This window comes from Catharus ustulatus, chromosome 2 (assembly GCF_009819885.2).
Source record: "Catharus ustulatus isolate bCatUst1 chromosome 2, bCatUst1.pri.v2, whole genome shotgun sequence".
Classification (NCBI taxonomy): domain Eukaryota; kingdom Metazoa; phylum Chordata; class Aves; order Passeriformes; family Turdidae; genus Catharus; species Catharus ustulatus.
The window spans coordinates 89,614,669-89,675,616 of record NC_046222.1 but is presented as its reverse complement, the minus strand read 5'-3'; the positions used below and the strand labels follow the sequence as shown (position 1 = coordinate 89,675,616).

The 60,948-nt window shown below is 40.9% G+C and overlaps 2 protein-coding genes across 2 annotated transcripts; both read left to right on the top strand.

Moving 5' to 3' along the window:
- Positions 1 to 9,381: 9,381 nt before the first annotated feature.
- Positions 9,382 to 16,351, top strand: AKAP17A (A-kinase anchoring protein 17A). The gene is given in 4 exon segments (XM_033051725.1): positions 9,382 to 10,886; positions 12,917 to 13,065; positions 13,697 to 13,937; positions 15,302 to 16,351. Coding segments are annotated over 4 exon segments (2,202 nt in total). The 5' UTR covers positions 9,382 to 10,124.
- Positions 16,352 to 24,003: 7,652 nt separating this feature from the next.
- ASMT (acetylserotonin O-methyltransferase) lies at positions 24,004 to 31,705 on the top strand. Its single transcript, XM_033052431.1, has 8 exons — positions 24,004 to 24,231; positions 25,561 to 25,735; positions 26,904 to 27,033; positions 27,687 to 27,755; positions 28,273 to 28,391; positions 29,157 to 29,297; positions 30,472 to 30,594; positions 31,210 to 31,705. Exons 1-8 carry the CDS (start codon positions 24,160 to 24,162, stop codon positions 31,419 to 31,421), a joined length of 1,041 nt encoding a protein of 346 aa, XP_032908322.1. The 5' UTR covers positions 24,004 to 24,159; the 3' UTR covers positions 31,422 to 31,705.
- Positions 31,706 to 60,948: the final 29,243 nt, after the last annotated feature.

Below are 60,948 nucleotides of genomic sequence, written 5' to 3'. Positions count from 1 at the left end.
GGAGTAGTAATATACATAAAAGATTTCATAAAATTAGTAAAAAAAAAAATCCATATGTCCAGCATGGTTTTGTTCAGGCAAACAAGAAAGACAAGAACCTGAAAGCATCAAAGGTGAAAAGATTCAGAAGTGAGAAGTCAGCTGGGGCTTTCCAAGAAGCAGAACGCCTGATGATTAAAACCACTACATACTCAGAGTTCTTAATATAGAGTCAAAAGTTCAATGTTAGTTTTAGGTGTATTAATCTTGAACAAAATTAGAAGTATCTGGTAAAAATAGTAGTGCTAATAATAATTTCCCATAATTAATGCAGTTCTGAATTAGTAATACTTAGTAATGTTTTACTTGCAGATATGTCTTTCTCTCTTTCATTGGGCTAGTCTATGCTACAGCACCCATGCCTAGCACTCCTCATCCCTCCTGAAGTTTAGTCACTGATTTTAAGTTACATTCCATTTTTCCTGTATTAGGCTGTTCTCCTGTTAGTGACCTTCAAGGTGAAATTGAAATATTTATTCTGAATATTAATATTTTTCTTCTTTCTTGGCCATTATCTACATAAGCTAAATGTTATACTATAGTTACATGTCTGCATTCTTTGTGTTTTGCCTGTATTTCATGACTCTTCAGTAGGGCAACGGAACAGGCTCCCTAGGGAAGCAGTCACAGCCTGCCAGAGTTCAGGAAAATGCTCTCAAGCACATGGTGGGACTCTTGAGGCTTGTGGAGGAGTTGGACTTTGATGATCCCTGAGGGTCCCTTCCAACTCAGGATATTCTATGATTCTTGTTTTATCATAAGTCAGATACACCTCTTTTCACCTGTTGCTGTTGAGAGTCTAGTTACTCCAGAGCACACTGCTTGAACCCTTGACATGTTACATTATAGATGAAGGTCAACAAAGGCAGCAATATGCTCTGTGCACAGAAACCTTTCTAAAAACCACTGCTCTTTACAAGAAATTTTCCCTGCTTTGGTGAAACATCAAAATCACAGCCAACTTCCTGCATAGAGAAGAGGTGAGAGGGAGATGGAGAAACAACAAAGTGAGTTTTGTCTTTCTGCTGTTTCTATAGATCTACTTTAGTGTTCAACTTAATTTATGTGATTTTGAATGTGGCAGTAGTGTAAAACCCAAAGTCACATGCGGAAGCATTGACTTCAACTGCTCAATATATAATTCAGTGCACCTACAAGTGCTGGCTGCAGCAGACTAAAGTGTGCAATGTGCTCCAGTTCCCACAGTTAAACAAGTTGGGCTGTGCATGAGAGCAGCAGAGACGTAAACAAATACTAACTTTTACTTCTGCTTGTGGTATTTAAGCTCCAGCTCAGACACCAAACAGATTGGTGCAGATGATAACATCTTAACCTGAGGTAGTGACTTCTGCCTGATTCTGGCTGGAGAAGGAGAAGATATGACCACAGACAAAATCAATTAGGTCAGTCAGGCTGGAGCAGGCTGACTGGCTTTGGTCTTTTGCGTGGGAAAGGGCTCATAGGAAGTGCTTCACTGACAGATCAGCAGACGTGGTTTTGACATCCCTGAGCCCAGCAGGACACCTGGACTTTTATCTGAAATAAAACACCTGAAAGAGTTTAAGCCAATGTAAAAAAAATTTGCAAAAAAATTGTCTACAAATGAAAATCTCCCCAAGTACTTCTTGGTAACATCACATGGACTTAGACTCGCCACCACGCAGGTTTCAGAATATCCCTCACTAGATTCATGCCCCAAGGTAACTGCTGGCTGAACAACAGACATCACAACAAATTTTGCACACTGGGCAGTTGAGGTGATAACCCAATTTTCCTTTATCTTTCAAACTCATCATTTAATAAATAGTACCATATTTCTGGTGCCTAGAGCCTGGAAAAGTAGAATTTGCTAGAAATCAAACACCTCAGGTTTGTAACAGTGAACAGAGGCTTCTGTGTTAAGACTGACTATTCTGACTACATAGTAAAAATGCTCCCTGAAAATGTTGGTTGTTTCCCTCTGGGCTGAAATGGGAAATGAGTTTAGGTTTCCTACCTCACCTGAAGAAGCCAAATAAATCATGAAGGTCCTGCGATCTTCCCACTGAAAGGATCATAACAAAAAAACCAACTGTTTGATCCTCAGGAGAGAGAGATTCAGCACTCATCTCCTGCAGAGAGCTTAAATGAAGACCTCAAATCCATAACTGACTTCAGTCTTGAGCAGTGTCTCTTCTCCCTGTTGACTTTTTAAAACCTCATCTAAGGTGTTCAATTCCCTTCATGCAGGTGTGGCTATAGGAAGCAATACCTTCACACTTAAAATTTAACCACCACCACACTTAATTATTTTAGCCAGAAAGTTTTTATAGAGAAGTTTTGACAGGGAAAGAAATTCAATTTCAGTCTGTTGGACAAACAGTTCATCAACCAAATTGATTTTTCTGCATATTGTATAGTAACTATCACTTGTCATTTACTTGGACTTGGATGCCTTGAGAGTTTATCCTTACTAAGATGTTTCGTTCTTCTCAAACTGATGTGCCATATCCCTAAACTCACTATTTTAGTAAGAACATGCCAGAATGCCAGTGAAAAAAAGCTGAGCAAAAAAAGAGAGTTGCGCTGAGAGTCAGGGCAACTGGAAACATTTACCTAAAACTATACTTCCCTGCAATCATCTGATGAGAAGAGTCATAAAAAGAGTCATGGTCCCTGAAAAAGTGACTGTGATTATAGGAACTATATCCATATTTATAAAGAAAATTGGGATAGCCCAGCTCTGTGGAGAAGGGTGATAAAGTTGTAGATAATCACTGTCATGGAATTTAAATCCTCTTACAATACCATAATCCACAAATATTGTGGCCAATATGTAAAATATTTAAACACATCATGGAAACACAGAATGGTTGGGGTTGGAAGTGACCTTAAAAACCTTTTACTTCCAATCTGCTGCTACAGGCAGAGACATCTTCCACTAGGCCAGGATCTTCAAAGCCCCATCCCACCTGGCCTTGAACATTTCAAGGGAAGGGGCATCCACAACGCCTCTGGGGAACCTGTTCCAGTGCCTCATCACCCTTATAGAGAAGAATTTCTTCCTTATACCTAATTTAAACCTATGTTCTTTCAGTTTAAAGCCATTCCCCCTTGAACTATCACTGAATGCCCTTGTACACCCCTCATGTTGCTCCCCTTCAGATGGTGTTATAAGGTCTCCCCAGAGCCTTTTCTGCTTCAGGTTGAACAACTTAAACTCTTTTAACCTGTTTTCATAGGAGAGGTGCTGCAGCATTCTGATCATCTTCATGGTCCACCTTTGGACCCTTTCCAGGGATCCATGTCTTTCCTGTGCTGAGGGCTCCAGAGCTGGATGGAATATTCTGTGTGGGATCTCGTGGGAGTGGAGTAGAGGGGCAGAATCCCCTCCCTCACCCTGCAGGCCACACTGCTTTGCATGCAGCCCAGGACATGTTTAGCTTTCTGGGCTGCAAACTCACATTGCCAGGTCATGTCCAGGCTCTCATCCACCAGTACTCCCAAGTCCTCCTCAAGAGTGCTCTCAATCAATTCACTGCACAGCTTGTATTTGTGTTTGGAATTGCCTGAATCCAGGTGCAAGGACGGAAGGAAAGAAAAATAAAAAAATGCCATCCCTCAGCGCATTAAGCAAAGGCTTTCTGAAAGAGGTTATAAGTGCTCTGGAATACTAGCAGGCTTATGAAGCCAGAGAAATATCACTGAAATCTAGTGGACATACCCATGCATCATACTACCTCTGTTTACCAGCAAAGGGTCAATAGGCAATTGAAGCTAAAGACAAAACATTTTCAGGCTTTGCACCTTTGCCCAGACAGACTTATTTCCCACAAAGTATTTCAAATAAAATAATCTGGCTGTTATGATGCCTTTCCCTTTTTGTAGGTCAAAGGATCGTGCAGTCATGACATTTTCCCTTTCTAAATCATACCTTATGGCTCATAATTAGGTCCCCTTGCACTACCCTAAATAACTTTTCCCTTGGTGCAAAGCTTGCTGCATGTGGTTACTTCACACCAAATTAGGAGTAAAACAACAATTAAACTGTGGTGTAAGTGGATGAAAATACAATGTTAAGTCAGAATTAATCACTTTCTTTATACTTAAAATTACTCGATAAAATCTTTTTATTCTCTCCCCACTTGCAGAAAACTGTCACTTTATCCTAATACAGGACTGACATGATATAGATAACTAGTGCAAAAAAATATGAAATATATGGCAACCTCCCTTCTCCCTTTGTCTTCTCTTCCCATCATGCCTATAATATTACTGCCAACAGAAGAGAGAAGTGCAGGTTAAATAGAAATAATGAAAAAAATACTTACTCCATCCAGTCATTGCGCTGCTAGGAAAAATAGCCCACCTACAGTGATGTTGAGGGTTTTGCTGCCAGAATACTGGAAACTCCCAGGATTTATGTGTCTAGGCATGGACAGAATAAGTAAATTCTACACAGATATGGGTCAGACTTTCCTGTGGTACAGCTCAAAGCAAACTACATTACACCTGAGGCAGATGCCACTAAATCAGCCTAATGTTTCTTTACTTTTACATTTTCTGCTGCCTCTAGATGACACAGTAGGCAACAGTACCTCAATATCTGCTCATTTTTGGCATATTCAACCACCTAATCTTTTTGGGAGCTTTCAGTCTCTGGTTGGAATTTGCTTGCTATCCAATATTAGCCAATATGTAGCACCTGAATGACTTTCAGAATTTTATTTTGACTACTCAGTCTTTTTTTTTTTTTCATATCTGAGTTGTCTCTTTGTGATATACCTGGAGAGGGAAGGGAGGAGAATATTTACAAACTAATCTTGGGGTGACTTGTCATTCTGCAGCACAGAATCACCAGATACCTGAGGACTTTCCCTACACAAAATTGAGTGTTTCATTTGAAAAATTACCTTAGGAGAAAATCAGTTTATATATATATATATACACACACACGTACAAATGTTTTTATAAATAGTTTGATGTATAGTGATGGATATAAAAGTATGTATACATGTACATATACATATACATATACACATACATATACATATACGTATACGTATATATTGTTGGGCCAGAAACAAACTTTGATAAAACTTTGTCACTGATTTAGGCCATCTAATGATTATTTCAACTGTCTTAATCTGCATCTCAGTGTAAACTCAGTATCTGGTAATACAAATTACAAGAAGAGATTTTTAAAGATTAAATTAATGAGCCCTGGCAGCCTGTTCTGGAACTTATTGACAGTACCTGTCTGCATGAAAAGAGCAGTGCTATGTGCAAATCAAATGTGACCTGGCTTGGTCATCCTTCCTTTGTTTAGCTTTTCAGATTTCACAATCAGGCCCTGGGAAATGAGAGAAGGTTGCCAGAAGCAAAGAGTGCAAACTCAGCAGAGCATTCTGCCACTGATTCCCCTGACATCCCTGATGAGTGTGTTGGGAAGCAAAGCTGGGATACAGACACTGCTGCTGAAACATGGAATTGATGGCAGTCATTTATACTTATGCCAGATCTACCAAAATATCTCTGGTCTTTTTGGATTAGGTGAAACTTTTACTGGGCAGGGCAGGCTGAACCTACAGTGGAGATCTTAAAAGATTTGCTTAAAAAGTCTTGTCTTCTTCAGAACTGTAATTCTTCAATTTTAATAATACAGTTTTACCTCTTTAAAAAACTCAAATGAACTCTTTGTGGTGTCAACAGTTGCACTTGAAATGAATCTTGTGGAACCTGTCATGAGAAATATCCTACTGAGGAAGGTTAGTGTCATTAACCTGTTGCTCTTTTTTCTTCAGAAAGGCCAACAGCTCTTGCCTTTCACTCCATAAATTACTAAGAAAATGTTTGGATTTATAAAGTGTACATAAAAGCATGAGATGCTTTCATGATTGGTATCAATCTGTAACATGCATTACTATGGAGGAAATACTTAATTTTCAAGCATTAATTTGAATCCAATTAAAATATTTTTCCTTAAACTGACAATGGAAAAAAGTAGGAAAAAAATCTTTTACATTTTCATTTATTTTAAGTGATAATTCTTTAAATCGGTCATTATGTGAAAATATTTCATGGGTGAATGTATAAAAGCTGAAACAGCCAGCAATGCATCTAAGCACAGAACTAAAACATTTAAAAAAACCATCATGCTAACAAGTTCAGTACAAAGTGTCTTGGCAATTCAATCTAATTTTTATGTTTTATAGGCTACAGCACACTATAGTTTGACCAGACAGTTCATAAACCAAAACTAAAAGAGACGCCAATTCCACCTCAGTGAAAGCAAAAAGCAGAAATGTTGCTATTTCTGTTTAGTGTGAGATAGATGGCAGTGGGTACAGGCACAGAGACAATTAGTAGAAAACTATCTGCTTTGCATCCTACACAGTGCTTCAAGGCTAATTCTTTGCCATAAGGCTGTTAGAGAGAGTGAAACTGGATTTTTATCTTGTCATATTCTATTGCCTTAAACAGAATGCAATCGACCTGTAGAGAACCAGGCCTAGGAAGTGATTATTAATTCTAGCTAATTGAATAGATCAGCATATGTATTAATTCTAATGTTATGTGTTGTCCAAGGCAGATGATCTGTCACATCCACAAACTTCACTGACACACTGAACAATCCAAACAAGGAAGTAGAATTATTTGTGGAGCTGTTTCTTACCACGGGAAACAAACCAATATATTTTAGTTTCATTCCTCTGTTCCTACCCACTTCAGGCATTAATTTTGCTTTGTGGGGAGAGGTTATTTACGGTCTAAAACAAACATTGTAATGACTATTCAACAGTTATGCAATCTTTCCATCTGAGAGATTCTTCTGTGCTCCTGCCTCCACTTCCCATTTTCATTCATAAACTCTTCAACTGCACAGCAAAGCATTCAGTTTTCCCTCTATGGGAGAGAATAAAGAGATATCCCCTGATCAGTGACAACAGAAAACCAAAATCATATCCAAAGGAACCACAGGGTGCAACATACTCTCTTTCTAAAAAGAAATGTACCAGGAGCATTTCTGGAGTAGTAGCAAAGATTAAGATGAACACAGGAGATAAATCATTCTCCAAGAGATCCAGCTAAGTTTCAAACTAAACAGAGCTTTTCTTCTTTGGTGTGTTTCAGGAAGGAGGGAAGGTGGAGGGAAGGTGGAAGGAAGGTGTTTTATTTTATGTAAACACTCACATAACATGCATGCATTTCTGCAAATGACCACTAAGGTCAAGAAAATGGTGCATTTCAGGAAGAACAGAGGAAGTACAGAGATAGGACCATGTGTAGCTGGGAGGATTATATTCTCTTCCAAGAAAGGAAGAATGATCAGTATTCTGGCATGAATACAAAATCTAGTATCTGCTGTTTATAGCCTATTTTAACTGTGTTTATGAATAGATCTCTTATATGTGAGTAACAACCACTCCCTCTAGTGAACTTTTGTGGGATTTGGTGTTTTAACTACTGAAGATACAGACGAGAATTTATAGGTAGAAGTGACATCTTCCATAAAACTCTCTGTTGAAATCAGAAAAAAGGTATGAACTTTTAGATATGATAGATGGTTTGTAAGGTCTACAGCACAATGTATGTGACAGAGTCGGGGAAAATCAATGTCTCACAGTAAAAAACAGATTTACATGCACAGTTGCACTCAGATACTGTCCCTTACTGATGCTTACTTTGCTGGTTCATCCTTCTGCCTCATTAGTGTCATACCCTTGCTTTACTGACCTTCACTTCAGACTCTGAAAGCCAAAGGGAGACATTTCATTTACTCATTTAAGTCTCTCATTGCAAAAATAAAAAAGAGAATAACACGTCTGCCCTACATAAAGGACTGCATTTCAGCAGAGACAGTTTACCCTGCAGTATTGATGGTTGATTACATCTTTTAAAAGTTGTGTACATTATCAATACTTCCTCTTGCCCATAATGTTTGTAACAGCTCTTTTGAGTATATCAGAAAAATAGTCTGTGATAGCTTTTAAAGTTGTGGCTGATGTTCTGTAATGAGTAACCTCAGTGGTGGTATTTTGTAACTTTTCAGAGCATTGTTCTAGTCTTTGAGTTTAAAATACAGAATATTGATTCCTGGCACAGTCCTGACCAGTGGGGCTATCATTATGCACAGGATTCAAAATCATTGCCATATGCAGGGTCTCCCTGCGCTGCTGCTGAAACTCCCTGGCACATATCTGGCTTGGCTTTGTGTGCTCACAAGGGCAAGTTTGTAGCAGAAGGTGTGACATACAATGCAGGGGCTCTCACACTACAAAGCAAAAACTGTTTCAAATGTTGTAGGTAGCAGTAGTTCCTTACTGTGTGTTTACGCTATTGCTTAACCATAACAGAAACAGAGTAGGGCCAGCAGCCACCAGCATCTGTGGTGTGAAACAGCACCTCTGTGCAACAGCTGCGGTCTTGCTGCAGCTGCTGGATTCATGGCGATCCCCTGCACTGAGGTCAGTGGTGCTTCAATTATTTACACCCAGCCTGCTGCTGAAGGTTTCTGCTGCCACAGTTTCTCAAATGGTGGAATTCTACCCAAGGCTGTTTTAAAAGGGTGGAGCAGTGGCAGGTGACCACAGCCATCGCTGCTCTGCCTTCTAGGGGAAGGGTGGCCGTGGCTGTGGCCTTGTGTCCTGGGCTGACAGAGGGAACACAGGTCCCATGGAGTGCATGTCCTGTGGAGCACAGGTCCTGTGAGGAGCAGCTGAGGGAGCTGGGGTTATTAAACTGGAGAAAAGGAGGCTCAGGGGTGACCTTCTCACTCTCTAGAACCACCTGGAAGGAGGCTGCAGCCAGGCAGGGGTCAGCCTCTTCTGCCAAGCAAACAGCGACAGGACAAGGAAAATGGCCTCAAGGTGTGCCAGGGGAGGGTTAGGCTGGATATTAGAAGGAATTTCTTCACACAAAGGACGATTAGATATTGGGATGGGCTGCCCAGGGCGGTACTGCAGTCACCGTCCCTGGAGGTGCTGAAGGAAATGCTGGACGCGGCACACAGCGCCATGGTTTGTCTCCGCGGAGCTGATCGGTCATAGGTTGGACTCGATGACCCCGAGGTTCTTTTCCCACAAACTGATTCTGTGCAAGGGGGCTGTCCCCAGACGGGGCCGGGTGTCCCCGCGGGCCGTATTTCCCTGGAGCGCACACTCCCCGTGTCCCTGGGGCGCGGGCCCGCCCCGCCGCCAGGCGGCGCCGTCCTGCCGCACCGAGGCGCTCCCTCAGGCCGGGGCCTCGCGCCACGCGGAAGCGGAAGCGGAAGTGGCGGCGGCGCACGCGGGGTAGCGCGTCCCGGCGGCTGCGGGTGAGGCGGGCGCGGAGGGTCCGGTCCGGGCAGCGGGAGCGAGGGACGCGGGCCCGGGCTCCGCCTGCCGGGGGACGTGCAGGAGCCGGCGGCGGGGCGTACGGGTGACCCTGGCATCGGCGAGGGGCGCTTTTCCCGCTGGCGTCTTCCCAGAGTGTCCCCCCGCCGCCCGGGCTCCGCCCGCCGGGGACAGCTGCCGGCGGTGGCCGCTGGCTCCGGTGTGATTCTCGCTCTGCTACCCAGCCTTGTCCTGCGGAGGCTGCTCGGCGCTGCCGGCAGGGAGGGGCGGTGGGGCTTCGGGCTTTTAAATAAAAGGGGCGCTTTTCTCTCGTTGCAGACACCTTCCAGGTCTTCATTCCGGAGAACGTGAGATCCGCCTCGGCGCCAGCCTGCTGGGGTGCACTGGTTGTTAAGTAGATTTGGGAGCGGTGTGACATCGCGCCGCCAGTCCCTTCCCTCCTGAGCAAGGGTAGCTGCTTTCTGAGCAATCACATACCAACTTCATGTATTCCTAAGACTGTCATCAGCTTCTAGTTTTCTATTCAGAGGCCTTACAGAGATTTAATTACTTATAGGCTCTAGTGGTCGTAAAGTAATTTAAGATGTGTTTACTACTCGATTGTAATTATCTAATTCACTCTTGCGTTAAGAGACATCGTTTTAACTTGGGAATGGTTAAATCGCCAAAGAATTAAATTATTTATGGATAAGGGCTATTTTATTTGACTACTGTTGGCCTGCAACTTAAACTTGCATCTTTTATTTTTTTATCCTATGCTTTTTCTTTGTTATGGCTGCTGCAACAATAGTTCATGATACATCAGAAGCTGTAGAGCTCTGTGCTCCCTGTGGGTTATACCTTAAACCCATTACAAAAATGACCATCAGTGTGGCACTTCCTCAGCTGAAGCAACCAGGAAAATCCATTTCGAACTGGGAAGTGATGGAAAGATTGAAGGGCATGGTGCAAACTCATCAGTTTTCCACTCTGCGGATTTCTAAAAGCACAATGGATTTCATTCGGTTTGAAGGAGAGGTCGAGAACAAAAGTTTGGTTAAATCTTTCCTGGCGTGCCTTGATGGCAAAACAATAAAGCTGAGCGGCTTCTCTGACATTTTAAAAGTGCGTGCTGCGGAATACAAGATTGACTTTCCTACCAGACACGACTGGGACTCATTTTTCCGTGATGCAAAAGATATGAACGAAACCTTGCCTGGGGAAAGACCGGATACTATTCACTTGGAGGGTTTGCCTTGTAAGTGGTTTGCAGCAAAGGAGACTGGCTCGGAAAAGCCAAGTGAAGAAGTCCTTATAAAAGTTTTCCAGAAATTTGGAGAAATCCGTAACGTGGACATACCCATGCTGGACCCTTACAGAGAAGAAATGACTGGCAGGAATTTCCACACTTTCAGCTTTGGAGGCCATTTAAACTTTGAAGCGTATGTTCAGTACCGAGAGTATGCAGGATTCATCGAGGCCATGAATGCCCTGCGAGGGATGAAACTGATGTACAAGGGCGATGATGGCAAAGCGGTGGCTTGCAATATAAAGGTGAGAGACTGCAGCCTTTTGTGTGGGAGCCCACATGAAAGGCCAAGTACAACTAAATGTTATTTCCACAATGCTTCAGTCCTTTATTTATATACCACAGTGATGACAACAGGTGATGTTGACAGCAGTAATGTAGGTTTATGGGACAGACATAATAGTTTTTAAAGGAAAACGTTGGTAGAAAAATGTGTTGTTAGACTGCATGACTAAAGTCAAGAGAGGGGATTTGCTTTTTTCCTTAGCAAAACAGTTCTAGAAATGGAACTACTGAAGGAGGGATCAAGTTTATGGACACGATTTTATAAATTGCTTTAGCAGATAATATACATATATAAATCACGATTTCACTTAAAATTCTAGTTCTGAACAAGTTAAGATAAATTTCATCAGAAGATTGACTGTAAAGTGCATTTTTCTTTCATGTGTTCACTACAGAGAGACACTGGGAGAATTTCTCAGTCTCTATATTTGGTCCCTGAACTGATAACTAGGTCTACCAGTCAAAAGTTCAGAACTAAAGGATTTAGTAGCATGTGGCCTCTCTGGTCTGGGAAATGCACAGTAAGTGTATCTGATATACAGGAAGGCCCCACACAAATTTAAATGACAATTTTCATTTGTAGCACAGCTTCCTGTGATCTCCCTATGTTTACTGCATAATATTTACATACAAGTTTTCCAGAAGTGATTTTCTGTAACCTCATTGTCTTAGAAATTACAGCTATGACAGCAGGGAACAAGGCAGTCTGTTCAGATGTAGTGTCTCTGAAAGCACAGTCTCAAGAAAACTTTCTCTGTCTGGAGGTGGTCCATGCATTTACATATTGGTTGAGTGAAATGTTTGCAGATGTATTTTGGTATGCTCAGTAGTCATTCATCAAACCAGCGAGTGTATTTCAGAATAAAACCTTGAGTGTTCGTTTGTGCAGTGTGGGAACATGCAGATATTTATTCAAACTGTAGTTTAGTCAGTGTAAGTAAAATACTGTAATCTTTTATCTTGTTGTCGAAGTTTGTCAGTTGTGGAATAGAAACTGTGCCTTGACCTGGTGAAATTCAAACTGTCATTTACATGCAGGGGATCAGGGTTCCCAAATTTAGATTGGCTGTGCAAGAAGAGTCATGCCTTCCTGGCAGCTGCCCTGTCAGGACATCAGCTCTCTGTCATACAAGGTCAGCACACCTTGTCTGTTTGTACCTATTTGTCCTCCCAGTCTGTTAGTGAAACTTCATTTTGCATAAAGCCTGAGTAGATTAAACTGCAGAGAATGTGCTCCTTGTTCTCTGCCCCATGGTTCATGACCATGGGTCTGTGGAAATGTGTTACAGACCCCTGCCTGCTTGCACTCAGAATTGGAGATTAGGACACCAGGGCTGTGGTGTCTGGTGGTGTCCTGTTCCAGCCTGCAGCTGGACATGACCAAGGTGTGTTTGTATATTCTGGAAGCTGAGCACCTCTGAAGTCTCATTTTTCAGTTGTGTGTGTCTTTTCTTTCTGTTCCCATGACTTGAGATCTTCTGCCCAGTGTACCTCAATTTGGGAATCTTGGTTTTAGAACTGGTGGGGAGGCTTGAACCAGGTGCTGAATGCTGTAGAACTATGTCTTCTGCTGAATTTAAGGATCACAGTTTTAGACAGAAAGGAAGGCCTCTATTTAAACCTATTTCTAGGTAGAGCTTTACAGTTCCTAACAGCATGCGTTAATTAAGAGTTCTGTATGTGCACATTGTGATACATTGAAAACATTGGACAAACAGAGCCTCAGCCACACTGGGGTTTATTTTTGGTTGTGAGACACAGAAGTATGAAGTGGTATGTGATTTTGCTACATATATGCACACATTTAGTACCCAATTACGTGATTACAATAGGTGGTGCTTTCTCTGGGCACACAGAGAAGTTCCCTTTGTTTTGAAAAAGGCGTTACACATCTGATTGTACTTACATGGTCTAAGTCAAAATTTTCAAGTTGTGATTTTTGATTTTTTTTCTGTTTCCTTAAAACTGTTTTCAACTGCATCATGTAAAGGTTTCTTTTGACTCAACAAAACACCTCAGTGATGCATCAATTAAGAAGCGCCAACTTGAAAGGCAGAAGCTTCAAGAGCTTGAAAAGCAAAGAGAAGAACAAAAACGTAAAGAGAAAGAAGCTGAGGAAAAACAAAAAGAAGAGGAAAGGTATTTGTTGCTTATTGTTCAGTTTTAACAATCAGGCATAACAAAACTGCTCCTTCATATCAGCATCAAAATATAGAAAATAACTGAACCCAAGTTTCCTGTAGCTAAAATGAAGTGTTTAAAGCTGAGTGTAGTTATTTAGTTTACCACTTACGTTTATGTTCAGTTCAAAATATTAAACCCTCAAAATACTCAATTTCCTAAAAATCTTGCCATTAGACACCTAATTTCAGAGACCCTTGGCCTTTAGCAGAAACTGCCATTTTGTCCTTATCACAGAAATAAAACCCACCACACATTCATTGGCTTGGTATTTTTCTTCTTGCTGTGATAATTCTCTGCCCTGCTGGCTCATGGATTGTTACTATCTCTTGTCAAAGTAATTAAAAAAACAATTCTTTGCTGTAGCCCTTTTTTTTTCTTTGAATTCCAACTTGTTAAAAATATACAGAGTATGACCGTTTACTGTCACAAGCAGGGGTTAAAATGTTCAGTTTTCTATATTTGTTCTTCATCGACATGACTTACTTAGAAAAAAAAATTACTTGAAGTGTAAAATGTATTGTACATACAGTAGGAGTTTGAAATTGTGCTTTGCCTAGATAAGGCAAAAATATTTATCTCTTTTTAGGAAGCAGAGAGAGCTTGAAGAATACGAGAGAGAGAGAAAAAGAGAAGAGAAGTTGCGCAAGAGAGAACAGAAACAGAAAGACCGTGAAGTTCGACGGAACAAAAAGCAACTTGAAAAGCTTCAAGCTGAAGAACAGAGAAAGCTTCAAGAGAAGATAAAGCTAGAAGAAAGGAAGCTCCTGTTAGCTCAGAGAAATCTTCAGTCCATTAGATTAATTGCAGAACTGCTAAGCAGAGCAAAGGTAATGTCAATATTTATTTCAGAAGCTAATGAAGAACCCAACAGAACAAAGCCCTTTACTTGAGAGGAGGTGTGAAGCACTGTCCATTAAACACCAGGTTTACTACCTTTGCAGCTGCAGTTCCTTAGACCAGAATTTCAGAAAAGTGCAATGAAACAGTGTTTCTCTCTTGGTAAGAGACACACTTGTAGGTAAATGGAAAGTGAACTTAAACCTATAGTCCTGAACAGCATTTTTTAGCTGTAAATTAATTGTCAGGTTAAGTCCAATAAAAGAACATGCAAGCATGAAGAAGTGAGCTAACCACAAAGGATAAGATGCAAGATTACTTTTCTAATTCCAGTTTGGATGCTGTTTCCCATCTGCCTCGCAGCAATTCTGTTCACTGTTCTTTGCAGTTTCAGAGATTGAACTTTCATTATTCTGTATTTGAAATGTGCAGAATGTTTCTTCTGTAAGAGAAGTACTGTCAGCAAAGGTTTCAAATGTTAGATCCTGTCTTTCTAATAGTATTGTTATTTTTTCACTTTAACAATGAAGGTTAAGGCTTGGATAAAACCAAATTAGGGTGTACTGTATGTGACATATTTTCTGTAGAAATGAAAAGCTGTGTGGAAAAGCACAGGTTTTTTTCTTGATGCCAGTACACTTCAGGAGTGTTTTTGAACTCACAGTGCTATGTACAGATAGTTATATACTAGAAGGGAGAAATGACTTTTGCAGACTTTTTACCTTTGTAGCTGTGGAATAGAAAGGTTGTCTGATGAAACAGGGAGTGTGTTTCTTTCATTTAGAAAATTCTGACATCTATACTAAGCCACTTGACTAGGTCAGAATAGAAAAAGGTTTGAACCTTTGAAATCGTGAGTTTTTAAAGTGGTTGACAAAATGACAATCAGTTTCTATATAATATTTGTCCATTTAATTACTTGCTGTTTTTATTGACTCGTTGTAAAGTCATCTATGAGCAATGGATGGCAATCACATAAAATAAGTTCTTTATAAAATTCCAAACATTTTAAATTTGACTGAAACCTTCAAAGTTTGACCCTGATAAATGTATTTCAATACTGCAGATTTGACATGTTGTTACTTTGGTTATTTTGAGGAACCATGAAGACAAAACTTCTCTCATGAATTGCGGCCAAATAATGTTTTAACTTACAGCAGTTTTGGATTAGTGTGTTTTGTTGGCTGATTGTTTTTGATTGTTTTTCCCTTTAAAAAGGAAACACCATTTTATTTTGGGATTGTTAAGTTCTGTTGGTTAGATTTTTTCTTGCCATATTGCTGCCTTTGTGTTATGTTGTGACTTGAAAGCACGAACAGGTATTTTTTTGTTTACTCTTCCCTTTGTCTTTCAGACAGTAAAGCTTTTGGAGCAAGAGCAGAATGAAGAAAAGATTTGTCTTCAGCAGCTAGAGGAGAGACGAAGGCTCCAGGAGGCTGAGCTTAAACGTGTGGAAGAGGAAAAAGAGAGAGCACTGGGTTTGCAGAGAAAAGAAAAGGAACTGAGGGAGAAACTACTGAACAATCTTCTGAGCAAGAAAATGGATGCAGTTAATCAAAACAAAGAAGAAACTGAAACATCTCAGACTGATGTGCTGAAAAGCCCTAGTGCTGCTCCCCACACTGTGTCATCCAGCTGCATCACGTCTACCTCAGGACAGGCTGTTACAGGCAAACTGGCTCCTGGCTCTCAAACAGAAGTAGCATCCCCTGAAAGTGTAAACACTCAATGCAAGTACTTAAATGGCAGCATTCATGACAAAGTTCATGTCAAAGAAGGTCAGAATCTTCATGCTACAAACTCTGAGAGGTGTTCTGACAAAAGAGGTTCGGGGGTACTTCCATGTGTTCCCACCAATAACCAGGACCAGAAGAGCCTCTCTAGCTGTGACCAGAACCCTTGCAAGAAGGACTCGCACTGTGAGCAGGACAGACGCGGAACAGAGACACGGAGAAGAAAGAGCCGTTCATGTAGCAGCATAAACAGTGATGAGAGTAAGGGTAGGCGGGAGAGCAGCAGGCACAGAAGAGATTTGAGTTACCGGGATGAAAAGCACAGGAAAGACAGGAGGCACTACAGACGCTCCAGCAGAAGCTACAGCCCTCGGCGGAGCCGCACTCCTCGGCGAAGGAGTGCAAGCCCCCGACGTTCCCGATACAGGAGGACGCGCAGTAGGGAGCGTAGGCGGGACAGGAGGGAGAGGAGTCGTAGTCGCAGAAGTGTCAGCAGGCGACGAAGGCACCGGAGGTGATCACTGAATGAGAAAGGAGTACTTGGAGTGGGTAGTGGAGGCCTTGGCTCCTTTGAAAGGCTGTGGTGGGACAAAAGGGCCACAAAATTGGAAACCAGACCTCATGGGTGTGACTGCTATAGAAAAAACACAATTGTTTCAACCAGTTCTTAGTTTGCGTCTAGTTCCTGAAATCAAGAAAAGAGATGCCTGATTTTTTTAACCATCCTTCCTTTGTTGTCTCTTTCTAGGTTTCTACCACAATGTAGGTATAATCACCTGTGCTTGTGCTGAAGTTCCTAAAGTGCTAAGAGCCAACCTGTTTTCTTCAGTTTCAGTTATCTAAACCTTAATTTTAGTGTATTTAGTTTTTATCACTAATTTGGCTTGAGAAATACATGAGTGCCAGTTACAGGAACTTCAGAGGTAACAAGCTATTACATACAGATTTGATTTAAAGTGTTTCCTGGTACATTCAATGAAATCATGTTTAACAAAGTAGAGTTTTTATTGATTGAGGTGGATAGCAGGACTTTGATATTTTTTCTTAAAACTGACTGTAAAGTTATGCAGGATACCTTTTAAACTGCTTTGATTCCTTCATATGTCTGTATGATGCCAAGCTTTGTGGCCCAAATTATTCTGGCATGTAATGCCTTTGTGTAATACTTTCCATGTAAGAGAGGCACACCTGGTGTAGGAAGTAACAAGCAGTGGTAAAATGGTTGAAAGTTGTTCTGATATTTTGTTGACATATTTGGCTTTGTGATTATTTCAGGTGGTATAGGGCTACTAGAAACATTTTTTCAGGTACATAAAGAGCTGAACATTGTCTTGAAAAAGGGGCCTTCTTGCTAAATTATTTTTACTTGTGTTGTTGAAAAGTAAGGCTGCAGTGTCTCTTGTTAAATCAATTTAAGAATACTTTTGCTTTTAAAATGCAGCTCAGGAATATTAAAAGCTATAATGTTACAGTGGAAGAGTTTATTTTGCATTTTTATGGTAAAATTAAAAAGAAAACTGTTTCCAGTGAACTGAAGTTGCTGTGTTCATGTGTCAGTATATTAAAATCTGCAGAAGTGTTGTGTTAACCTGTTTTTGAAAGCATCACTCAGCACATTTAAATAATGAAGTTCAGCTTCTCTTCTTGATGGTCCTGTTATGTTGCAGCTATGTCAACTCTTAATTCAGCAGGATGTGTGCTCTTTAACTGCAGCTTTCAGATGCCATTTTCCTCACATTGATGCGTGAAATCAAAGTGCATCCATTTCCTGGAGTGTCTGAGAAGCACATTAGTGCTGAAGCTCAGCTGGATCCTTGGCTGAGTTTGTTTGCTTTACTTTCAGAATCCATGTGGATTTGTTTCTTACTAGACCATGCTGCTGAAATCTTTGTAGTTACTAGCTGTGGGCAGAAAAGGTAAGACATTGACAACACTAAATTGTGCGGAGCTGTTGTGTCCTTCGAAGGCAGAGAGGCATAGACAAGTCAGAGGGCTGGGCAATCACCAGCCATGTGAAGTGCTGGATTCTGCACCTGGGATGGGGCAACTGTGAGTGTAACAGACTGGGGGAGGAGACACTGGAGAGCAGCCCTGCAGAAAGAGACCTGGGGGTTGTGGTCCATGTCCAGTTGAACTTGGATTTCATTGTACCATGTCAGCCGGGAGGGGGGCACATCAGTTAGAGTGTTGCCAGCTGGTCAAGGGAGGGGATTGTTTCTTCTGTGTGCTCATTCCCAGAATCTGGAGTTCTTTAAAAGCCAAGAACTCACCCAGCTTCCTGCCCCAGGCAGCCATACCTGCCAGTTTAAGCTTAGTTTAAAATCAGGCTTTGTTGCTGGGGAAACTCAGGTTCACTCTTAACTAGTAGGTTTTTTTTCCTTCATTAGTGGAAAAATTTCCCCAGTGAGCATGATTGCTGTAAATCCTGTTAAACCATGGATTGGGCAGCTTCATGCTACTGCCCTGTGTTCATGCCTGCTGAAAAGCCTGGGCAGCAGTGCAAGATCTCTGAACCCTGTTTCATGTACTGAGTCCCTAGAAATGCCCAGTGTTCATTCCAGTGTTCTGCTGTTATCCTTGATCATTCTTAACTCACATGATGAGCCAGGAGGAGAGTTTTCTTCGTTGTGAGAATGCACCTCAGTTGTTGCAATTGGCTTCAGGAGAGATTTCATATCTGTCACTGCCATGTCTCCTTTATGTCCTTGCCATAAGGATAGGATCAGGTGGAAACCCACTTTGCTCTTGAGGATGCCTAGGGGTTTGAAATGTACTGATCATCTAATGATACAAGGAAGCATGAGACCTTTTCCTTTTGGAGGTGGTGAGCCTTGCTAATCACAGACAGCTTTCAGCAAGGTCTGAGCTGAAGAGGGCAGGAAGTTTGTGGGCCAAAGCTCTTGAGCTCCCTTTTCTGGGCAGGAGCTGGTGCATGTGCTCTCTGCATTTGCTGCTGCCTCATCATAGCTGTTGGCAGTGGCAATCAGGAGTGGTTTTTCTGCAGCCCTTGTAAAGCAAAGAACAGGAGTCTCAAAGGGGTAAGAAATCTAAGTTCCTGTTGCTATGGACAGTGTTACTGCATAGTCCTGTTCTTATCCTTGAGGAATGTCTCCTCTTGTGTCTGTCTGAGGGCTGATGAGCCTCTGCATGTACCAGCCTTTTAACCTGCAATTTTCTTTTTCTTTCCTGGCCTCAGTCTGCACTAGGTGGCTTGGGAAGCAGCTGTCAAACGACAGTTTTGCTACACCAGCAAGGCCAAAGACCTTCAATAAGATCACTGTGATGTTTTCCATCTGATTACTGCCCACTGTGGTAAAGGAATTTTGATAATGTGTGAGTCAAATTGCTAGCAGTAATTGAAATTAGTAAAAATTATTACCAAAGTTGTAACCATATCCAAATCCTGTTTCTAATTGGTTCTACCATTGTAATCTATTCAGTGTCCTGTAATAAAGGCACGGGCATAATTAGATATGTGTATAAAAAATATTTGATGTTACCTGGAAGCATTATCTTTAAAGCTGACAGAGAAAAGGGGAATTTTTGCAGTTGCTCCCAAAATTGTGAGCACAAGATTCTATCAGTGCCACAAGGCTATAAAAGCAAACTAGTGAGAGTCAGATTGGTGATCAGGACTACCTGGGGTTTGTACCAATGTCAGCTTTAGGGCAGTTCTTGTATAGGATCATATAGCAGACTATTGTCTGTAGCTGCTCATGTTTGTTAGCAGAGCTAGAGATCTTGTTACATTCTATATAAGCCAGCAGTTAAACCAACCGGTTTGCAAATACTTTAATTTATAATTAATGTGGGCAAAATTGGCCACTGATGTCTTGTATTACTATACAGATCAAATTTGTGTTTATTATGTATTGCCTGTGTCTTGATCTGGTATGCTGCTTTTGAGGTTTGATTATTCTGGATACAACACCCATTCCAGTAAGCTTACATTGCATTCTGTTGATCTGGCCTTTCCCAAGTCTAATGAACATATTATTTGTGGAAGGTATCTTTTGCTGCTTCGCAGTAAATTTGCAGTTGTCTCTAGTGTTTGTATAAAGCAGCAATCTAATTGCTGTTGATTCTTCAGAACTGGATGCACAGAATGAATCAAGTGTCCTATATTAATCTAATGTTGGACTCTAGAGGCTTCTTTGAAGTGTTGTGCACCACCATCCTTTCTTCTTTAGTGGCAGCACAGAAAATGAATTTGGTTTGGTTCCCCCTCACATGCCTCCTGAATCTCCTGCTGCCTGATGAAAAAAAATAAAATTTGTAGGCTAGCTCAGGCTAATGCTTTGCCACAGCTTATGTAATGAAATTTTGAAGGGCTAAGGCTGATTTGAATTGCTCTCTAATTGATAACTAATCTAGCTGCATGTGCACTGTGACACCTGCCAGGTGAGCTCTACCTGCTCTGCATGGGATGTTCAGGTGTGCTGTCCATGGTATTGGACTATATGTAGGAAAATATGAAGGAATGTCACTCCCAGGCACTGCCAGAAGTGTCAGAACAAGGATTGATCACCTTCAGATTAGATTTTCCCTGCAATTCTGCATATGATCCCAGACATGTTCATCAATGCTCTGAGGAATTACCTGCTAGTGTCTGTTACTTTCTACCTTCCCTGTAAAAGGGAAGGCCTGGAAAAATCTTTTCTGTTCATTGCACATGGCTTGCTGCTGTGATTTATAGCAGCTGGCAGCTCGGCTCCATGCAGCTGTTCATGCACCCTGGTGGGATGGGGTAGAGAGCTGTGAGAGTAAAAGTGAGAAAACTCATGGATTGAGATAAACACAATATAATAATATAAAGGTAAAGCCAAAACTGCATGCATAAGCAAGGCAAAATTTGGAAATTATTCACCACCTCTCCTGGGCAAGAAGGTGTTCCTGCCATCTCCAGCAAAGGCAAGCCTCTAAAATGGCCTGTTTAAGGCAGTTGCATGTCCACAATTTTCCTTTGTGATGCTTGACAGAGTAATTTCTGAAATCAGAGCCTGCCTCAGCTGCTATCCGTCTTGGGTTTCTGTTTGTATCTCTCCCCCCTCTCTTCTCTCTTTCTCTCTAAAGTTTCTGCATCTACCACTTCTAGCTGGGGTAGTTGGCTATCCTGAGGAAGACAGTGACTCTTTTCTGCTGGGACTTTCCTGTGATAGAAATCTCAATGACTATTTAGTTCAATTATTTGTTTAGAGATTATTTGCAGTCCACAAGTTAAACCAAGAACAACTCTGGTTCACTTTAAAATATGTTCTCAGAGTTTTTATTGTGAGTGAATCTAAAGAGAAGGGTGGGCTTGCTTAGGAAGTGAGCTGGATATACAGGTTTTCCTGCCCACTCCAAGTGTTTGCTATTAGTATATGTGACGAAAACAGGAAAAAACTAAAATTAGTTTGTGTCAAAAGTGATGGAAATAATAGTCATGTTACTAGAAAAATGTATCTATTGTAGAGTATGAGAATAATTAGAAGCTACCAAGAAGAAGAGGAACGCTTTAAACTTGATATTCTATTTCAAAGAAAGTGTAATACTGAGTATCTTTTTTAGGATTGTTAAAAAAGGCCACAAACTATTACCTTTGTGCCCTTCCAGGGCATGTGTTACAAGCTGGGTATGCTTAGAGACTTAGTCATGATAGCAAGGCACAATTGTTTCCCTACTGGCATTATTGAAACTCATTGTAGTCACATCCCTGGGATTTGTAGTTTTTGCTTATATGGAAAGTTTCATGTGAGAAGATAGTGTCATCTGCCATTTCTCACTGGCGGACACATTCATTTTACTAAATCTCCTTTGTTCATAATTTCTTAGTTTCAAATGTTATGCAAAAGTGACATAAGTGGCTATTTTTTCTTTTTTTTTTTTTTTTGGTGTAGCATTTGACTGTAGTGAGTCATTTAGGCAAAGAAAAATGCTTCACTGAAATAGAACTATGGTGGTAAAATAAGGGCTTTAGCCTGAATGTGGTCTAAGCCCTATGAGAGAAATCTTGATAGGGTTTTCAGAGAAAGCAAGCCATTGCAATTTCATCTTCATGAATGCATTTCTGGCTTAAAAGGAGCTTAAACTTTAAGCCTCACTAACAATTTACTTGGAAACAGCTACACACTGCTTGTGGCTTTTTCAATCTGGTGTGGGTTATCTGTAAGCCTCCTCCCCTACATCTGACTACTAGTGGTAATCCCATTAGATGATTATAACTTTTATCCTCAACAGACAGATTTAGTAATAATTGAAAAAGAACTTCAAGTGTATTTAATCAACTATGTGGTCATTTTATTAGTGGAGACTCATGTAACTTTGCCTTAAGTGAAGTGCATTTATGGCCTGGGACTGAATAGCTGTAATGATCCCAGGAGTGAGAAATCCTTAAGCTTGCATGAAATTGCACCAGTTTCTCAGTAGCAGGTAGAACTGGCCTACAGAAGAGAAATATTTTTATTTTCATACAACTTTCTAATATTTTTGGCTAAAAATAGTTATTTTTACTGGTGATGTGTGATTATGTACCATTTAGTTCTCTGTTTTCATTGGAGAGAGAATGGTATTGAGGGAAATAAGTTGACTTAATCACCCATGCAGACAGAGACTTAGTGAGACTTTCTTAAACTTTCTCCTTCTACAGAGCTGTCTTTGGAATGAAACCAAAGAACTGGAAAAGCTGTAGTGTGTTCACCAAGAGCAGATCTAGGTTTGTCCAAATAAATGAACTCTGCTGACAGCTTATTGCATATGCAGACGGAAGTTCATAAATAGCAACTGAGCTCATGTGCTCTCCTTGAGCAGAAGATAGCAGGGCAAGGTTTCCATTATGAATATAGCTGTGTATTTGAAACCTTCAGTGTCTTGTTAAATGCAAACTGCACAGATTCATAGTCACTCTGTCAGAGGTGTGCTGGTGCTGGGGTGTCCAGCCTGCACACAGTAAATACACAAAATATTAGTGTCTAATCTGTACTGAACAGTGAATCTGGTGCACTAGTGAGAAAATAGCACTATGTTTATAGATTGTGTTTGCCAGGAGGAGCAGTTCTACATGTTTCTGCAATTTGGTGTTTGCTGTAATTCTTGTAATGTTCATACCTAGTACTCTGGTAACGCAGGGAACCGTGGTGCTAGAACCTGGGAACAGTACTGAGTTTGCATACAGAGGGGAAAAGGCTGAAAACTGTTACACCTGCTTAACTTATTTTAATAGGTAATTCTCAAAGTTGTTATTTCACTACGGGCTAAGAGAAATAGAAGATCTTCTGGCTAAAATGTAGAGATCTGAATGGAATATAAAAATTCAGAGGATTATACAGCAGAATCTGAAGCATGGACAAAGCTACTAAAAAAATGCTGGTTTGTAAAATTTTGCCTTCAGTGTATTACCTAAATAAAGTTTAATTTAATATTGTTTCCTGGAGGGTCACAGGACCCTCCTGGGGTGTAATATAAGTGTGTGATATAAAATCTGAGTCTTTTCCTTGATGGAAAGAATCTTTCCTCCCATGAGTGTTGCCAGATATACCCTAAGCTGAGATGAGCGAGATATCAGACAGAGACAGAGAAATGAACAGTGGGGCAGCAAGATTTCAGGAAAGTAATCTAGGGTTTAATTTTCTGATGAAAACCTATGAGTTTTTTATGTCCCGTGTGAAGTTGAAATCCATGCCCCATCTCAAACTTTGCACTCATTTCATTGTTTCTTCCCCAAGGCCTTCTGCTGCCCGTGGTTAATTATGCAGAGAAGGGGAGGAAGACTAGTAGCCAGCTGGAAAATGTCACCCCTCAGCACCATGTCAAAACATGGCAAAGCACAAGTAGGACACCCCTGCTGAGGAGCAGTTACCAAACAAATATTCCTTTCTAAGCTCATGTCAGGGTGCATGGGAGGACCTGCAAAATACAGAAAAGTAACAAATGTAGATTTAACTCCTCGTTGGCTTTACCTGAGTGATCATCATCAGAGCAAACTAGTCACAGTGAGAAAACAGCAACAGATTGTTACGGCTTCTCTTTGGACTTGCTGCTCCTTCACTTAGGGATGGGGTGTACCCTACTGCCAGCCCAGGGTCCCCTGGACTGTCCCCACTGCAAATTTCAAGTCCCAAGTCAGATCTGCTTTGTTTTATGAATGCTGGTGCACTGCACTGAGTTCAGGCTCTTCTGTATTGATTCTTGTTCTGCTTGTTACAAGCTTTCAAGTGTTTCTGAGGTACCAGCATGTTGCTGACTGAGGAACTGACAATACAAGCTTTAATCCACAATGCTTCTTTAGCCTTATACTTGATGATGGAAGATCCAAAGAAACAGCTGAACCAGGCAGAAAGACCCATACAAGCCAAATAACTCAGCTAACAGGTTTTGTAACTAGTGTGTTTCTCAGAAGCAATAAGATTATGTGGATCAGCTGGTGTGCTTTGTGTCTGGTGAAAAGAAGCTTATTTAAGTTAAGAGAGCCAGGAAGTCTGTGTCTCAGTCCAGAAGGAAGATGGGTTCCACAGAAGACCTTGACTATCCTCAAATCATCGTGCAATACAGCAATGGATTTTTAATCTCAAAGGTAAGAAATATAACTCTTGGAGTATGCAGACAAAAATATTCAGGGGTTTTTCTTTAGGTCCTGAATGTAAGTCTTTGGAAGAGGTGAAAGCACTGGTATAATGACTGTTTTTCCAAACATATTTTAAGGCACAAAGGCAAAACTAGTAATTCAACTATTTTTATTGTTTGCTAATATTATTTGCTTAAGCACATGGGCATAAAATTATAATATACAGTGCAGTGGATTTTTTTTCCTCATTTACTACTTAACTTTCCTACTGTCCCTTGCTGTACCTCTGGCCAACATGGTAGCAGAAGGAATGCTTTTTGGGTTGTGCAAATACCACTGCACCTTAAGCTCGTGAAAAGCAGAGGTGACAATAAAGAGAGGAAAAATAGATAATGAAAAATCACTTTGTGAGAACAGGAAGTGTCCAATGCTTTCCAAATTAACACTGTTAATAGTATGTTTTTGAGAAACAATTTCAACTTTGGTTAAGCCATATTCTTACTCAGGGTAAAAGGAGCTTCATTGTACAGGAATCATTGTAGCTCAAATCATTGTAGATACAGGCAGTCAATTAAATTGATGTCTTTGTTACTGTTTTGGGAGTGTTTATGTGACCAGAGTAATAGGCTAGCACTTGTAAGGTTGACTGTGCATAGCTAAAGAAAGATGGTTGGGTTTTATGTTTTTTTTTTTAATGTATGGTTAGCTATGTCTGTCAGAAGATGTACAGATCTTGCTGGAGAGGTTACACAGCTTTATGGAAAGACTGGGAAATTTTGATGGGTTGAATGAAGCAATTCTTCTGGAGGAGAGGAAACTTCTGGAAGATCACTGTAGTCCTTCACACCAGTCCCTGATAAAAAGATCCATACAATGAGATATCCCCCCTATTGCAAGCCATCAGAGAGTCTCCGGGGTTCACCAAGCATGTGTTAGATCCTTAGTTAAAGAACAGAAACATAAACAGAGAGCAAGCACCACCACCCAGTCTTGTTCTTTCCAGGAGATTGTGAGAATGTGTTCCTAAACTAAGGAAGAGGCAGGAACATTTACACACAAAATCTGGTCTCTAAATGTGGACTTTTGGAAGCCAAAAAGCATTGACTGGTTTCACTGGAGAAGGGGAAAAAAAGACCAATGAGTGCATTGCATGGAGAGTATGTTATATCAGTGCTCAGATAAACTACAGCGTAATAATTGGACTTGTTTATATGAAACACAAGTTTATCTGAAATAAATATTATTAGATTTATATTTTTCCTAATTAAGCAGCTTGTGAAATGCAGTAGGCCTTGCGCTTTCACCTAATTCCTCAGTCCCATCTTTCCCTACCCCCAGGTTATGTTCACTGCCTGTGAGCTGGGGGTGTTTGATCTCCTTTTGGAGTCAGGAAAGCCTCTGTCTTCAGATGCCATTGCTGCACATCTGGGTGCCAGCACCATAGGGATGAAAAGACTGCTGGATGCCTGTGTGGGATTGAAGCTCTTGGCTGTAGAGATTACACAAGAAGGAGGTAATAAAGGCAAAGGAATGGGAATAAGTTGAAACCCTTAAACCTCTGATGGTTTTGAAAGTGAGGTAAGAAGTGTGGGCAAAGGTAATACCAAATGTTAAGTCAGTTAATGTAGCTGGGAGAAGGAGAGAGTCACTCTTGGAATTCACTCTTCAGCTGTAAGAGAAGAGGCAAATGTCATCATGAACACAGGTGCAGGGCTGTATATCCCTGAGTGTCTTTGTGCAAGAGCCTCATGTGACCTTGGAGAAGATATTTAGGATCTCTGTGGAGCTTGTCTCAAGAAATCTCTGGGGTGTGGGCAGAATGTTAAACTTAAAACAAAATGCCAGGGTGGATGGTAAAAACATGATTTAAAACATGTTTTGTTTTTCTTATGTTTTTTACCATCATGTGAACATATTTTGTTAGGTTGTTGATCAGAACTGAAAGGTGATGTTTTTCCTTATATCAGAAACATGGAATCCACTTGGACAGAAAGGATCTCTGGCCATCAGACAGAAGGGCTAGAGTGTCACAAGTCGCATCCCCTGCTCTGCCTTGTGTTGGCATGCTCTGTTTTAGGGATTATAGTTACTGTCCAATGAGTCTGGGGAGAACAGGACCTATCTTTTATATTTCTTTTATATGCCAGTCCCATGGGTGAGCGATTCCACTGCAGATGCATTGGAGGGAGTGGGGGAGATTTCTGGGAGTCCTTTAGGCATTCTTTTCTCTGCAGAAGGTCCTGCCCTAGTGACCTGAGAGATGGTGGGTGAGGCTGTTTTGTGGACTTTGGACTTTCCCCCATCTGCTGATCTTGTTGATCAGAAAAAAGACTTATCTGCAAAGACTTCTCACTTAAATAGAGCACACTGAAAGGTTCCTCTGAGAGCAGAAGCCGATATGTAAATGATAGCACTTATAAGGCTTTCTTTTTTTACTCTCCTTCAAAGAAACACTTGGATTTAAGTGTAGGGAGATAGTTTTTACCTGGATGGAATGGGGCAACACAGATTTCAGCAGCCCTCACCCACTACTCATTGCAGTTGAAGGATTTGGTTGTAGAAGTAATGTGGTTTTGTTCTAGGCTGTATAGACATCTTCTGGTGATAACCACCAAGCTGTACAATAGACTTGGCAAGGTGTTATATCATATGTTAGTAAATATATTTATTTTACCCTTAAGCCCTCTACAGAAACACAGAAATTTCCAACGTCTACCTTACAAAATCAAGTCCAAAGTCTCAGTATCATATTATGATGTATTATTCCAACACAGTCTACTTGTGCTGGCAGTACCTGGCTGATGCTGTGAGGTAAGGAGGAGTGTTGTGTGCTCTCTGGTGATTTGCAGCATCTGTGTCACTGCTCTGAGTGGTGTGTTTCTGGGAAAGAGCTCAATAAAGGTGCTGGCTGGTTTTCAGAAATTAAAAACAGCAGATAATTCAGCTGTGGGCAATATGTGTGCTTCATGCCTGCCCTCCTTGTTTTCCATTTGTGTATGTTCTCATTTTCCTTTTCCCTGTCATCATACAGATGATCTAGAAATCAGATTTCTTTGTTTCACCTTCAGTAAAGCACTTTATCATTACAGTGACTCTTACTGGACAAAGTTACATCAAGAAAGTAAATAATGAGTAATGGTGGCTAAGGATGCTTCTGTTGCAAAGGTTTATAGGGGCAGTTTAGTATGGGTCTGGACTCACACTTGTTCCAGCCCATGCAACTGATGACCAAACATGATGGTGATGATTGCATCAGTCTGGATGTTCTCATAAATCACAGAATCCTAGAATGGTTTGGGTTGGAAGAGACTCTAAAGTTCCAAACTTCCTGCCATGGATGCCACTCACTAGATGAGGTTGTTCAAAGTGCCATCCCACCCTGACCTTGAAAAGAACAAGTCATTCTTGTGAACTGTTGAGAAATAAATCAGCACTCTCATTGGTTTTTGCAATTGCTATTTTAGAGAAGGAAGAAACCAATATGAAAGAGCTTTTGGTGTTTCATCTAAAGACCCTTTTGGAGCAATGTACAGGTAATCATTAGAATATTCATAGAAATTCTATTCTTCTTGTCATGAATAAAACTAATGCTTTAAATTATGGCTCAGGACAGTTAAATATTATGATGTGAGAATTCCTCTCATCAGCATCATGCAATGTTTTTATTTCTCAACAATATCAATTACTGGGACACTGTCTGATATTTCAAATAGAAGTATATAATTTCCTAATCTGAAATGATCATAGGTCTCTGACAGAGGCAATGGTAATTGAAGGAAAAAAATCCCTTGGAAATTCTGAGAATGGGCTGCATAATACACTGATGGATTTCACTAGTCTTAATTCCCTATTTAAATGCATGAATTCATAGCTGTACCCTCCCGATACAGGAATATTCAAGGTAGATTTAGATGCAAAGAGGACTTATTCTGTGTCAATAAAACTAGAGGGTTTTGTTTAAGCTAAAACATGTAACAGCAGTTATATTATGGGAATCACTGAGGATGTGGTAAGGAACCCTCTCTCTGTGCCGTCTGTTTGCATTGCTAGATCAGATGAAGAAATGCTAAAATTCATGGCTGGCCAGAACTCAGTATGGAGTATATGTGGCAGAGATGTTCTTGTTGCATTTGACCTTTCCTCTTTCACGCAGATCTATGACTTGGGAGGTAAGTGTCAGAAGTTCTTTAACAAGACTTTGAATTGTCTTTTATTAGCTCTGTAGAGGAAAACAACTCCTATGTTATATGATGGGCAAAACAATGGAAACAGGACATGGCAATATAAGGAACATTTTACTAAGTTGGTTGGGTTAAAAACAGAAATGTGAGAGTGATGATAGCATGAGGAAGCTGAATGCTTTTCTCTGCAGTCTGATTTATGTAAGTAGCCATGCATCCCCCTGTGGATGTGGCAGCTTTAGCATTTTTTCATGCCTTGCTTGATGCATTCTTCCAGTGCTAGACTCTTTCCTTCCTCCCCTTCAGTCACTGTTGAGATACTGCCCACAGCCTCTTATCCTGCAGCACCCTGCTGTCCCAGCACTGCTGAGTGCTGCCAGGATTCATGGGATGACGCAGGCTCCCTCCTGGCCTCCCTCACTGCTTCCCCAGAACCTGGTTTAGTGGCTCTGCTTTTCATTTTTCACCTTCCAGCACGCACAGCTGGTCTGGCTAGGAGGGAGTATAGGTGTGCTGAGGACTGGGGCTGTTCCCACGTGCCTGGATGCTGCAGGGCCTGGATCTTCCTGCCGAACACATGGAGACAGTGGCTGCTCCTACCCCTCCTCTTCCCTCTCAGCAACACACGGGGTGCAAATGTACATTGCCAGCTTCCATGAGGCTGAATGCACCAATGCCTACTTGCTTTCATGGGGGTGTCACTGGGCAGGTTGGGTTTGTGTCGGTACTGACCTCCTGTTACTGTCCCCAAAGGAGGTGGAGGAGCTTTGGCCCAAGAGTGTGTTTCTTTGTATCCACGTTCTACTGTCACCATTTACGACCTGCCCAAAGTTGTGCGAGTGGCCAAAGAACAATTTGTTTCCCCCGAGGAGCGTCAGATCGCTTTCCACGAAGGTAGGTGTGGACAGCGGTGTGGTGGTGTCACAGCTTTCTCCAGAGCCTGGCTCTGCTCAGGGGTGTCATTCTGGAGGCTCCAGCTGCCCCTTTGGGCACAGTGTCCCAGGCTGCAGCCTCCCCAAGCCGGGTCTGCAGCTGTCCCAGCTGTCCATCAGCAGCTGTCACAGACACAGCTCAGTTACTCAGCAACATTAATTCCTGAAGAGAACTATTTCATTTCTTAACAACAAGGAATTAGCAAAAAAAAAAAAAAAAAAAGGCCTCCTCAAATTTTGAAATTTGCCATGCTTTGTTGCAAATTTTCCTAACACTCCCATTTTCTCCTGTACAAACCTCATGGCAGATGTGAGGGATGCCAGGCCTGCTCTGAACAAGGGTTTTTCCTTCTCTAATCACAACTGATTGATCTTCAAGTCCTAAGATATTTTAGACGATGAAAGTGGGTGAGCTAGCTCCAATTCCTCTTGCCCAGGCCACTGATCTTTGTACCATCTATAAGGAAAAATGAGTATAGAGAGATCTCATTTTTAATGTTTACAAAAATCTTCAAAGTGCTGGAAGTGCTTAATATTGCTCAAAGCTCAGAAAGAGAAAATAAGCCACGAAGAGAGAAGTAAGTGTATAAAAACAAAGATGCAAGAAAACAGGAGAAGAAATGACAAAGTGAAATGTTGAGAAAAAGAATCTGAATGCAGTACACCAGGTGCTAAACAAAAGGAATAAGAAAACTAGTGCTAGGAGGTGAGAGATGTGTATTTTTACCTATGGATTTATGAAGTAACTCCGTGATTACCAAAGATCTTTGAAAACTTTCTTAGAGAAGGCAATATTTCCTTCTTTCTCATGACAGAAACCATGTCAGTCTATGTCCTTAGTGCTTTATGAATTTGAATTTCTTAATTGGAGAAAACCTAAGCTCAAATGCTTTCCTCTGCATCAGTCTGTTTCAGGATGAGTTATTGCCTTGACATGTTTCAGATCTTCTTGAGACTGATCAAGAGCCAAATTCCCTATGCAGTGCAACAGAAGACTTTTACCCGGTAACTCCATTGCTGTCTGATATGTCTAAAGGGCATTGCAAACCTGGAATTGAACACAACTGAAAATATTTTCATAACTCAACTCTCAGTGTTGTGGGGATTTGTATAATGCATGTATTCTTGCTTTACAGGAGACTTCTTTAATGATTCAATACCTGAAGCTGAATTGTATATTTTATCCAAGATACTGCATGATTGGGATGATGACAAATGCATACAACTGCTGGCAAAAGTCTACAAAGCTTGCAAACCTGGTAGGTGTGAACTCTTGGAGGGCAGACACTCTTACCTACCAGCAATTTGAAGCACACCCATTTTGGTACTCAGTTTGGGTGGCAGAGTTTCAGTGCAGGAGTTTCTTGGTTTAGTCCTTTGCTTTCCCTAAGCCAACCATGTGCAGCTGAGACAAACAGCACCCGGTCTAAGATCTCTTTGTCTGACTTCCAGTTTTTGTCTGTCCTGCAGGGACTTATCTTTCAAGGCATAAATTGTAAGGATTGAGAATTTTGGTATTGTTTAGATAGGTGTATACATCATAGTAAAAAATCACATTAAGTGTCAAAATGAAGCCTCGGAGTTTCAAAAGTACTGCCCACAGAGCAAAATCAGTAAGATCCTGTAAATTTCAGCTGGGGAAAATGGGAAATTTTGATCTTTAGCTCTGGGAAATCAGTACCAACATAGCCAAGCAAAGTCATGCTCTGATGCTTTGGCTCTTTCATGTCTTCTGTGATGCTGAAATACAACTTAATGTAATTGAGACTGCTTCTTCCTGAAGTGAGGTTAGGATCTGTCCTAGTAACAGCTCAAAAATAGCTCAACTTTTCAGTGCTCAGGGCGTGTTTTCTTTCTGTTGTTAACTTCACCAGGTGGTGGAGTGCTGCTGGTTGAATCACTTCTGAATGAAGATAGAAGTGGGCCTGTAGAAACCCAACTGTACTCGATGAATATGTTGGTCCAGACAGAAGGGAAAGAGCGAACAGCAGCAGAGTACAGCAAGCTCCTGGAGGCAGCTGGCTTTGGAGTGATTCAAGTAAAGAGGACTGGAAAACTCTATGATGCTGTTTTAGGAAGGAAATAGTAGTACATGTTTTATGTATGTAACAAGGGAGAAAAAGCTGAGAAATGTGCTATTCTCTTCTTAGTGGGTAATGATCAACTTAGCTGTTAGTTAAGGCTGCCAACTTTTCTGTAAGCTGATATATTGTCTGAAGACTCACTAATAAGAGATCTTCAACATATATGTATTGCAAATCTGGCAGCAGTTGGATCTGGGAGGGAAAGAAAGAAATCCACACCTGTTCCATAAGAAACAATCCACAAAAGAAATGTTTAGTGTGTCTGCTTCAGCTTGTCTCTGATTTTAACACTGTATCTGACAAAAGCAGAGTTTAATTTGTACTTGAGTTCCTTCAAAATAAAACTAATCCCTGTACTGAGCTTTCTTGCCTTCATTTTTATTCCTGAGATACTGATATAATAAAATCAGACCAAATTATGTCTCCTTGTGGTCTTTTCAGAGTTCCAGGAGAAACCCTGTCTGAGCCTTGGGGAGTTTTGCAAGAAAAAATGATATTAATTTTTTATTTCCTCTAGACTTCGATTTCAATTATGAAAAAGTGTTGTACCTTAGTGACAGGTTGAAACCCAGAGATTCTTATTACAAAACAGATAGGAAGATGATGCAGCCAAGTAATTCTTTTATGTATTTGGGTAATCTCTGCTGCATGCTTCCTGCCATTTCTTTAAATCATTTGCTCAAACACGGCCTGCCATCACTCATGCAGCTCTTGGAAGCAGAATAACACATTACTGAAGTGAGAAACATTTGGAGAAGGCACTAAAAGGGGACTCTGCAGTTGTTTCTGGAACAGTAATTGCATTTGCCCATCAAGCTGGATACGAGAGGAGCTTGATATAGTTTACTCAATACCCATCTACTCACGTGTAGGAGAAGGACAGGGAGAAAGTAGCCTCAGGATACACAGGAAACACCAGGCTTTAGTATCACTGCAATTACAGAGACATGGTGGGACAGCTTGGATGATTGGAATGTTAGGTTTTGGGGAGTTGTGTTTTTTTTTTTTTTCTTCTAAATAACAAACACTCTGAAGAGAACCTGAAACAAGTGCTTTGCTATGTGCAGGCAAATTAAAACCCTGTTTGTTCTATAGTTTCTGTGTTCCAATAGACATTTCTGATGACACCTTGCTATCTATAAGGTATCCTGTCTGTGTTTTTTTACTTGTCCTTGGAAATGTTATAACTTTGAAAAGCTTGTGCAGGAAAAAAGGAAATAAGGGTGAAGGTTTCCAAGTTACTCATGTTTTGGTAATGAAAGCTGTTACCAAGTTTGTGCCCTTCCATGGTGCTGCAGCGGGAGGTTTTGTTTGAAGCAGATGGCTCTGCCAATAGAGCTCTTTCCCCCTTCCACAGACTTTTTCACCATGCAGACTGATAAATTTTCCAGCTCCAATATGGCTTAGGAGTAGTGAATGGAACGTGGCCATAGCTGGAGGGAATCATTCCACAGCAGAAGAATGTCTGGGGCAGAAAACACAGCCTGTGAGCTGAGACTGGCTGGGCTGAGTGAAGTCAGCTGTTCTCCAGGTTCCTCTGTCTAGGAGGACAGAAACTTCCAGCAGGGCCTTGGCTTGGTGGCCTGGGAGTTACATGAAACAGCAGAGGGCAGGAAAAGCCAGGAAAATTGCCATCTTAATGCACTAAATGGAAGCTGGTGGCTACTGCTCTTCAGAACTTGCTGATAACCATGGGTCATTGAAGAAGCACAGCCTTTAGCACTAGGAAAATGCTGCTTCAAATACAACAAAAGAAACAGTAACTAGGCAAAAAAAAAAAAACCAAAAAAAACAAAAACGGGAGGTGGAAAGACAACAGCCCCATTGCAGCAGGATCAGGCATGGGCTGGGTGCTGGATGCTGCCTAGAAACATCTTCCAAAGGAGACCTCAAATGGAGGGCAGAAAGGTGGGAAATTTTCCCACAGGATCTGTGGCTGTAGAACCACTGTGGGACAGCAGGACCCACACTCCAGGCTCCCTCCTGGCTCCAAAGCTCAGCTCTCCCTTCTTCCACTGACCTGCTCTGGAGAACCCTTGAGGCACTGGGTCCACAGGTTGTCCTGAACTCCGCATGCTTCTATAAGAGTGTGGTGTTCCCCCCAGATTTCTCCATGCTTCCCAGTTGTAATGCTTTAGCCATTCAAAAAAGCCTTATAGCAGTCTAGCTTATTGTCGGGCAACATTTTGAATGAGGCTCTCCCAGGGTTATGGAGAGTGCTCTGCACTGAAGGCAGGGAAGCTTTCTGGAACTCAGTAAGGAAGGCCGGCTACAAATGGCTTGATAAAGCAACTGTTTTAATAAGAAAGAAGAGGGATGTAGATAGCAAGTAAATCTTGATGTTGCTTCAGATGCCAGGCACCCATGTCCATGCTCCATTCAGCACTGGATTTTCCCACAGTATGTAGTACAGACACTGTCTGTGGAAGGAAGCGCCTTCGTTTGGGTTATTACTTTCTTACAAGAGAGAGGCTGTTCTGGCAGTGAGTGGGAGCTGCTGGAGCCCCTCCTGCAGCTGAGGGGTGTTTGTGGCACAGCACAGGCCTGAGGCCACCCTGGGCACAAAGCATGGTAGCTGCCATGGGGGGCACTCGCTCCTGGATGTGCAAAACTGCTCAGGATCAATGCATTCCACCCCCTGGTCCACATGCAGCTTACCCTTCCCAAATATTTAAAGGGTTACAGATTACCTCAGCTGCACATGAGTTTCTCAGACCCTAAGCATGAGGCTTGGCAGAGAAGAGGTCGCCTGTCCAAGACAGAGTCCCTGAGCACAATGTCTTCTGCAAGGCTGCCGGTAGAGTACCCTGTTCAGAACCAGGTGTTCTCACACTGTGCAGCTTCTCAAAGGGTGCAGTATTCATGTCCAGGCTTGATTAAAGCAATTCCATTGTTACGGAGTGAAACAGATCTCTTAAAATAGGAAATGGGTCTCCATGTTACACATTAGTGCAATCAGGCTGTCAGGAGCTGACTTAAAGCACATAAAACGTACTGTTTTTTTCCAACATCTCAGTATGAGATTTGAGAATGATTTAAGACTGATGTCAGAAGGTTACATATTATGTCTTTATTCTGTGCTGTATCTCATACCTTTAAAACAGTTAATGCTTTTTTGAAATGGAATATGGTCTTCAACCCATAAACATCCTGTGTGATAAATGAAGCAGTGCCTGTGTTAACTCCTTGCTGATTTCTTCTTTCTGCATTTATAGTACAAAAGGAAGACTGCAGTTCCAGGCTGTGATAGGAATGATAAGGATGCCATAGCTTGACAAAACTGTTCACCTCTCAATCCTTATTAAAAAACATGCAAAAATTAAAAATCATGTCTTAGTAAATGCAAGCAGCACAGATTCTGGGCTCCATTGTCCAGAATGAGTTGTATATTTTTCTAGAGTTTGGAATTTGCTCTGACTTTTGTATGTTTGGAGTTATATTTTGATAACACAGGAGACCCTACAGTATTAGAAGCTGGGAAACAGATGCTGTTTCTGAGCTGTAAATAGTAAGGCATTATGAATGTTAAGAATATTAAAAATCCATAATGTGAGGCTACCTGAGTTTTGAGACAGATCATTAAGAGTTCTTCAGCCTCACAGACAAAGGCAAGAGACAAAAGCAGTAATCAACTACATCTAGGTACAAAAAGTAGCAAACAGGCAATGAGAAGTGCAGTGACAAATATTAGAACTCCCTTTCTCCTTAGTGGAAGACCACTGGAGGATGCCCACAAAGCCATGAAGAAGTTCGGCCAAATATTTTTAGCTGAGAAGAAGGGAGGAAACAAAATTATCAAAGGACTTATCAGAGTGAAAACAACATGGGAAGTTAAAGTGGGCTTGCGGTAATTACTCTGGGACTTGTGGGAAACTTGGAGTATTTAGAGAAAGGGCCAAAGGCAGGAAATGGAGGAATCAGGGTGGGTAGGGGAGGAGCCAGCCTATTGAAACAGAGAAAAGGTGGGGGAAAATGCACTGATCATGTTTTGCAAGCTGCAGTTCTGCACACCTGGCTGGATGAGCTGCATGCCAGATCAATACAGGTTTTCTTCAAATTACAGTCTATCCCTGGCTATCTTCTGTTTCTTTTTATGAAGCCTTCCCACCTCAAAAGCCAGTTCAGTGGAGAATCTATGCTTTTGAACAAGCCTAAAATAAGATTCTGCTTTGGTTTATGAACTGTGGTTCATCACGCTGCATTCAGGTTCTTGGTATTCTTCTGTACTGATTCCTGTTTTGCTTGTTACAAGCTTTATAGTGCTTCTGAGGTGCCAGTGTGTTGCTGACTGATGAATTGTCAATACAAGCTTTAATCCACACTGCTTCTTTAGCCTTATACTTGATGATGGAAGTAACAGCTGTACCTGATAGACGAACACATCAAAGCCAAATAACTCAGCTGTTTTGTAACCAGTGTGTTTCTCAGAAGGGATAAAATTATGGGGATTAGATGCTGTACTCTGTGTCTGGTAGAAAGAAGCTTATTTAAATTAAGAGAGGCAGGAAATCTGTGTCTCAGTCCAGAAAGATGAATTTGACAGAAGACCTTGACTATTCTCAAATCACTGTGCAATACGTAAGTGGATTTTTAGTCCTCAAGGTAAGAAAGATAATTCAGTCTTATACAGATGTCTGAGACTGAAATACTCAGAGACCTTTTTCTCAGAGAATAAAATTAATAACAAAGCATCATAATGTAAACTGATTTTGAACTTGAACAAGCATGATAGTTGTTTTTCGGAATTTTTTTCCTTTAGACTTCTAAGGCAGATCTGGCTGTCATGATGGGCCTAACATTTATTGAGACCCCACTGACCTCTGGAGGCTTGGTTGAGTGGACCTTGTCTCTGCATGAAGATTTAAAAATATAGTGGTTTGTACGTGAGGGCTTGTTGTCTGACTGCCTTAAATGTGGAAGATTTCTTCTTCTGTAGTGGGATTTCTTCCCACTTTTAATTTTTGAAGTCTGAGAAACAGAGGACTGGCTTCAATTTCTTTTCCCCTCCTCTATTATATCATGCAAAGAACAAGATTTTTGAACTATTTTCTTCCCTTTCCTAATTTGCCATTCAGATGGCTAAGTTTGATAACATTTGTATATTATGTCCCTTCAGATGGAAGCGACTGTGAATACAGAGTGTCTTATAATGGCTCTCTCCAAGACAGCATATCATTAAGGCAGACAGGGAGCAGTTTCAATTTCCTTAATGTTTGCTGATGCTGTTTTCCTGTGTGTATGTGCATTTGCATAAAATTCCACTATTCAATTTCAGTTTGAATTTTCCTCATTAACAATCTATAGTGATTTCAAAATTCACATTCTTATCATGTTTTTGAGAAGTAATCTCAGCCATGTTCTAACTGAAGATAAAAGAGTCTTCCCTCTGATGGATGTTACCAAGTCATTTGCCAATGATGCTAAACTAGGTAGCTTATGAGTTATTTTAGGGGGAAGCATTGAATCCCCTGAGGGTAGAGAGGACTTATTATCTTGATAGATTAGACCACTGCACAATCACCAACCATATGAAATTTTAGAAGGACAAATTCCAGATTCTGCACTTGGTATGGTGTAGTGCACTTATAGATTGAGGTGGTGGGGCTTGAGTGTAGCTCTGCAGGAAGGAATCTGGGGGTTTTATTGATGATAAGCTCAATAGGAACCATCAGTTTGCTGTGGTGGCCAAAATGGACAACTGGCTCATGGGGTGTATTAAGCACAGTGTAACTGAGCTGCTGAAATAAGTGGTTGATCCACTATACTCAGGGTAGGTGCAATCCCATTTTGGCACTGTGTGTAGTAGCTCTGGGCTCCACAATATAGGAAGGATATAAAAACAAATGTTTTCCAATTAAGCTAATGCTGAATAGAAATGCTGAAATTCATAACTGGACAGAAGTCTCTAGACTAAATGTGGCAGAGATGTTCTTGCTGCAGTACACCTTTCCCCTTTCAGGCAGGTCTGTGACCTGAGATGTGACTGACAATAGATCTTCTTTAACAAGCCTCTAAATTGTCTTTTACAAACTGTGAAAAGAAAGAATAACTCCTGTAATATATGATAAGTGCAACACTGGAAAACAGGACATATGTCAGAATCTTGTAAGCAGTAAATTGAGCTTTTTACTGTCCTGCTTGGGTTAAAAAGAGGAATGTGAGAGTGATAAGAGCTTTAGGAAGCTCAGTATTTTTATTACCATCTCATTTGTGTGAGTAGTGGTTTATCCCCTAGTGTACATGGCAGCTGTGGCTTTTTCTCATGCCTTCTTGATACATTTTTCTGGTGCCAGACTTTCCCTTCTGCCCTTCAATCAGTGCTATTAGGCTGAGAGACTCTCTGCAGCCTCTTGCACTGCTGTCCCAGTGCTGCTGAGCACTGCCAGGATTCATAAGTCATATGGCTCCCTTGTGGGCTCCATCACTGCTTTCCCAGTGCCTGGCTTAGAGGCTCTGTTTTCAATTTCCCATCTTTCTAAGTGTGGAAAAAGGAAACCAAAGAAAGCTAGACTGCAGTGACTCCTTTCACATTATAAATACCAAAGTGATTCCTAGTGTTTTGATGCCAGGGGGCACTATGAGTGTTACCATTATGCTGGAGTGGACACAGTTCACTTTATTAGCCTTTGTCTCTTTGCTCTCCTGGGCTCTGTCTGCATGTCTGCCTGTGAGGGCTCTGTATGTGCCTCTGATGAGGTTCAGCTATCTCCAAGGGGAGAGACCCTGCAGTGTCATTGCGCTTCAGGTTCAGCTGCCATCGTTTTTTAGCTTATTTTTGTACAAGCTAATGAAATCTAACAGAGCGGTTATCTCGTCTACCAATGTTTGTGCCTTTTTTATGAGAAAATGGTGTGAGCTCTTTAAAACACATTTTTCTCAGAAGGATTAGCACTTAAATCTTTACTGGTATTTTATTTTTAAAATAACTGTTCTCAGAAGGAATATCAGATATGTGCCATAACACTGTTGTTGCACAAGTGCATACATCATAGAAAAATCTCATTCAGCATTACATTGAACCCTAGGAGCTTTGAAAGCACTGCCTACAGAGTCATCTTTGGGCAAAATCAGTAAGGTCCCATCAATTTCAGCTGGGGAAAATGGGAAATTTCTGTCCCAGTGATAGCACCCCCTTCTGCCCTGGGACATCAGTACTTATGTAGCCAAGCAAAGTCATGCTCTGATGCTTTGGCTCTTTTATTGTCTTCTGTGATGCTGAAATATGACACAATAGCAGTCATATTAGCAGTAGAGACTGCTTTTCATTGTTCAGTGTGTGGTTTTTTTTCTGTTCACTTCACCAGGGGAAGAATGAATGATAGAAGTGGGCCTGTAGAAACCCATCTGTGTTTGATGAATATGTTGGTCCAGACAGAAGAGAAAGAGTGAACAGCAGCAGCGTACAGCAAGCTCCTGGAGGCAGCTGGCTTTGGAGTGATTCAAGTAAAGAGGACTGGAAAACTCTGTGATGCTGTTTTAGGAAGGAAATAATTCTCTCTTCTTTTTTCTGCCATCCTGCATGCATAAGTGGGAAAATGAAATATGCCATCCGCTTAGTTTTTATTTAGGGCAATCATCCCTTTGGTAAACTGATATGTTGTCAGTAGAAACACCAACTGTTGAACACATATGGATTGTTTGTCTGAGGGTAGGAAAAATAAATTAACATGTACTCCATAAGAAATTACCTATGAAAAGAAGTCTTCCAAGGAGAGATTATACTTCCTTATCTGTTCACAGTCTCTGCTTCATGTTTTACCCCTTTTTATCCAACTTTAACACAGTACTTGACAAAGACAATTTTTATTTTCTACTCTGTTTGCTTCCTGTAAAAGAAAAGTGTTCACTGTAGTGAGTTCCCAGTTTCTTCACATTCCCTATGGATTGATGTAGCACAGAGAAAATTCTACTTCCTTGTGATGAGCATCTTTTGAACTTGTAATTTTGTCCTAAAGCATAGGAATAAATGATAATCGATAGAGGAAAGTAAAAAAAAAAAACCTAGCAAATGAATTAAGTCTCCTCCCTTTGCTACTGTTTGCGACACACATTGGTGCAGGGTGTAGAACAGCATTTACACAATGTCTGGACAGGGTTAGCAATATGATTTGGTATTAGAGGAATAAACACACTCGTTGTATAGTCTCCTTAGGATTTAAGCACAGGATTTCTGTATATACATTACCTACATATACCAGGTTTCAGGAGGAACCTTGCTGCTGAAGATATTTTTTCTCTACCCAGAAACTGAATAGAGGGGAAAGGTTCCCTTTTTCTGTGGTTCTTCTCATCTATGGAAAATGTTCTTCATGGAAAAAGCATCATGGATGAGGAATGGATTTGGAGGAACACAAGTGAGACTGAGTTTTGTTGTGATAATTTTTGGGGGTAGAAACTTTGGTTGTAAGTGACAAATCAAGGGCAAGGCAGTGTCCAGGGATAAGTTCATGAAGAAGCCAAGACACCAGAAATGTTCCAGTTAAGATGATATGAAAAATGATGCTGTGCTTCCTTCAGTATATACAGTAATTTCAGGATTATAAGCCGCACCTGATTACAAGACGCACGTTACAATACAGAGTATGATAAAAGGTATCTATTCTATCACCATCTGTTGAGGGTGGGGGCAGTGATCCTTATCTCCATGGGAGATGTTCTGCTAATGGGCCATCCACTGAAACCAGGTGGGGCATTGTTCTTTATCTTTACACAACCCATCCTTCCTGCAGCGAGTCATTTTCTGCTAATGGCCCATTGAGTCCCACTGTGTGACTGATAAAATTACTGCATCACATTGGAAGTTGCTCCAGCCAGGGGAAAGAGCCCAACATTTCTTACCAAGATAAAAACAGAGGTTTTGGGACACTAACGGAACCCCTTTCTCCACTGGACTCCAGAGGAAAACTGGATTTCTCCACATCACCACTGGACCTTGGGAGGGAAACTGCACCTTCTACATGAGCACTGCTTCAACCGAATCACATCTGTCACTGCAAGAGGATGCAGCCACCATTTAATGGGACTGCTACCAACACCCTGCCTGACGGGGTGTCAGGTTGTACTCTGACTTTGTCAGGGTTTGGGGTTTTTTTCTCTGTAGTACTGCATTTCTATTTTAATTTCCCTAGTAAAGAACAGTTATTCCTAATTCCCATATCTTTGCCTGAAAGACCCTTGATTTCAAAATTATAATAATTTGGAGGGAGGGGTTTTACATTCTCCATTTCAAAGAGAAGCTCCTGCCTTTCTCAGCAGACACCTGTCCTCCAAACTAAACCAGCAACTTTTCATTCTTTGTCCATATATAAACCGCACCTGATTATAAGCCGCACTTCAGGTTCGGACCAAAATTTTAGTCAAAATGGTGCAGCTTATAATAGTGAAATTACTGTAGTTTAATTTTGAAAATTGAGAACTTCTCAGCAGTATCACAGCAATATGTGAAATATCACACTTGGTAGTTCTGGACACAGTGTAATATGTGTATTTAGAACAGGATATAAAGCATAGGAAGCTTGGTTGTGGTGGGTTACACTGACCAGCAATCACACAACAGACTCACTGCATGCTCACTCCCTGCTCCCAGCAATATGAGAGAGGCAATTGAATGAGAAAAGGCAAGAAAGAAATTCTGGGTCATTATAAAGACAGATTAACAACTGAAAGAAAGAGGTAAGAGAAAAAAAAGACTGAACCAAAAATCTCCAGGGGTGGCAAAGGCAATCACTTACCTCTTCCCACGAGCAGACTGATGCCCAGCAGCTCCCTCAGCAATCTTTCCTCTGTTGCCTTGGAAAGACTACCCAGAGATTTTACCACTGAGCATGAAGTTTTATGATATGGGATATTCCTCTGGTCAGTGTGGGTCAGCTGGGTACCCGCTATGTCTCCCAGCTCCTTCCCCACTCCAAGGTTACTTAGTGTGGGGTCAGAGCAAGAAACAAAGAACAAACTGATGGTCTGCAAGTACAGTTCATCAATAGCTAAAATACACCTGTGTTATCAACACTGGTTTGGTAACAGTTCTAAAAAAAAGCCCCATATGAGCTGTTGTGAGAAAACTTAACTCCCTGCCAGTCAGACTCGGTACAATAGCAAAGAGGACATGTGCCTGTTTTAACTAAAAAATCATCTATCTTGAACAATGGTTGTTTGGCATATGAAACCCAGGACTTGTGCCAGAAAAGAAAAAGAGATAAAAATTGAATTATTTTTAATCTTGCATAAGAAAGACAAGGTAGAATCCTGTCCTTGCAGGAGAACTGAATGTCTTATTGTACATCTAATGTTTCTCTGATGCTCAAGGCATCATACTGTTCACTGCCTGAATACTTAACAAAACCATAATTGCACGTATAATTTCCCTTGAAATTCTGCTGTTATGCTACTGATGTGTAAAATCTAAGCATGCTGAATAGGATATAAACATATTGTCATCAAATCAGTTGGTGTTTGAAGTAATGAGTGTTAGGCATGTGGAGCAAAGAATGAGCGAAGACTAGTTTATTTTATATATATTCTATATGTTATGTATGCATGAAAACAAGATAAAACTTTGAAATAAAAAATATTGCAGAATTTTTTTCCTGTTTGCTACTTTCTAACCTTGACCGTTTGTGCCTGGCTTAACTGGGAGGTGGTTTTTGCTCTGCTGCAGGCAGCATCCCACTTTCCCACTTCCCACTAGATGCTGCTGTTGCTGCGCTTGTCTGATGAGAGGCATCGGCTGCTGGGAAGGGAAAAGCACCGAGCTCTGCGCGGTCATCTGCGGTCACAGACAAAGTGCCACGTGAATCAAACACTTTAGGCACTGAGGGTCACTGGTTAAAGAGCCTCTGCACCCAGCTGCCAGTAAATTCAGACCTGTTTTTGTCCTGCAGCTCATGCGTGGAAAAAGGAGCAAAACCTTCTTTGTGTGCAATGATGGTGATGACAACATGAGCCCATCCTTCCTTGCTGTCAAGCTGAGCCCAGGGCCCTTCTTCACACAAGGTCTTACAGAGCAGGGCTGAAAATCCCTGTTACAGCACCACAGGAAAACCAACACTTCTACATGGCTCTTAAGTTCAATTTATTCTCCTTACTCTATGAATAGAAACATCCTTGCAAGAGCAGAGGCAGGTTGCACCATGGGGCTGGTGCTTCTCAGCCACTGCTGCCTGCTGGGGGACAGAATATGACATGGGGACTCCAGGGTATGTCCCTAGGGATCCCAGAGTCCCACTCTGGCACAGGGGGATTTCGATGGCTCAGTGCTGTCCCTGGCCATAGGTGCTGATGGGTTCATCACCTGCGCAGGTGTGGGTCACTGCCTGGCCCTGGCTGAGTGTGGACCCTGGTAGTATTCCATGTCAGCCATCAGCAAGAACCTCCTTCCCATAGTCCTTGCAGGCCTCATGGCCCTCATTTCTGTCTCCCCATGCAGGACCTGCCTCTGCTGCCTCCCAGCAGTGCCTGGCTCCCTCCCATGCTATTCCTAACACTCCTGGAGCTCTGTCTGCCCCTCCTGAAAGCTGCTTTACCAGCCAGGGCTGTCCTGTCCCCTCTGTGGGGTCTGGCCTCTCTCACCAGCCTCCCTATGACCACAGACACCCCTCTGGCTGTTTGCCAGCATCTGCTTGGCCAGCAGCACCTCCAGCCAGGGCACTCTCATCTGCCGTAAATGCACAGCAGGTGTTCCTGGATGGGACACCATGAGGCATCAAAGCAGCGTGCAGTGGAGGTTTTGGCCCCTGCGTGTGCTGGAAGCAGCAAAGGCAGGAGATGTCACCTGCTTGGATCCATCACACAACCCAGGGTGAAGACAGTGGTAGAACCAACCCCACCAAGACCATGTGGGTGCACTGTCACCAGAGGAACCTCACCGGTATGTGTCATTGGAATGGTCTAGCCATGATACCTTGTAAATGGGTTAGGACACCACCTAATTAGTGGCTTGTCTTCATCTTCTTCTGCCATCAGTCAGAGGCAGGATTAAAACACAAAGGAGAAAAATTTCATGTTTATTAAATCTTATCTAAAGTACAAACAGTTCTGCAACACTTCTAGCTACCAACTAAAAGCGAGCAAAATGGAGATGACTCTAGCTAGTTACAAGGTCTTTTAAGGCTAAATAGTTCAATAAAAAACCAATACCTATATTATTTATACTTTTGACCCAATAACCAAACCTCTGCGACCTGCAGTGCAGCACTAACTGTCCAACCAAAAACTACTGCCTGAAACTAGGAAGAAGAAAGAAGAAAGAGGAACAAAAAGGAGAAAGAGACAACTCCCAAACCCCTCCATCTTGTCCCATACCTATCACTATATTCTAAAACTCCCAAATTCCAAACCGTTCACCATGTGAAATTACTTCTATTCCGACCTGTGACTTCATAATTCAAATTTGGAAGCCTTCCCCAAGGCCTCAAGTCAAAAGCAGTGTCCTCCTGTGGGTCAGTGTCAGAAAGCACAGAAAGCTCAAAACTCCCAGGCTTGTGGGTTCCAGCAATACTTAGCAAGTTTTTTCCAAGGATGTGGTCATACCAGCGTTCCCCTACTACAGAATATGAAAATATTTACCATAGACAGTGGTCCATGTGATACAACTGGAATATTTTAGAAGTTTTTCTTCAACTTTCTGTACCCATAGTAGCCTGTGATGAATACACAGTACATATTATTTGCTCATGTCTTTTGATTCACGTTGTGCACAAGTCCATGTGGTGTAAGGCTGTCTCCTACAGTAGTTTAGGTCATGTTCCTGCATTTAACAAGTGCATATGAACACATGCAGACCAGAACTTTTTTACTTTTGGACCATTTCTGACTTCTTTTGAAGGCAAAAAGCATCATTGTAGGCAGATTTTGAAGGAACTGTGTTTTCCCCTGACTCAAATTCATCTCAATGACAGTGTTTTGACCTTGGTTAGCAGCTTAGTGGGATAAGGGAGAGAATATAAAGACAAGTGAGCAACTCAGGAGATGACATAAAGAGAGACAAAAAACTTAGAGTAAGAAGAAATAAAAAACAAACTAGTAATATAAAGGCAGTCACTCACTGCCTCCCACAGGTAGATTAATTCCCAGGCAGTTTCCAAGCAATGACTAGCCTCCCTAAAGCATCCACCCCTCAGTTTTTATTTCTGAGCGTGACATGCAATATCACAGAGGTCAACCTGGGGCAGCTGTCCAGCCTACTCACTGGGGGAGCAAAGTGGGAAATGGAGGCAGCCTTGAGCAAGCACTGCTCAGAAATAGCTAAGACATGGGTGTGTTGTTGACACTGCTTAAATTGCAGAATCAAAATACAGCACCATACGGGCTGCTAGGAAGAAAATTAACCCCATCTCAAATAGACCCAGTACCCCAATTTAAAATATAATTCTGCAGGGATTCAAGGTCATGATTTGGTATTGCCAGCTGAAATAAATGATCATGTGAGAGGGTAATGTCTTACTTACTTTCTTTCATGTTTTATCCTTCATTCAGGTGGTAGAGGAAATCACTTATTGGGAAAAAACACATTTTTATTCTGTGTATGTGATGGCCATGTCAAAGTTCACTCTTCTAGAGTCTAATATCTGTGTCTAAGAATACCTTTCTTAATTTCTAAATACCTTTTAATTACCTTTTTGAAAGAAAAAGTCCTGAAAAGGCAGACTAGGTGCATGGTAATGATTAACAAATCAATGCTAAATAAAAGAGAAAAAAATCTTGAATTCTTCTAAAGAAAGACTTCTTGTGAATCTAACTAATGACTTTCAAAGTGAAGACTTTCCCTGTGCCTACCTTCTCAGGATGAGCTATTTATGTTTATGTAGATGAACTTTTAAGCTTGTCCTGTTATCTTAAAATCTAATTCTCTGAGCACCTGGATGTACATCAGGAACTTTCTGGTCTGACACACCTGGAAATTGAAACTTGGAGGGTTAGATCATACAAGGCTATTGAAAGAGACGCATAAGATATGCTGAAGGGGGCAATATAAGTACCAGGAAGAAACCAATGCCAGGTAAATGACAAGTAACTACCATAAGGAAATTGAAATAAGGAACTGAGCCTGGACAGCTGCTTTCCCGGCTCCTTCATGAAATCTGTACACTTGGTCTGCACAAAGATGGCATAGTAGAGTAACATAGGAAGTACGGGTTTGAAAGAGAGTAATCTTGGTTCAGTTAGGGTTTGGGCTAGGAATGATGTTTGGGTTGAGAGAAAAAGAGCCTAGAGCTCCAGGTGGAATCATTCTGGAAATGAGCTGTCAACAGGAATGATTTGCTACAGAGAGAACTTGCCTGAAAGAAGCCTTTGGTCATGATAATGCCTTGTTGACTTTGTTGAAGACTTAGCCCAAACTTAAATTCTTGTCTTACGCCTGCTGTGCAGACTGTAGGTTTGGAGTTTCTTCTGGATCTGTTGACAAAGTCTTATATTTCTCTTTTTATTCCACTGGGGCAGATGGTGGAAATGCACTACTACTCTTTCCTAATCAACCTTGTGGATCTGAAAGATTGTTTTATGGTGTAAGCAGATATTTCAAATGTGGCACCTTCCTTCTGAATTGTTTATTTTGTTTATGAACTTTTTTTGACAGAAATTTAAGGCCGCCTTTATTTAACTTTTTTGTCAATCTACATTAAGTTTTAAAATGTGCCTTATGTTTTTGGCCAGAAGCTACTATTTACAGTGTTGCCAACCTTAACTGCTGAAAGATTAGAAAGGTCTGCAAATCATGAGATTTATTTTTAAAATGTATTGATATTTTAAACTTTCACATTTATGAGACTGTAGGACATATTTTTTATGTTTATGAGCACGTCTGTACAGATACATGAGCTAGAAGTCTCTCTGTCTCTCTCTTTTATTGAAAGATGATCTTTTACTTGCTTGTGATTCTCTGGCTATCAGGAAAAAACTCCAACCAGGTGAAAAAAGAAAATTAAATTTTAGGGATAGTGAAAGCAGTGAAGCAGTTGTGTATTCAGCATTGTTTGAGGTGGGGTCATCTTATCTGAGCCTCTGAAAGTGATCCTTTATGTTCAAGACACACCATTTCTCCAAAGTATTTTTGCATGCCCTATTTTTCTAGAAGGACTAGAAAGCAAAGTGAGGGTTACTGGCTAAGACAAAGATAGCAGATAATCTTATCTGTAGTGCCTTCAATACAAGAATAGATGCCTTTCTGAAATGAATGTTCACTCCAGTGAGTTGTTGAGCTCAGTAATAGACAACAAAGCATGCTAAAGAAGTCTGGAAAAGCTATTAACTTTGTGGGGTTAATCTCACTGGGCTCTCATTGTACTCAGAGAAGATTGAATTAAACAGGTACAGAAGGTGTCTGAACTCATAGCCATGTATAGGAGTATCCTTCCCCCTTGGTTATAGGAGGAGCACAGGGAGAAAGTAGCCTCAGAAGAGGAAAGTCGGCCATTTGTCACATTCTGTGATAGGCATAAAATTGAATCATATGGCTGGAATGGTCATTATTATCCTTCCAGCTAACAGGACACAGTTCAAGAGCTTCTTACACTCGAGTAGAATCTCATCCTGTAGTTATCTGCAAGACAGTGCAGGAGTTGGGGGAAATGGTTTTGGGAACTTCCCTCTTAAGCTGCAGTCCCTGTGCAGTTTTTCCTACCTCAAGTTATGTGGCATGAAGGTGACTTTGCCAGCAGCCTGTGAGTAATGTGTTCTGAATGCTTGCTCACTTTCCAGACAAAGTGAGGTGTTACATCCTGCAGCAACCAGGCACGAACACAAATAGTGAAATGAGGCTGACCAAACAGCCAGCAGGGATGTGTGGGGCTAGCTCAGATCTTTGTCTATTCCCCTATCACCACCTTAAAAATAAAACAGTTAAGAGAAATTATTTTGCTTATTTGATGGTACCAGTTATATTAGTTTCACGTTAAAAAGTAGCCTGAAGGAAGTGGTGTTATCTGTGAATTATTAGCCTTTTAAGTGAATTAATTAAGTGGCTAAATGTGAACCCTCCACAGCTCTTACCAAGGAAATATTAATTTACTCTTGATTGAGAAGTACTACAAAAATCACCCTATGCTATATACTGGGGGAAAAAAAAATCCCATACACGTGTGCCTGCGAGGTCTCCCAAAAACTTTCTTCCCACAGCGGACACACAACATCAAACCCATCTCAGTGTGTTCCCTGCTTATAATTCTGTCCTCTTACACCCTTTTCAACCATACCATTACCTGTTGTGCCCCTTGCTGTGTGAAGCCAGCTATAAAAGTCAGATATTTAGGTTTTGGAGCTGTCACTTCATGTGCTTATAAAACACCCTTCATGCCCACAGATTGCTGCAGCTGAACAGAAAGTTTGGTCTCAGGGTATGGTCTCAGATCTGAAGACATTTACACCATAAACAAGAAGGCTTGGCAAGAAGTTGAAACAAGGGGTCTTTGGTTACCAGAATGAATCTGGATGTGTGCAAGGAAGTAAAAGTGGAAAAAGAGACAAAACCAGAAATATGGACTGCCATTTGCTCATGTTACTGCTTTGTTGAGTAAGCAAATTGGTTGGTCAGAGTCAGTATGCTAAGCTGCGTATATAAACTGACATTTAAGCTTGATGAATCAAATAATTCCTGTCTCAGAGTCGGTGGTAATTCTTCTCTTGTCTTCAGTAAGTGCAAGAATGGGGCATTTTGATTTGTTGGACCTAATTCCCTAAACACAGTGCTTCTGTGAGTTAATTTATTTCAGCAGGAAAAGAACTATGACATTGGGCTTACCACAATGGTGTCTTTGCTGGGAAACTTTTACAGAGTGAGCTCAGAGTTCTTTCTGTTCTTCTGAATGCTGAAGTTATTTTGCTGCTAAGGCATCACCATCTTTATAGGGAAAGTAAGTATCAGCTGGATGGATGAGCTTAATCTAAACCCCTGCTACCTCTCCTTCAAAAGGATCCTTTTAATTTCTCTTTTTTTTTTTTTTTTTTTCTCTGCATGAATTCCATATTGAGGATCTGAAAGAGCCTGAAGTGAAGCTGTGCTGGCCAGATCAGTGACAAGGTAATCCCGGGGTGCTCTGCATTTAAAACAGAGGCTTTGAGGTGTCTTCGGCCTCACCAGAGACTCCTCCCATTTTTCTTGATAAATAACAAACACTGAAGAAGAGCTGTTCCCGACATGGGGAACACACGTGTTCCGCAGAAACAAGTCACTGCTTTTGCTTATGAGGACATTGCTGTGTGAGGAGAAGCCACCCCTGCAAGGTGTCTGCTAACACTGGAGATAAATCTTGAGGAAAAACTGCTTTTTCAAGGATCTTTCTGTGTAACAAGTGGTTTACTGCATGCAGGGAAATTAAAACCCTGTTTATGCTATCATTTTTTATGCAAAACCAGGGATTTCTGATTACAACTTTTTATATTTGAAGTCTTCTCGTTGTATTTTTGGCTCTTGTTGGTCTTTAATGCATATATTCCAGCAATAGACACACTGGCATCCTTCCAGCAACCTTTAACCGTCCTTTAAGCAAATTGCAATCAGCATAACTAGTTTTAGCAGAACTTTGATTGAGGAATGTGGTGTGGGAGGCTCTTACATATGGTTAAATAGTACAATCTACAAGATTCTCACTAAAAGCATTTTTGCTAATAAGCAAGTAACTCTGGACTTAAGTTTTCCACATGGTGAATTTTCAATTGAACTTCCAGCTATGAAACCAAAGAGCAGTTCCAAGCTTTGAAGAAATATGTAGACTGAATGTGGAAAGGTGCCTTGAATAAGTGAGGGTGTTTTATTTCTATAGGCAATGATGAAGACTCTTATTTTTTAACGATGATGAAGGTATTTTCAAAGGACAATATCCACATGATTTTAGCAGAGGCTTTGCTACCTCTCTAAGCCTGTGTAGGTGAACCTGAGATAACATGTTGGTGTATTTGAGTGGTGACTTGTGCTCAATCATTCTGTGTCATTTTGGTTTTCTTGGCATCTGACTGGGTTCTTCCTAGGGTAATGGAGTGGGGGAAGCAAATTGGCTAATCCCATACCTAAGATTCCTTGCACCTTTTCTGCCCTTATATTTTATTGTATCTTGGGATCTTTGCTGCAGGGGAGGATCAACTGTTCTTATGTGTCTAGAAGGAACATCACTTGTTTTTGTGGCATGCAATGGAACTGCTCTGGGGAGCAGGGGACAGGAATTAGCTCATGAATCCCTTTTCTTTCACACCAGTGCAGAATGTGACTGGAAAATGCATCTATGAACTATTTAACTTCAGAAACTATAAGGACATATGCAAATTCTAACCTTTCATTTATTAAATTTTATAGGAAATACCCCAAAATTCCTAGTAGTGAAACTCAACTGAAATTCAATATTTTTCCACTTTTTCTGAGGCAAAAGTTAATCCATCAAACTTAAAGTAGCTGTGATACAAAAATAAAATTTTAAAAAATCATAGTATGGAAGTCTCTGCTTTTCACCAGAAGCACTGGTTGCAAGTCCATTGTTTTATTTCTTCCTATTTCTCAGGTCTTTCTTTGGCATTCCTTTCATGATGCCAAAATTGTGTCCCATGCACTGTTGGCTCTTAAATGTCAAATTATTATTTTCTTCATTTTACTTTTCCTTGACCTGGTTCAATTAGCGGCAGAGATCCCAAATGTACTTCTTTGTACTCAATGTATAATTCTGTACCTACCAAGCAACTGTTTAATATGGTTTTTCATTATCCTTTAAGCAAAATGGAAATTTTAAACTTCCATGAAAATGTTCTGAGATTACAGTAGGAAAAATCATTGTCTTAATAAAATTCAGAAGCCAAGAACTGGGCTCCCTTCTTTTTTTTTTAATTTTTTTATTGGATTCTATAGTCTCAGAGGCTAACATGCTGGTCTGCAGAACTGGAGACAAATTTTATGCATGTTAGAGCATCATTTCCAGTTTTCTTTGCAAATCCAGAATGTAACATAGCATTAATTCCTGTGGTTAATAATTTGAAAGCTACTTTTGTCGCAGCAATGGAATAGGCATACCAAAACCTGAGAATCTGGTAAGGAGAAGAATAAGTGGTTCAATTTGTTATGTTAGTCTGAGCAAAAATAATAAACCAGGCAAAAGTACAACACTGTTGTGCATGAAAATATAAATTGCAAGAAAAAATTGAATTATCAAAGATTACTCAATGTATCACCATTTAAAATTGCATTTATCTTCATGAAAAAAACAACTGCTAAAAGTGGCCTAAGTATTTATATTTGACCTTGTTTGTTGAGTCTTTGGTAAGAAAATCCTAGCTTTCTTTGTAAACTAACTGTTGGTGAAGTTGCCATTGGGTGTAGCTATTGTGTTACTCTCTTCCTAGAGGATCATATAACAAACATGGAACTGGTTACTTTTGCAAGACAGCCCATATAGAAAAAATATTTCTTCATAATAACTCCTGGTTCAGAGGTGTCTTAGAAGGATGACAGAAATCACACTAATTACAGTAATTTCACGATTATAAGCCGCACTGAATATAAGCCGCACTTCTGGGTTTCAGCAACTTTTTGTTTCTTTGTCCATATATAAGCCGCACCTGATTATAAGCCGCATGTTACAGTACAGAGTGTGATAAAAGGTATCTGTTCTATCACCATCTGTTGAGGGTGGGGACAGTGATCCTTATCTCAATGGCAGATAATCTGCTAATGGGCCATCCATTGAAACCAGACAGGGCATTGTTCTTTATCTTTTCACATCCCATCCTTCCTCCAGGGAGTCATTGTCTGCTAATGGCCCATTGAGTCCCACTGTGTCACTGATAAAATTACTGCATCCCATTGAAAGTTGCTCCAGCCAGGAGGAAGAGCCCAACATTTCTTACCAAGATAAAAACCGAGGTTTTGGGACACTAAGGGAGCCCCTTTCTCCACTGGACTCCAGTGGAAAACCGGATTTCTCCACATCACCACTGGACCTCCGGAGGGAAACTGCACCTTCTACAGGAGCACTGCTTCAACTGAATCACATCTGTCACTGCAGGAGGACTACAGCCACCATTTAATGGGACTGCTGCCAACACCCTGCCTGACAGGGTGTCAGGTTGGACTCTGACTTTGTCAGGGTTTGGAGTTTGTTTCTTTGTAGTACTGTATTTCTATTTTGATTTCCCTAGAAAAGAACTGTTATTCCTAATTCCCATATTTTTGCCTGAAAGCCCCTTGATTTCCAAATTATAATAATTTGGAGAGAGGGGGTTTACATTCTCCATTTCAAAGAGAAGTTCCTGCCTTTCTCAGCAGACACCTGTCCTCCAAACTAATACAGCAACTTTTTGTTCTTTGTCCATAGATAAGCCGCACCTGATTATAAGCCGCACTTTGGGTTTGGACCAAAATTTTAGTCAAAATGGTGCGGCTTATAATCGTGAAATTACTGTATTAGCACTCCCTACAGCAGGAGAAGAGAGTTTGCCATAAACCCATTGTTGTAACTGATGCATATTCTAATCATTAAAAAAATATACATAGTACATTTTGTGCTCGAGTTTGAAGTTGACATACTTGAGGAGATGTGTCTTTCCCTAGTTTGAATAAATTTGGTTTTGAAATAACAATGATCTGGAGGAGTGGAAAAAAATCCACTTAAAGCTAATGAGACCTCGAGAGCATGGAGAAATGTTTCATAAGCAGATTCTGTGTGCCTAGCAGAACTTGTTGTTCTACTCCCATGTGATCGGTTGTTCTCATGGGAATAAAGGCAACAAAATAAATGGTTTTCCCTCTCTCTCTCTCTTTCTCCAGCATATAGGACACAGATGTAAACACTCAGGTGCTCTTTAAAATGCAGAAAAAGTAAGAGAAGTAATAGGAACACAGAACTATGCCAAAACACCAAGGTGACCATTGAATCTTCTTGGATCTATTGAAGAGTTTATCATGCTTAAGTTGGTGCTTATGTACAAATTTAAAAGCCTGAATGCATGCTGCTTATAAGCGTTGCTTTTAAGATAGGAGTATGATGCAGCAATAAAATCACTTGAAGAGTGGTAGAAGTAAGAACTGAGATTTTTTGTGTTCAGATGGTGGGGAGAAGGACATTCCCCTGTACCATGGGCTAGTCTGTTCCCTGCTCTTCTGCAGTGCAAGACATATGTGACTTCCCAGGGGAAGGGCAGAAGAGTCTCATTCTTGTTGCTTATGGGAGATCTTGCAGGATGTAAATCATAGTAGCATAAGTGAAGGTTGGGAGACCCTTTGTGAGGGTTCATCATGCTGTGCCTTCACTTGAAGACATAGCTGCCTCCATGCAGGGATATAGTCCCTGTGGTCATACTGTGTCAAACACACTTCGGGTTTTAGCAATAATAGCTTCATTTTCAAACTACTTTCTTTAATTATCTAAATTTGACTTCTGAGCTCTTGAAGCTTCAGCTGACACAGTAGTTTTGGTTTTGCCATAAAACAGAGATGAGAAAAATAACAAACTAATAGTGTAGCTTGGTGTTTACTACAGAGAGGGAGTTCTAGCCCTGACTTGCACTAGCACAGCCAGGTGCTTTCATGAACCTTCATACAAGTCTGTCCATCTGCAGATCCTTCAGCACTTGTACCTACAGAGCATCAGGCAATGACTTGTGCCAGGATGCTGGGAAAGATCAGACTGCAGGCTAGGATGATAAGGAAGGTGCACAACTGACAAACGAATAATCACTATTCTTGGCCTTAACCAGCAACTTTTCCACAGCCATTTTAACTGGGCAGTTATTTGCTCCACTGCCTAAGAGTTTATTTGTGATCCAGGTTATGTAGGACAATCAAATTAGCCAGTTATTCACATTAAGTTACTGCTTTCTTCTTCATAGAATTTTTTAGACAGTCAGTTAGACACACATTGCTAGGGCAAAAGAATGTAATAAATTTTATATTTGACCCAGGGAATTACAGGAAATGTGGGCATAGATTCCCACAGAGTCCAAGAAGTTCCAAAAGTGAAACAAATATGTTGTCTTTTTGAAAATATTATCTGTCCACAGATTTAATAAAGTGTATTACAAGATCCCATGCTGGACATGTAACATTGGTTATTTTGTATCAGAATATTGAAAATCAATATATAGCATAAATTATGCATTTTTTGGTGGTGTCCATAAAACACCAAAGTGTAGCTGCAGGGCTACTGGTGATTTGTGCTCTGGCAATTTAAGTCATTGTGAAAACAAAGAGCCTCTTTGCCTTTTTTCTGTTCTTATAAGAACCTCTTTGCCTTTTTTCTGCTCTTATTTGGGTTCTCACAATGGATCTGCTACCTATGTTAGCCTTTGATCTTTATAAAGGTGTTAATCTGGTAAGGCCTCATCACACTTCTTTTTTCTCAGCCTCAGAAGCGCCTGGGAGGGCCCTGCAGTTCTCCACATTTGATGGCATCATCAAGTTAGCATGGATAAAGGGAGCAGCTCTTTTTTATGCTCTTATGACATTTTTTGGACTAGACCTTTGTGATTTTGCATTTTACCTTCAGATAAATCCTGTTCCCAGGGCTCTGGCGGTGATGACTTTTTCATCAGTTGCTCTGCATTGGAAGGATACTACAGAAATGTGGTACTAAAAGTTACATTGGACCATAAAGATGAAAGAAAAGGAAAGCAAAAAAAAAAAGTAAATACGGGGTTTGTAAGATCAGAGGACAACCTAAGAACCACATTAAACACAATGAAAATGAAAGTTAAAAATAATTGTTTACAGTACTTAAAACACTACTCCACTATGAGAAAAGAGGTGGGAGAATTATCGAAAACAATTTTTTAAAATCCTCTGTAGCCATTCAGGAATGGTTTCTAAGCAACCAGAACATGCAGATATCCCCAGGAGTAAGAGGTATTATGAATGCTTGGACACACAAAGAGGAAGAGAAAGACGAAATAGAGGTGGAATCAGGTTGGGTGGAGTGGAGGGCTCTCCCTGCTTAGCGGTGAGGCAGAGGGTGAGCTGGCTCACCGTGAGAAGATGCACCGAAAGAAGGAAAATGAAGGGTGTAAGAACCTAGATGAAAAGCATAAGCTTTGTATCACTCTTTCAGACCTTCCATTAAAAATGGGCAAGAGTGCATATCTTGCTGTATGTAATTATCTTTACTTTGCAGAAGACTGACATTTACAGTTCCCATGTACTTTATTCTAGCTGTTTAAGAAATGTTCTTGTTAGCTTTTGTCCGGAACAGTAATTGTTCACTTTTTATTCTGGCAAAGCTTTCATTAATGGCTGTATTTAATCACTAAGGAGAAAGATGAGTATCTAAAATATTACTGGTTGGCTAGATAAAGTGGTAAAAAGTGCATAATTGAGTCAATATGACGGAAAACACTGAAAGGCTGGTCAAAATGGTTGTATATTGCCACCATTGGGTAAAAACTACCTTTTAAGACTATGGTTCTATATATTTTTGAACTATTGATAAATAAACCACAAACCTCCTTATATCATCCTTGGAGAGAAAAATTTGATGTGCTTTTCAGAGTCTATGTATAACCTAAGAAATAACTCCTCTAGGTCATACAAGCTGCCCAGAGAAGTTGTAGAGTGTCCATCCTTGCAGAGGTTCATAACCTACCTGGACATAGTCCTGGGCAGCCAGCTCTAAGTGGGCCTGTCTGACCAGGGGGATCACACCAGGTGATCTCCAGAGTTCCCTTTTGGCCTCAACTGTTCTGTAGTTCTGTGACATATAGCAGAGTCCATATCAGCAAGTTTTAAGGCAAGATCTATTGTCTCACTGCTTCACCCTGTTTTTCCTAAGTAAATGGTTTTCCTAAGCTCTCTTTTAAGATTCACTGAATTTAGTCCAGGAGACTCCATAAGTCATGGGATTGAAGCTTTCTGAAAGGTGCTTCCAGTTGAGTCCATCAGCAATACCTGCATGCCAGGGATTCAGATCCCATCCTGGCTGTGTCCATCAGAACTTTTGCTCTTGTGTTAAGTCTGCTCTTTGCGAAGCATGCGCATGTCTAAGTACATTTTCAGCTCTTTTTACTGTGGAATATTCCAATGACAAATATTCCACTCTTAATTCTCACGGTAAAAAAAAATAAATAATGTACATCTCATTACTGCTGCACTTACCATCAACATCACCAAATTAAGGACTTCCTATTTTCTCACACTTGTAGGAATAAAATATCTCCTTGGCTTTTTTCACCTATGTATTTTCTTTTTAATATAGGTAACTGCAGTCACTAGTTACCAGGTGAAAGGGTGGTCTGGCATGTTGCACAAAGGGCACGTGATTGTTTATTCTCATTTTTTGGGGAAATGAGGCTAAAATTATTATGTGTTGATCTGTTGAGGGGAAATTGGGAAACTCTGAACATTTTTGTTTGATACCTTTTATTGGAGTGTGTTTTAGATCTGGGTTGTCACCAGGAATCCTCTGCATTTCAGAACTTATGGAGAAGGGTAGGAGTAAGTGGAAAGTGTCTTCCGTTGTCATCTATTTTAAAATGTCTGCTAATTACTTGGGCCAAGTAACAGAAGCTGAGATGAACACTGGTCTGAATGACAAAGAACTCTCTCAGAGTAGATGGAAACCCTTCTACAACATTCACTGTCTTGTGACTTGCATGATGCCTTGTCTCAGGAAATGTCCCCAACATGAAAAAAATTTAATAATTATTTTAGTTAATATTTTTCAACAAAATATCATTTTCAAAGCTTGTTATTAGTTAAATCCAAAAAAAAAAAAGCAAAATCAGAATAAAAATAATTGAATTCTTTAACGTCACCAATTCCAATCATTAACCCATCACTGCCAACTCCACCACTAAACCATGTCCCTTAGTGTAACATCTGTATGTCTTTTAAATACCTCCAGGGCTGGTGAGTCAGCCTTCCTGGGACAGCCTGTTTCAGTGCATTTTTCCAAATATCTAATATAAACCTCCCCTGGTGCAACTTGAGGACAGTGCTTCTTGTACTGTCACTGGTTGCCTGAGTGAAGAGACCAGCTCTCAGCTGGCTACGACCTCCTTTTAGGATGGTTGTAGAGAGTGGTGAGATCACTGCTCAGCCTCCTTTTCTCCAGGATAACCAGCCCCAGTTCCCTCAGCCTCTCCTGATAGGACTTGTGCTCCAGAACCTTCCCAAGCTCTGCCTCCCTTCTCTGGACTTGCTCCAGCCCCTCAGTGTCTTTCTTGTAGTGAACCCTGGATTCAAGGTGTGGCCTCATCAGTGCTGAGTACAGGGGGACAGTCCCTGCCCTGGTCCTGCTGACAACCACGCTATTTCTGACAAGGCCATTGGCCTGCTTGGCCACCTGAGCACATGCTGGTCCATGTTCAATTGCTGCCAACCAGCACCCTCAGGTCCTTTTGCACTGGGCAACTCTCCAGCCACTTTTCCCCCAGCCTGTCGTGCAGCAGGGGGTTAATGTGACCCAAGGGCAGAGCCCAGACCTTTGAATTTTTGAGCCTCATACCGCTGCCCACAGCCCATCAACCCAGTCTGTTCACATCCCTCTGCAGAGCCTTCCTACCTTCCTTCAGATCAATGGTCCAGCCCAACTCAATGCCATCTGCAAACTGACTGAGGCTGCACTTGATCCCCTCCTCCAGACCATTGGAAAAGACATTAAACAGAGCTGGCCCCAGTACTATACCCTGGGGAATGCCACTTGCTACCAACCACCAGCTGTTGAGAGCTCCACTCAGCACCAGTCTCTAGGCTTAGCCATTAGCCAATTTTTTTACTCAGTGAAGAGTAAAGTGAGCTGCAGCCTACAGCAATTTACCTTTATTTACTCACAGGTTTTGCTGTTGGGGACCAAGAACAGCTAATGGACCATTTCAATAGCTAATGGAAAACATAAATCTCATCCTTCTTTGATGGATCTGTAATGTGTATCGAGACAATGATTTAATTACCAAAAAGAACTTTGAGCCTCTGATTAATTTCTAACTTGTTTTTTGAAAGTCCAAGGATTCCTAACAGATGCTCTTAATTTAATGGGTGATGGCCAGCTATGATTTACACAGGCTATTAATGTAGTATTTGATTTTGATCTCAATTTCCTTATAGCTACCTATGAGTAAAAAACTTCATACAGCCACTTCAGATTATACAGCTTCTTTTCTGCCTGTCCAAAACTTTTTCTCCATTCTGGGAGTGATACGTATGATAGGCCGCTCACTAAAATGCAGCAAGAGCACAGAAGTGGCTGAGCTTTATACAAGGTACTTCAACAGCAGGCTCCAAACTGAAGGGAATAATTTGGAAGAATAGCTAGAAACACTTTTGAATGGTTTCAACTGAGTTAGGAAAAGATTTGACTTTGTTAAAATCAAATTAATATAGACCTGAATCTCTAATGTGTCATCTGAAGTTTTTATTGGTATAATCCCTTAGGCTTGCATGGAGTTAAAGCAATAGGCAGCAAAAACAAGAGAGATGAGATCTGTACTCCTATGAGTTTTGGGAAGCATGCTGCAGTGCAGTGCCTGATCTGCAGTATTGAATTCAAAATGCAAAAGAGAAAGCAGTCATATTAAACTGTCTAACCCTCACTCCCTCTTACAAATATGAGTAATATTTTCATCAGACAATTTAGAGAAGAAACATCTAAACTCACGATAAATTGCCGAAGAAGTTCTTGCTTCTGTTGGAAGCAAATGTAGTTAGTTTTGAGCTGATAATGATTAGAAGAGATTTAAAGTATGGTGAATGTATTTTTATTATTATGCAAAAAGAAATTTTGAGTAAGGATATCAGAAGTCTGGGAAGAATGACAGGAAAACTGAGCAAAAAAAAACCCCAAAAACAAAAAAACAGTCAGATTGAGGAAAAACCCCCAGCACTCAAAAAAGCACAATTTTTTCCCCCTTAAAAACAGAAATCTTGGATAGGCAACAAGGGAAAATTAGGGAATGGCTCAGTGGATGAAGGTCAGGGGAGTGCCACAGATCTTTGCAAAGATGCTGAATGTACAGACTATGGAAGGACTCTGCATAGACAGTAGCCTGCTCTGATAAATCTGATTACAAAAGAAAGCTTGCATATGGGTATCCACAGAATGCAGAACCAACACAATGACAATAAGCATTACGAATTATCTTGACAGGACCTTGGAGGACTGTGAACCTCATGCCTAATGACAGGCTGCTGTAGGGACACTGGGTAGCAGGAGCCTTCTGTTTATTTTAATTTTTTTAAAGTGCATTGTTTCATAAGTTATTTGGGAAGAAGGGGTTTGTGGGCAGAAATAATTCAGCATTAGAGGGAAGATCCCAGCGAGAAACTATTTTTGCATGGGCAGATGGATTTGAAACTGCAGTTGGCTCAGGACTGCTCCTAATCTATATTAAGAAATTGTTGTTCTGTGTGATATCCTGGCCATATGCTAAAGCCAGAGGATAGTCTATGGTAAAAGAGTGAAGAATAGTTTATCTTTCTGAATTTGTTCATACACTCCTTGGCTCATGCTTCTTCATCTGACAAGGAAAGCTCAGAGGATGGTAGCAGATATTCCTCTTGATTCCTGTCTTTATTTTTCCATCTTTCATGCAAAATATGGTTTTCAAAACAGACAAGAATGAATTGAACTTTCAGGCTCAGAGGTTTTAAATAACTCCATGTCTCAGACCTGTACTCTATTTTATGCCATGCTTAGTGGGAGGAAGCACAAAGCACTTTACTTTTATAGAAAATACACAGACAACTAAGGAGAAAAGAAAAACCAGAGGATTTTCTCTTCTTGACATTATATAAGACCTTTTTTCACATACAGTCCTAGAGAGCTGTCACTCTTTTGTTGACTTTTCTTCTTCCCAAGAAACGCTGTTTTTGTTACAGGCTTTTTAGCTTTTGGAATATGGAACCAAGTTGCACATATGAATAAGGTCTTGGTGCCTTGAGGAAAACAGAAGGACAAAAGTGATAGCTGGATTTCTAAGTGTCAAGGGAGGAAAGAATGATCCCACAAAATTATGTTAACCATGCGGGATATAAGGAGCTGCTACAATTTAGCAAGTAGAAAAAATTGATAAGAAAAGCACCCTAGGACCATTATTTCCTTGGAAGAAACTTTATATAGCCTAGAAAACTGAATTGGTATGCTAGACTGGGTATATAGATTCACTGCAAGAAAAGTGAAAAGTAACTTCAGGGGCATTCAGCAGTAGTCCCAAAACCTCCATACAATCCTTCTGGATAAGAAGGAGACTGGCTGCTGAAGAGAAATTGCTTGTGCATCCTCAGTGCATCACTGTGACAGTCTGCAAGTAATCCAAGGGAACATCATCAGATTTGACACCCAGTGGCAGGCTAAATACAGCAGAGGACAATGTCCTCCTGTCTAGGGACACCTGCAGGGGCTGGTCAATGTGGAACCCTGCAAGGAACCTCCATTCTCACACATCACAACAACTTCCACATGTTTTTTGTTGCAGAGCTTTGCTAGATACTGACTCACTTGTGGAAGCTGCAGACACAGTAATTAGTAGATGGTACTCTCAATATACCTTTATGTAAATTTACCCTGCTTGTTTGGTCCTGGTGATGGTTTTGTTAAGGAAGGGAGAGTGGGACCTTAAGGAGGCTGAGGAGCGCTTGTGTCGGGTGGAGCTGCTGTGTCAGATATATTCTCAGACTTATAAACCAAATGTTATAATATTTTCCTTAGTCAAAACATAAAATTCAAGAAAAGGTCTGAATATTGCTGAGACATGCATATGTGCCAGGAGGAGCACAGAGTTAGTCGAAACATTTCCATTGAGCTATGAAATCTGTAGGTTTAGCTTGTGTCTTTCTGGTTTAACATCCACTTTTCAAGTGATGCATTTGCTGAAAAGAATGCTAAAACTCAGGAATGTTAATATAATTTGAAGTGAACTAGGACTAACTAGAGTTGTGGCATCACATCAAGGTTCAGGAATTCAAGTTAGATGGCTGAACACGTGTGATTCAAAGGTCAGCAGCTCTAGAGATAGGTTGGCACACACAGAAAAGCATCATGTATTATTTCCAAGACAGCTGCAAGCTAAGGATGCATCCACACTCTGCAGGACAATGCTCTGCAGGTGCCAGCACCAGTCCCAAGGGTAGAGCAGTTAGCACAGTGCTGACCATGGCCTAATTCCCCCCAGTGCTCTGGACAGCTTGTTCATTCAGACAGGACATCTCATGGACTGGATTATCTCCTTCCAGGCCATCGGCTGACTGGGGGAACTCAGCGTCCTTCTCCATTCTGCAGGACACTCAAATGCTCTGCAAATGCCAATTTGGCTTGAATTTAGCATATTTTTCTTCTAAGTCTCTTACTGACATCACATGTCTTTTAGTTGAAAAGGTTTTTTAAAAAGGGAAATATATATCTTTGTCACAGACCTAGGAATAGACTGATTTTCTTGACAAATTCTATTCTTGACTTTCCAGGCGTAACTATTTCCAGTAAAATGAAGTAATTTTATAATAATACCTGGCCTGTCTTTCAGGCTATTTTGACTGCAGAATGAGTTTTTCTTATATAACAAATATGATTTGCATTTAGAAAGGCTGAGGGATATATCTCATTAGAAATAAAACACAAACGAATATTAACTCATTTA

Excerpts from the sequence above, each read along its gene's own strand:
- ASMT (XM_033052431.1), top strand. The coding sequence starts at position 24,160 with ATGGGTTCCACAGAAGACCTTGACTATCCTCAAATCATCGTGCAATAC. Across the intron at positions 28,392-29,156 it reads GCAGATCTATGACTTGGGAG|GAGGTGGAGGAGCTTTGGCC; the intron begins GTAAGTGTCAGA and ends CTGTCCCCAAAG. Across the intron at positions 30,595-31,209 it reads CTACAAAGCTTGCAAACCTG|GTGGTGGAGTGCTGCTGGTT; the intron begins GTAGGTGTGAAC and ends TAACTTCACCAG.